The sequence below is a fragment of the Sceloporus occidentalis genome, unplaced genomic scaffold, assembly GCF_023333645.1.
Source record: "Sceloporus occidentalis isolate IW3139 unplaced genomic scaffold, rSceOcc1.0.p SCAF_1, whole genome shotgun sequence".
NCBI lineage: Eukaryota > Metazoa > Chordata > Lepidosauria > Squamata > Phrynosomatidae > Sceloporus > Sceloporus occidentalis.
This window is the reverse complement of record NW_028316981.1, coordinates 55599500-55671588: the sequence shown is the minus strand read 5'-3', so window position 1 is coordinate 55671588 and position 72089 is coordinate 55599500. Positions and strand designations below refer to the sequence as shown.

Here is a 72089-nt window from a genome sequence, read left to right as displayed (position 1 = left end):
CCTTCATCTCACAGAAAGAAAGACGGAAAGAAAGCCTCTCTTGTGATCTCAGAGGAGGAACTTGCCTTGTAAACTGGACTATGGTTTGAAACAGAAACAAGAATGTGCTTGGCTGATACAGGGGCGCCACTGAAAGCTGGGAAGGAGGGCTTAGCCATCCTGAGAGCTTTCACTTTTAGAATAGCAGAGGGTATTACAGCAGACTCCTGTGTACATAATAATAATAATAATAATAATAATAATAATAATAATAATAAACCCTGCTAAGAAAAAGGCTTTGAGGCAGCTGATCTTTATTTTAGCTATAATCACTACAGGTGCCCCTGCCTCCTTAGCAGTACATATTTTGTGTGTTTGTGTGTGTGCATTATTTGATGTGTGTTTTAACTGATGTTTGTTTGTTAATTGTTGTTGTTCCTCACCTTGATCCATGGGAGAGGTGAGTAAGAAATATTTATTTATTTATTTATTTAATATTCCACCTTTTCCCCCATGTGGGACCCAAGGCAGCACACAAGACCTTAAAAATACAATGCAATTAAAAACCTCTAATGTAAAAGTTAACATACAACTAAACTAACTTGTTTAAAAGCACAAGTTAAAACAGCATTAAAAGGCATTTAAAACATGATGAAATAAAAAAAAACACTACAACCTCTTCCCATTAAAAGCTCTATCTGCTGTCACCAAATGACTTCTTAAATAAAAATGTCTTCACCTGCTGGGAGAAAGAGAGCAAGAAGGGGTCCAACCAGATCTCCTGAGGAAGGGAGCTCCACCGCCTGGCAGCAGCCATGGAGAAGGCTCTCTCCTGAGTCCTCACCAACCATGCCTGTGGAGATTAAAAACTGCATGCGGAGAAAGCTGAGTGGTGGAGAAGGATGAAGGTGGCATACTGCATGTGCTGTATACAGTCATCCAACAACTGTCTTCAGTAAACTGGCTTTGTGTAAACCTGTTTGGCCAAGGATGACAGTGGTACAAAAGCATTGTATAAGAGCTGCTGTTGGTGGCTCTGTTGACAGTGGTACCATTTTAGTGCAGGAATCAATAAAATGTAAAAGGACCTCAAAGGCAATAGAGCCAATTTATGACACTTAGAAATAAGTGAATACACATTGCCATCCAGAAAAGGGTGGGGACATTGACCCTCCAGACAAAATGTTTTGGAGAACAGCTTCTATACTCTTTTACCTTGGCTATGCGAGGTAGGACTAGAGTTTTGTAGGCTAGAAGGCCAAAGGTTCCATATCACTGCATGACCTTACATCCAAAGTATAACAGTGCTATTCTTTGCCAAGTCATTTTCAAGTCAACAATTAGCTATTCCCATATTTAATTTTATGGACCATGCCCTCCAGATTCATCAGCAATAGCCAACACAGTCAATGTGGGAGTCATAGAAACTGTGATTCAGCAACATATGGAGGGCTATACATTCCTAGTCCCTGGCTTAAGAGAATTGCCATAACCCAAACATAAGAACTGGCCTACATGTAGCATCTGCCATTTGGAAGTTTCTTCAAATCATTACATGTACCAGCTGTCAGTGTTCACTAAGCTGTGCCTCTGGAGTCATTCACCATAAAGGTGATCTAATGTTTTTCATGACAACCAAGGCACCTGAAATGATATGAGTTGACCATGTGAAAAACAGCCTAACTGCATTTTGAGCAGCTTACCATGGTGATAATGGCCATCATGTTGGAACGATCAGAAGTTATTTCCACAAGGATACTGTAGTATGTACACCTCTCCATGCTGACTGGGGGATTTTGAGAGCTGTAGTTTAAAAAGTAATTTTTTCCAATTTCTACTACTTGGCAACATGTGCAGTGTTCCCCAAATAATGAAGGTGTAAATATGTGTAATGTATGAAACATATTTGGTATTATTTTTTAGTTTCAGTGTGTCCTGTTTTATTTTAGGTATAAAATGTTTTAAGTTTAAATTAATTAAAATGCATGTTCTTAGGGGAAGGTTCAAAATCAGAATGTTAGTGTTTGAAAACATGATGGAATGGATTTATGAATGAACACATGTAAGAGGGATACAGATTGATGGAGTGACAAGCTTAGGAGATCAGGGAAATGCTGCAGATTGTAGGGTATCTTGATGCTTTTGATAAGTTCCTCCACAATATTCTTATAGAAAAGCTGATACATGTGGGTGCTATTAGTAGGTGGATTTGTACCTGGTTGATCGACCAAATCCAAAAAATGCCCACCAAAGATTGCTCTTCATCCTGTAGAGAAGTGACTAGTGGGGGTACTGCAAGATTCTATCCTGGCCCCAATGTTGTTCATAAATGGCTTGGATGATGGAATAGAAGGCACGCTCATCAAATTTGTAGATGACAGCAAATTAGGTGGTGTAGCTAACACCCTGGAAGACAGATGAACCAAATCTAACAAAAGGCATTTCAATAGGAATACAAGAATGTAAGATACTTGAGCCAGCTGTGTAATGTGGTGGTCAAGTCAATGCAACTGTAGGTTGCATCAAAAGAAGGGGAATATTTCTGCAATACTGTGTCCACCTCTGTGCACCACAGTTAACGAAATATATAGAAAGCTGGAACATGTACAGAGAAGGACAATTAAAATCACCAAAGGTCTGTAAACCAAGCCTTACAGGGTACAAATTAGGGAGCTGACTATATTTAGTTTGGGGAAGATAATCTTGAGAGATGATATACCAGCCATCTTTAAATATCTGAAGAAAAAACTTGTGCTTTCTCTGTCAGCCGTACAGTGCCTCCCAGTCTGAGAATCGTACTTAAGTGATTCAGAATTTAAACCCATTTAATTTTTTTTAAATGTTGTACACACACCCTCAGGAGGATATGGGGCCACTATTAGGCATGCAAACAATTTCATGTAGATGTGTTTGTTACGCAAAATCCTAGCAGCACATGAGCCTATTTTTATTATAATTTATTTATTTCTATATCATCTTTCTCTTGACACAGGGTCCAAGGTGTCTTACCCACAAGATCAAAATAAGATAAAGCTAAAAAAAACTGCTAGTAAAAAAGTTAAACCAGAAGTAAATAAGTTATCACATAAAAACACCAGATAAGCCAATCCATTCTAATACCATTACAAATTATCATGACAGACTCATAGAAGAAGCACCATCTCACACAAATAGGTTCTTTTGTGGGGATCAGGCAGGGAGGGCAGTCACCACACATGCACAATGGTCATGTGAAACAAAGACACAAGTGCGATTGACGGGTGCATGCTATTCCTTCTTTTTCACTGACACTGTTGGCTAAAAACAGGCCCTGTAATAAATTTAGTTCCAGCATTGTTACAGATTGGGAATGTGCTAGTTTTTAATTTAAAGGACATCATCCTTTTACATGCAAATCTAGCTGGCAGCAAGGAAAGAAAATGTATACATCTAAGTCTGAAACCTAGAGTGTTCTGTGAGGGAAAAACGAATATGTTTTAGCCTTAAAGGGATCACAGACTGCAATTATATAATTCTTGTCAACTGATGTTAAAGATAGCTTGGAAAGAATGTATGCTGAGGCCCTGTAATAAAATGAGCTCCTTTACTCCTTTCAAATGTTTGTAAGCCTTGGAGGTTATCCAAAGGTCAAATACAGGAAAAGTCTTGGTGAACAGAAAACATAATCAAGAGCTTGCTTCATTTTAAAAAAAATACTGGCCCTTTCTGTAATAAAATAAAAATCATTTGTAAAGGAGGGGGTGGACTGGCTCTGTCTCCTCAGATCTAGGGCCAGAGGGGCTGAGCTTTAATCAAACGCTGCTGTTCTGCCTTCCTCCCTTGCCCCCCAACCAGGCTTGTCACTTAAAATAGACAGAACCCACTAAAACCGCATCAGGGTGTGGTATGGTTTTTTTAAAAGCATCAGGAAAAAGAAAGATTTAGAGCACACTTGGGCACATGTTTTCATAAAGATGAGTGTGGAATCACCCACCTTAAGCACCCTGAAACAACAGAACCTGAATTCACATTCTACAACCAAATCCTTTTTTGCCAAATGAAGACATCTATAGGCTCAAAGCATAGATGGCGTACTCTTGTTAACCAAGAGAGCCATCAGTGAAAATCTGCATATTTATATCTTTATTGGATATAAATACACAGATTTTCACAGATGGCTCTCTTGGCTAACAAGAATAACAAAGCCGTCCATGCTTTGAGCCTATAGACGTCTTCATTTAGCAAAATAGGATTTGGTTGTAGAACCTGAATTCAGTAATGACTGTTGATGGAGACAGAGAATTCCCAGGCAGCACTTTGATTCCACTGTAACTGTAATGGCTATCTCTTATAGAATTATGGGATTTGCAGTTCAGGGAGGCACTAGAGTATTCCAAATACCCCTCTGTAGACTGCAAATCCCAGGATTTCATAGGATGGAGTCATGGTCATTAAAGTGGAATCATAGAGCTGTAACTGTGGCGGGCTACAGACGGGCAGGGGAAGACGTCTTGGAGGTGTATTCTGCTGAATACGGAGCCTCCAGACCGCCCGCCCTGGGGGCGTGCTTCAGGTGTTGGGGCTTCCACATGGGGGGCAGTGAAGACGCCTCACCTGGGTCCGTTTCGGACCCGTAGCTTCTATACCGCCGCCTCGGAGGACGCCGCAAAGAGAGAGGCAGCTTCCGCACGGGCGGCCCAAACTGCGGCTTTTTTTTTCTTTTGCCGCATGAGAAGTGCGCAGCTGCGGCAGTCTAGCACCAGCCGGCAATTTCCCTTTTGCCGGCTGCGGAATGCGCATGTGCACATTTAAAGCGCCCAGGCCCCTTTAAACTTTTTTCCCCACCCTGCCCAAGAACAAAGGTGGCCTCCTGCCAGCTGGTGATCAGCTGGTGTTGGCATCCTTGCCCGCTTGCGCATTGCGAGTGCCACCACTGGCATCATGGATGCCTCCTCTCCTTTGTTCCCTTTGGTCTTCCTGAAGCTGCAATCCACAGCCACAGCTGTCACCGGTGCCACCGCCGTCTTCTCCGCCTCCTCCACCTCCTCCGCCTCCTCTGCCCCCTCTGCCCCCTCCGCCCCCTCCGGCCCCTCTGCCTCCATTGCCGCTGCAATGGAGGTCCCATCATCCACCACCATAACAGCTGTAGACTTGGATGACAGCAGTAGTGATGATGATGATGACATAGAACAGCGCACGGCAGTGGCTGCCATAGCACTTCATCAGGCTACTGTTGGCGGTGCCATGGCCCTGGCCAGAGTGGCACGCCTCCGCCGATACTGGAAGGTCCCTGCATCCCAAGACTTGTGGGACAACTTTGTGTCAACCGTATGGTCTGATGAGCAATGGAGGCATTTCTTCCGAATGCCCCGTGCCCTCTTCCACAGGCTAGTGGGCATCCTGCGCCCAGAACTGGAGAAGGCAGACACAGTGATGAGGAAAGCCATCCCGGTGGAGAAGAGAGTGGCCATTGGTGTCTTTTCACTGGCACACAAGTCCAGCTACATTGTGACGGGGGCGCTGTTTGGGACTGGTGTTGCCACCGTGGGGGAGATCGTGGTGGAGTTTGCCCTGGCCATGGAGAAGCTGCTGCTGTCACGGACCGTGTACCTGGGGAACGCACGTGAGGTAGGGACAGCCAGACCACCTTCCCTTTCATCTTTGGCAGCTCTGTGATATTCTGTGTCAAGTGTCACCCCCTCACTGTACATTTGCTGTTCTTGCTATGGTGCAGTTGCGCACGTGTAAAAGAGTTGTCATCTCAATTCCTCTCTTTCTCTTCCTTCCTTTCTCCCACAGATTATGGATGCCTTTGGTCGGCGCGGCTTCCCACAAGTGGTTGGCCTCATGGACGGGTGCCACTGCCTGATCATACCACCCTTGGGGCTGAGGAATGCCTATGTCAACAGAAGGGGCTCCTATTCTGTCATCCTGCAAGGGACATGTGACCACACAGGAAGGTTCGTGGACGTGGAGCTCGGATGGCATGGGTCAGCCCACGATGCCAGGGTGGCACGGAATTCTCTCATCTACGAGGCCATGGAGGCTGGCATCTATGTGCAAGGGAACCCCAGCATCAACATCAGAGGCCAGCAGATCGGGCCCCTGATACTGGCTGACTGTGCCTACCCCATTCGGAAGTGGCTCATGACACCGTTTAAGACCCCCCACACTCCCAAACAGAAGCTCTTCAACAAGAAGTTGAATCGCGTGAGGGGGGCTGTGGAGAGATCGTTTGGCAGATTGAAGGCGAGATGGCGCTGTCTCACTGCCCCACTCCTGGTGGCAGAGGAGACGTGGTGCCCATCCTGGCATCATGTGTCATTCTGCACAACATCTGTGAGACCAAGGGCAGGGTCCTGGATGAGGGCATGCGATATAGGCACCGTTTTGTGCTGCCCACCTTGGGAGCAATCACGGAGGATGAAGAGAATGCCAAGAAGGCAGCAGGGGAGGATGTGAGGAATGCCCTGGCAGATTTTTTTCTGACAAGGAGAATCTGAAGGATGGCTCCTGTGCCATCATCTGTGATGTCAGAGTGCAATGTTCTGTAATAGCATAAGCACATGAATAAATGTATCCCATTATCCACAGTTTGAGTCTGCCTATCATTCCTGATCTGTGCTGTGGGCATGTTTTGCCACGTGCCTGAGGGGGACACACACAAACACACACACACAAAAGGTCTCCTGGTGCCTGTTTTCCTGGGTCAAAAAGATACATCAGCGCCAACTGCCAATTGCCCCTTTGACAATGTATCAATCCCCCTCTAATTCAAGGTTTCCTAATGGCCCATTTGAATGTATCAATAGGGCACCCAGAGGGCATCTATTGGGGGAGAGATTCAAACTGCTCCTCTGAAAGCTTTCATTGGCCTAGGACCACCTTGGCCTAACGGCCCTGAGCCACAGGTGCCCATATATACCCGTGCGCAACTGTGCAAGACCCCAGGACGGCGATCAAGATGGCAGCGCCACGCAGGAGGGGCCCGGTCTGATTCGCCTACTGGACCGATGAGGAGGTCGGGATCCTCCTGGACTCCCTGATGCCGCAGGCAGCCGCTCGAAGGGTGATGGACAGCACCAACAAGCCGAACCGGGGGTATTTTCTCCAGGCGTCCCGTGCCCTCGAAGAGCGAGGGTTTCGAAGAAAGATGCATCAGTGCAGAGTAAAGTTTAAAACTCTGAAGGCATCTTTCTTCGAAACCCTCGAAGACTTCGGGGAGCACTCCCCGGTTGACAGGCGGCCACCATTCTTTGAGCGGCTGAAGGACCTGTGGATCAGGGGAGATAGGCCCAGACCGGAAGATCGCCGTCCTCCAGGTAAGCCAGAGCTCTTGCCATGCCCTGTCCTCCCCTCCTTGACCCTTCCCTTGCCCTCCTATCCTTCCTGCATGGTGCCAATGCCATCCCTCCTCTTCCCTTCTGCAGGCGTGCGGCCGAGGCGGAGGCGGAGGGAGGGAGGGCACCGTGCCAGGTCGCCCTCTCCACCATCCTCGGGGGACGAGGATGTCCCCGAGGGTGGGCCACAGCCAGGACCAGCTGCTGTGGCCCCTCCGCAGCCAGAGCAGGCTCCTCTGGCGGCAGGTAGGTCCCTAGGGTGAGGGGTGGGGGTTGCCTGACTGCAGCCCCCACAACACTTGTGCCCTCGTCTGCCATGCCAGCATGGTAACTTGGGCCTTTTCTTCCTCTTTTGCAGGGCTTGAAGTCCTTGCTGCTGTCGCCGCCGCTGAGGAGCCTGGCCCGAGCCGCCGCCTGCCAGGGGAGCCAGGGGACTTGGCCCTCGATGCCAGGACCCTGGATCGAGTCCTCCAAGCCCGGCAGCAAGGTAAGTGCAGAGGTGAACCCAGGGAAGGGAGCGGGGGCACCCAGAAACCCTGCCTGTGGGAGTGGGTGATGGGCTCCACAGGCTGACCCTAACCATCCTCTTTCTTTTCCCCCCACAGAGAACCGGACGGAGAGGAGGTTCGCTGCCCTGGAGGAGAAGGTGGACAAGCTGGCGGAGAGAGTCTCCTCCATGGAGCAGACACTCCAAGAGATCCTCCGCCGGCTTCCCACCCCACCGCCGCTTCCCCCTCCCTGAAGCAGCTTCCCTCCCCTGCCCCCTCTGCCATCCCTCCTGCACCACCACCCTTCACCCTCCCCCTTCCCTTTGTACATATTGTATATAGAAAAAATTTTTATTGTTGTTATTAATAAAAAAAATATTTTTAAAAAAACTTGTGTGGTTCATTATGCGCAACTGCGGCAGTGTGGCTGTGAGTGTGAATGTGACAGCTTAGGCGCAACTGTGCAGTCTAAAGCTAGGCAGGAGTGCTGGGAGGTAGCAATGTCCAAACTCTGTCCTTCCAGGCGTTTGGACTTCATCTCCCAGAATCCCAGGCCACAGGGCAAGGTGTCTGGGGATTCTGGGAGATGAAGTCCAAACGCCTGGAAGGACAGAGTTTGGACATTGCTGGTTTGGGGACCAGTGAGCCAGGCATGGTGGGAGGAGAGAACAGGAAGGGTAGACTAGAGTAGATAGGGCTGGGAGGGAACACATGCCCTGGGAGGCAAAATGATGTCTTTATGGGACATCATGGGACCTAGTGCCTTGTCAGTGCTCCCTGCCCCTTGATCCCAGGCCCCCTCTAGTTGCCCTTTGCCTTTGGGGGCGGGGTGTGGGCGGTGGGACTGCCACAGAGTCACTGAAGAGGCTGGAGGATGGCCCAGCAAGAAGCTGCTGAGACAACTCCACCTCCATGGCAACTCCCTGCTCCTCAGCTGGAAGGATTGCTCTTGATGGGGGCTCCTGCTGCCCTACTCCTTCCTCCACGACCCTGGGGACAGCCCTGGCTCTTCCAGCTCTTGCTGGGGGCTCCTGCTGCTCAACCCCTTCGTCCACGACCCTGGGGACAGCCCTGCCTCTTCCACCCTGCTCCCTACGTACCCTTCTGCGTCTCGGGCCACCCTGCCCTCCCCTCATGATCTCCAGCATTTGCCCCATCAGAACAGTCTGGGCTTCCAAGGTGGTGTTGAGTCGCCTCTGCTCCTGGTCTGACCTGTCTATTGATCTCTCCTGGTTCTGAACGGCCCTCTCTTGAACTTCCACTGCCCTCACTTGCACTTCTAGGTTCCTCTCTTGAAATCCCAATGCCCTCACATTAACTTCTAGGTTCCTCTCATGAACTCCCAGTGTCCTCTCTTGAAATCCTAGTGCCGTCTCTTGAAATCCCAGTGCCCTTTCCATGAGTTCCCTGCGGGACTGTCTGCCCCTCTCCCTGTCCTCAAAGGCTCGCTGCCCCTGCTGCATCAGTGCTGCCATGTGCTCTTCTGAGCAAGCCTTGAGCTGATCTACAGCCGCCACAGTTTTAGTAGCTGCTGACGGACGCACCCTTTTCTTCTTGGTGGCAAGTCTCTCCTCTGCTGACATGGCAGCTATGGGATTAGCTGGAGGTGGTTCTCCTTCTCCTTCTCCTTCTTCTTCTGCTTCAGTTCGTCCTCCTACTATGGGACATACAAGCAGAGAGACACAGAAGCCTACAGTTAGCAGAGACCCTGAGGGCCATCTAGTCCAACCCCATTCTGCCATGCAGGAACTCTCACTCGAAGCTGTGGCAAAGTGTAGAGCTACAAACTAAGGGCATGGGGAAAGGAGAGATTTACATGCAAGGGAGGGGTGCCTTAGGAATGTGGGACACATGCAGCACATGACCATGCCAGGGACACTCACAATCCTAATTCCACAGCAACCTTGCAAACATACCAGCACAGTAAGCAGTGAAAGAAACATGCCACAATTGCGCAGTTGAGCCATGCAGTAATAAACATAAATATAGGGTTTACCTTGCATACTCTCTTCGGCCTCACTGTCATCGCTGGCAGGTGCACTGGCCCGAGAGACAGGTGAGCGGTCACGGTAGCTGCTGGTCGTGGAAGAGGACCCAGCACGAGATGGTGGTCTCCTTCTGGAGCTCCCGGCCCCAGCAGACATTTGTCTGAGCAGGGCGCGGGGGTCCAGAGGTCTCTGGCTGCTGGAGGAATCGCCCGAGTCGGGTTGTTCCTCCTCCTCCTGCTCCTCATCTGTATGACAAGGGACAAGGGTCATCTCTGCCCTGTGCCCACCCCGGGGCCACATCTTCCCCTTCCCCCATTTCCCCCTCCCTTCCCCCCAGGGGCCCTGGCGCATCTTACCCTGAGGGGGCATCAAAAGGTCTTGGGCACATTCAAGGTCCGGGGTCTTGTCCTCCTCCTCCTCCACCGCCACAGGCTCGGCTCTGGCTGGCTGGCCCGCCGGGACCCTCACACGCTCCCCACTGGTGGCTAGTCTGTTGGGCCTGATGCTTCCATCACTTTTAATGAAAGCATGCAGCTCCTTGTAAAAGGGCAGGGGGGTGGCCTTCTTAGTACCTCTGGCCTGGGCATCTCTGTATTGTTTGTATTGAGATTTTAGCGACTTGCATTTTCGGCGACACTCCTCCAAAGTTCTGTTGTGGCCCTTGGCTCTCATGGCTTCTTCCACTTCTCGATATGTGTCAGCATTCAGGTAGGACTGCTCCAATTTTTGCAGAATGTTTGGCTGGGACCATATAGCTATAAGGTCAGCTGTCTCCGCATGAGACCAAGACGTCCCCCTTCCTTTTTTCGGGGTGCTTGTGGATGGCTGAGCCATCCTGCCTGGTGGCAAAGGGGAGCCGCCGCACAGCTGTGCCAGGAGCAGCCGAACTGTGCCCGTTCCCAGGTGAAAATGGCGCAGGAATGTGTGTAGGGGGTCACTTTAAATTCCAAACTTTTCCTTATCACTTTCTACAACCAAAACATCCGCCAGCAAAACTTACAACTTCCCGCGATTCCAGCAACGCATGCGCACATGGAGCTCTAGGGTTAGGGTTACGAGACTTAAAATGCGCTGCAGCTGTGCCGCAGCTTCCACAGCTGCATGGCAGCGGACGCTGCAATTAAAGCCTGACTGCAAACCACGCATGTCCCGGACCCCGACCCATTATACGACGCAGCTGACACGGAGCTTTTAAACGGGCAACTTATATTTGCGGCGTGGCAATTCGGGCGTACCGGTGCAGCAGCTTACAGACGGAGATGCGCACGTACGCCGCAAATCAAAAAGAAGCGGAAAAAAGCGGCACCTTTTTAATGCCGCTTCTTCCCGCTTGGGGCGTGCGGGCGGCGCGTTCATGACGGCATTCAGGTAAGGGCCGTCTGAAGGCTCTACCTTCATGACGTCATGAATACACCCCTTTTTGCCCGTCTGTATCCCGCCTGTGTCATGGAAAAGAGCCCCAGGTGTTTGCTATACTTTCTAGCTCACAGTTTAATAGTTTTTAGCTGTTTGTAATTGAATTTTGATGTAAACACTTTGTGCTTTTATTTAGTCTGTAACCCTGCTTCGATCCACTGGGAGAGGTGGGGAAACATAAATAACATTTATTATTATGATTATTATTATTAATAGCAATCACAAGCATCGTGTTCTCCCCATACAAATTATGCTCTATATACTTATTCATACCTCAAACCTTCCCCCAAAGAAACACAAAGGTCAATGTTTTCAACCCATGAGTTGATGCCTCAATCTTGTAAAATAAACAGTAATTATTAAAAATTAAGGGACTACTCATTTTGGTAAGCAAGCCCTGCATTGTACTTTATCCACTGTTTCATGGATTTGTAACTGACTGACTGACCGAACCCAAAGGGTGCTCAAAAATGACTCCTTTTCATCCTGGAGGGAAGTGACCAGTGGGGTCCCACAGGGCTCTGTCCTGGGCCCAGTGCTATTCAACATCTTTATCAATGACTTGCATGACAGAATTGGGGGCATACTTATCAAATTTGCAGATGACACCAAATTAGGAGGAATAGCTAATACTCCAGAGGACAGGATCAAAATTCAAAATGACCTGAATAGACTTGAAAGCTGGGCCAAAGCTAACAAAATGAAATTCAACACGGAGAAATGTAAGGTTCTGCACTTAGAGCAGAAAAATGAAATGCACAGATATGGGATGGGAGACACCTGGCTGAATGAAACTACATGTGAAAGGGATCTAGGAGTCCAAGTAGACCACAAGTTGAACATGAGTCAACAGTGCAATACAGCAGCTAAAAAGGCCAATGCAATTTTAGGCCGCATCAATAGAAGTATAGTATCTAGATCAAGGGAAGTAATAGTGCCATTCTATTCTGCGCTGGTGAGGCCCCACCTGGAATACTGTGTCCAGTTCTGGGCACCACAATTAAAAAAGGACATTGAGAAAGTGGAGTGTGTCCAAAGGAGAGTGACTAAAATGGTGAAGGGTCTGGAAACCATGCCCTATGAGTAGCGACTGAGGGAGCTGGGGATGTTTAGCAAGGAGAAGAGAAGATTAAAAGGTGATATGATAGCCCTGTTTAAATATTTGAAGGGATGTCATATTGAGGAGGGAGCAAGCTTGTTTTCTGCTGCTCCAGAGACTAGGACCTGGAACAATGGATGCAAGCTACAGCAAAAGAGATTCCACTTCAACATTAAGAGGAACTTCCTGACAGTAAGGGCTGTTCGACAGTGGACCACACTCCCTCGGAGTGTAGTGGAATCTCCTTCCTTGGAGGTCTTTAAACAGAGGCTGGATGGCCATCTGTCTAGGGTGCTTTGATTGAGATTTCCTGCATGGCAGGATGGGGTTGGACTGGATGGCCCTTCCGGTCTCTTCCAACTCTATTATTCTATGATTCTATGATTGCATTTTAAACATTTAATACATTAAAAAAATCTTTAAAATTTGAAATCGTTTTACCAAGTGCGTATGTCAGAATTAATATCTGCTGATGAAATATAGGCAGGGAAGAGGGCAGCTGTTTCATATCTCTCCCAAATGAAAATCTTGGGACAGGCCTACATTGCCATTTAACTGTCGCTTGCTTGGCGTTCACACATTAAGGGCTAGCCACTGGATATTTGTACAGTACACCATAACATAATAATATACTCTCAAAGTCATTGAGGAACCATCACCAGGCAAGGGTGTTAATCCAGCATGGAATAAAAGGGAAGTGAAGTACATTATCACCACTTTACTAAAAAACAGGATTTTCTATTGATGTTTCCCATCTGGCTTTCCTTAACAGGAAAAGACTAGCCTGAAGGGCTAAATTTGCTGGGAATCCAATAAAAGAGACATCTACTAGAGGTGCTAGTCACATTGGGGCATTAAGTACTCAGGGAAGGAAAGGAAAGGAAGGGAAAAGGAGGGACATGAGGAGCCTACCTTGCAAGAACTGCAGTAGTTCCTATTCAAGGAAACCTGCAATTATTGCTTATTGACATTTTGCTGTGAGCTGAAAAGTGGAGCCAAAAGGCTGATAGTCATTCTCTTAGCCAAGAAGGAAAGCCTCTCCAATCAATATATGTATCCATTCTTTCCCTCTTAAAAACAACAATTGATTAAAGAATTATGTACATATCATGACTGAACAATTTAATACTTTGATTCTTTCCTCTTCCTGCTGAGTTATCTTTTGAACTACAGTCCTGTGATTGTTTATTTGGTTGTTTGTTTTCCTGCTTTGCTCAGCAGAGCTCAAGATAACATATAAGATTCTTCCTGTACCCATTTCATCCCTGCAACAACCTTGTGAAGTAGGTTAAGTGTGACTGGCCCAAAGTGAGCCAGGGACTGGTTCTCATGGGTATACAATTCATGGACTCTTCCCTCCAGCTATCATTAAGTATCCATTCACAACGTCTGATAAGAATGTCAGCTTGTGGGCTGAATGGTCACAACTTCTGAGTTTCTTTTTAGCTCATGCAGTAATTGTGGATGTATGACACCATGGTACTCTTAAACAACAAGATGACACTAGGGTGTCACTCTTCCAAGTATAGAAATAATGACATGCAACTGAGGATGGAGAGCACCTTTATTGATCAAATGTTTCCAAAGGCTGACACAAGTACCATCATTGGGTGAAGTTTGCAGTTAATTATCAGTCTCACATTATTTGCTGCTAGCATAATATGTGCCTGCTGGTTACTTTCCCCCTTTATTTCTTTTCATTAATTTCATTGTCCTCCAGCTTGTGCAAACAGTGATCCTTTTGCTTCCAGCTTTCACTTCTTCTTTGTTTCAGCTAAAAAGGAGGAATATGTGTATTAGAACTCGCAGTTAAAGGATTATAACTTTCCTTTAGAAAATCAAAGTACTCTAACATTCCACCCTTGATGAAAGTGGAGAATCAATTTTACTTTGAACTAAGTGCTAACATCATACTGACATCATAGCTCAGGGCAGCCATTCAAGAATCCATTGGTTTTTCTTTCTCTTTTTTTTTACTGTTCACTCACAACAATTAAGCCAAACTCTTTGCAAGAACATCTATGAGGTGCCACATCTCCTTTTTCCTTTTAAACACCCAGCCAGCCCTGCAAAAGCCATCTTTTCCATTCTGCCATTCCTTAATTCCATAACTCCTTTATCCTGACTCTCAGCAAAAGCCAAAACTTTTTACATGTATACAAAATTGAAGGGATGTCATATTGAGGAGGGAGCCAGCTTGTTTTCTGCTGCTCCAGAGACTAGGACCCGAAGCAATGGATGCAAGCTGCAGGAAAAGAGATTCCACCTCAACATAAGGAGGAACTTCCTGACAGTAAGGGCTGTTCGACAGTGGACCACTCTTCCTCGGAGTGTAGTGGAGTATCCTTCCTTGGAGGTCTTCAAACAGAGGCTGGATGGCCACCTATTGGGGATGCTTTGATTTGGATTTCCTGCATGGCTGGGGGTTGGACTGGATGGCCCTTGCGGTCTCTTCCAACTCTATGATTCTATGATTCTATGAAAAGCCCAAGTACATTGTAACTGTAGTGGCTCATGCCTCTTGTTACCTATGTTTCTCACTGCTGAAATGTGGATTATATGGGCTGAACCTGTCTGCTGTTAATCTGAAGTCACCACAAACCATCTTCCCTCTTCTATCCTTTTTAGAACATAGGAAGAGCCGTGCTGGATCAGACCAAAGGGTGGTCCAGTGTCTTGTTCCCATAGTGGCCAATGAGAAAGCTCTAACAGGGCACGAATGCAACTGCACCCTCCATCCCATATTCCCTAGCGACTGGTCTTTAGAGTCATGCTGCTTTAACACATAGGAAGCAGTGCATAGGCATGATAGACACTGATAATCCCATACTTGATGAATCTGTCCTGTCTTCTTTTAAAGCCATCAGAGGTGGCAGCCGTTATTGCATCTTGTGATAGTGAGTTCCATAATTTAATAATGTCTGTATGAAGAAGGATTTCCTGTCCTTAATCCCTCACTGTTTTACTTCATTGGATGACCCGACAGTCTAATATTATGAGAGAGGGAGAAAAAATTCTTTCTTACCACATATTACACAATATGTAATTTTGCTGGGGTGGGTGGGAGGAACTATTTAAACTCAACAGAAAAGGGCTTTGTGGTCTTTTCCAGAGTGTCTGCAGAAATCTTAGAAGTGCTCATTATTACATATGTGACTGTCTCTCAGCTTTACATGAATTCAGATGGCTGTGCATTTTTGGCAGAGGTAGGGTAAATAGATGTGAAGAGAATCAAATTTGCACAGTAAAGTGAAGACAATTAATCTTTTATGTGAAAGTGTGAAAATCCACACCAATTCACATTATATATTTATATGTAGATTGGCATCCTGATATTGTATGATAGAACTTTAACCTCCTAAGTTTTGCTGTTCACATTTACAGTTGTGGCATTACAAATGCCCCCTAAAATCCACCTTAAAAGCTAGCAGCCTCACTAACTGAAGGAGTTCTGTGGTACTGGCACATGGGGCACAGATGAATGAAAGATCCAGCCACCGTCCTCCCACTGTTTTTCACACCTCAGTTTGCTGGTAGAAGGGGACTAGGTGCATTATTTTTCAGCACTCCACTCACCAATGCTGCAGAGCTCCTTTGATTGGAGCAGCTACCAGGCTTTTAAGGTGGTTTTTAGGGGGTCACATCAGGAGATGGAGCATAGCTGCAGCATCATGACTATGTCTCCCATTCAAGATATCGGCATGTGTGTTACAGTGATTCTTTTGTATCCACTGGGGTTTGGTTCCAGGATCCTTCATGGATACCAAAATCCATGGAAGCTCAAGTCCCAATGTATATAAAATGGCATAGTAAAATGGTATCCTTTATACAAAATGCAAAATCAATTTTCTTTTCAGAATTTGGAATATTTTGAAATATTTTCAAGCTATGGATGGTTGAATCCATGGATAAAGAATCAGTGGATACAGAGAGATGACTGTATATTAAGGAGAGACCATCAACTCGAGGAATTTGTTTTATTCCAGAACTAGCATGGAGCACTGGATCTAAAGAGACAGACAGACACTTGATTGTGTTCCGCACTGAAGATTGGTAACTGTCATATAGGAAGAGATTAGAGAGCTGGGGCTTTGAAGTGCAAGATTAAACTCTTCCCCCCGGCACTCAAATTGCCTACCTGTGCCTACCCATATTAGAAACAAGCTACATGCTAGTTATTCATCACTTCATGTAGTTTGACTCAGTTTTTTTTCTTTTACTAACCTTTAAAAACACATTTATTATTTCTATTCTAAGGCTGAGTGGTTCTTTTACCTGACATAGATTGCTCCCCTACCCATTCAATCCATCCTAGATTTGAAGGAGAAATAAAAGGGGACAAAAGGATTGAACCTTGGCCTGACAGATCAGATGGCTTGCTAAACTTTTTATATTAATTACTATAACTTTTAAGTATAGGCTGACCATACGTACCATTTTAAATAGGACAGTACTGTTTTTTAAAAAATATTTCCATACTGTCATTTTAATATAAATGTCAGTTTTGCCCCATTTTCAAGAAAACTGCCCTGTTATGTTACAAAAATGGTTTGAGGATCCCTGTTTGAAATTATGGATATAAAAAAATTGTGTCATGGAGTGTGAGAAGTTTTAGGATAAGGTGCTGAAAAACCAAAATCTGCTGTGTAAGATTACTTCATCAGAGAAATATTCATGGTATGATCATGGTAAGATCCAGTCCCCCTCTATGGGCCCACACAGACAGGCCAAAATAAAGCTGCTTCGGGTCACTTTGTAGGTATGCTGTTTAAATGACACAAGCATCTTAAGAGGCCAGAAGCTACACAACAGCTGCGCTCCAGTCCTTAGGACAGAAGCATGGCTTTGGTGTGGCTTCTGGCCTCATAGAACGCATGTATCATTTAAACAGCATACCTCCAAAGTGACCCGAAGCAGCTTTATATTGGGTGGTCTGTATGGGCTCTATGTCTACCTAAATTTTTGTATGAGTTCTGTCACTGAAAAATAATTGTTAGCTCAATATGTTCATGTAATAAAACTTCTGTTATAATCTTACTTTTTCATGGATACGGAGTATTAAATAACACCATCCTGTTTTTGCCATTCCAATGTCCCATTTTTATCTCAAGGAAATTTAGGCCTGGTACATATCTGCGGGAAAGTCTAGGCTGGCAGCAGCCTGTTTTCCCATGGAGGGACACCGCAGCAGCCAAACTGCACGGCATCCCTCTGCTGCAAAAAGAACCTGGAAAAAACGGGTTCTTTTTGGGTCTCCGTGTGCATGTTGGCGCACTCGTGACGTAAGTGACATGCAGTAATGTCTATATGCTGCGTGTTGCTTACGTCAAGATCGTGGCCCCCATGTGGACGGGAGGCTGCCATTAGGCTGCTGCCTGCACATCCTAAGGTTCTGGAGCATGTGGATACTGCATGCTCCGGAACCCTAGGATCGGCAGCAGCACGGCGCTTTTGGCCATCTGTCTCAGGCCATGGTCAGCCTGTTTAGGTACCTTCAGCTAGACCCTAAAAAGTATTTAGAAGTTATGACAGCAAAGTTCATCAGTAAATTACAAGGAACAAGTCTCAACCTGGTCCTACCTTACAGGACAGGTGGGAGATTTCTGTCCCAACCATGGACCCTAGTACCATGATGATGGTGATGATGATGATGATGATGATGATGATGATGATGATGATGATGATGATGCAATAACATACTGTATAAAAGCAAAGGTTTTACCTCTGCTCTTGCTGACTGCAATACTATTGCAATCTGTGAACTTGCCACCTTTTCTGCTGCTCTGGCTATTGCATCAGATGTTGAAGCTTTTGTAGTTTCCATCCTCAGTACTCCACTGGTTCCTGGTGTTTTCATTTTTGTCTCCAGTGTTTGTTCTGGTGCCCTGTCCTTCCCATTTGCCATGTGTTCTGCTACTTTTGGGGGTACTGCTGTTGCTTCATTTCCACTTGACTTGTGGGGGGCTTTCACTTTGGGTGCTGCTATTGTTGCTTCCATCTTGCCTCTTGATTTCTTTTGCCATATAGCTAAACACAAACACATATAGTCAGGCATCTGACACCCTGAACCTGTGGCAAAATAAGCCAACAACCCTAATTTTAAATATTTCTAGGTATTCCTAGGTACAGGTACACAAGCATGTGGCCTAAATACCTTTAAGGCACCTGATCCTGTCTAATCTTGGAAGCTAAGGAGGGTCAGCTCTAGTTAGAACTTGGATGGGAGAACATCAATGAATACCAGGCATTGTAAACTATACTTTAGAGGAAGGGACTGGCAAAAACTACCACTGAATATTCTTTGCCTAAGAAAACTCTATGGAATTCATGGAGTCACCTTAAGTCAACTGGCAGCATGAAGGCACATACACATGTACAGGTACCCAAGAACATTTCTTAAAGTGATATCTACTAGAGATCTGGAAAAATCAAAGATCTCTGAAGGCAAGAAAGTGGTTGTTTAGCAACTAAGCCCCATCCTTTTGCCTCACTGAAAAGGACAACTGTCAGTAATGGCTACCACCTGGTATGTAGAGCAACAGGCTCAAAGAAGAATCAGCATGCTGTGGTTTGTCAGCCATGGGCTTGATGTGCTCTGTGATAATAATAGAATGTTGTGGCATCTCCTCCAGTAGGTCAGGACAGCTGTACCAGGCTATGATACAGTTTAAGTTCCTGGACTGTCATCCTGTCACCCTAAAGAATTTCCAACTCTTACTTTTCAAGCTATTGACCTCTTAATAACTCATCCCACTTCTTAACCCCTAGTCCTCTACATCAAAATGCTTCCATATCTGCTCTCAATAGTTCTTGTTTTTCCCCACTTACATGTTCTTTGAAGACCTTGGAAATACTAGTTTTTTAGTAACATAATGACTGTGGGGTTTTGGCAGCCATAGTCATGATGATGATGATGATGGTGATGATGATGATACTTTCAAGGGCCAGTATCTCATTCTGTGCAGCAAGTCAAGCTGGGGAAATCTGTTAATTTTGGCCTCTTCCAGAGTCAAAATGCAAACTACATTAAATGTATAGTATTGCACTAGAGACTTTCTTTTTTTATTTGCCAGCATGCACACTGGAGCCTGATCTGGATCAGGACGATCATGTTTGTATAGGAAGAGTTTAAATATCACTTCAGCCATTCATATCCTAAATTTACCTGTCCCCTAGATGGTGGCTAAGAAAAAAGAAGGGTGGAGAAAGGAAAGCCCTTTCATGGAGTCAGATGGTTGGGTTGGGTTGGGTTGGGTTGTGTGTATGTGTGTGTGTTTTAAACACAAACAGCTGTGTGATGGTGATATATGTGTGTAAATTTGCAGGAAAATGGCTGGAGAAAAAAGTTTAAATCCAAAACTACCAGCACACAGTGAGTTCATATACTTATTTACAAGTAAAAATAGAAAGCAAGTCTCAGCTGTATGTGCCTTCATATTGCACATTTAACATAAGGTGTATTTAGCCCACCGTTTCTCATTTTTTCCATTGTATGTTGATTCTGAGACCATTCCAACTTATAATTTTTTTTTCAGAATAAAAAACTCTACATGAAAATTCATATGCATTTTATGCACATTTCCCCAATATATATGCATATTTGCTTAACATATATATTTTTGTACACCATTTCCCTTTATATAATGCTGGTTTGTATGTGCTATACACATTTTCAGGAGCACTTTTCTCTAATATATATATATACAGTACCCTTATAGTTTTTCATTGGAGTTTTCACTTGTTGCAAAATTCTGATAAGTGAAAACATGAGCATCAAAGGCTAATTTGGTTGTCATGTTGAGGTCAGATGTATGATTTTTGCTAAGTTCTTATCAAAATGAGGAATGCACAAAATTCTCCCCCATCTCTGGTTGCAAGTTCCCATTTCTAATGCCATTCTGTTCATGTTCCTGGATGTTTAAAAATAGAAACAAAACCTCTGCAACCCCCATGATTCAGTCAGACAGATTCAAAGATGCCACAAGGAGAAACTGTCCACAGATGGTAGAAGATGTTATAAGCTGAGTGCATTCACATCAGCTTCCTTCCCATCTATAATCCAAATTCTGTTTTTCACAGCAAATCCTGCCTGGAATCACATGTTTATGGCTGTATTTTTGTGTCACTTTCAAGAAAAGAAGGATTTTAAAATTATTTTTATTAAAGAAGTAATCTATTTTTCCTTCAGTGTTCATCTGGGTATCTGAGTTGGCCGAGAGAGCAAAAGAGAAGGAATTGTAGCTGCCAAATGAAAATGCACCTGTAGCATCTTTGTTGTCAAGGTTCCAGTGCATGTGCTCTCAAATTAGAGAATTAGATACTACCCTGCAGAAAAGTCCTGTATTCTGCATTATGAAATAGTGTTGACATGATGAGCTTGTTAAGAAGAGCTTTAAAAGAAGGAAGTGGTTTTAAGACAACAGAGGAAAGGCATGAGGAAGAAGGGGTAGGTAAATGCTTGGCATTTGTCACATAAAGGGGAGAACTACAAGAGGGGATGGGGAGAGATGGGCTGAGAGGGTAAAGCATGCCCCCACCTCACAGCCATGGCACCATTCTACATGTCACCTAGTGCGGAGGGTGTGGCTTCCAGGAGCAGGGCACTCCACCCACTTCACTGCCCCACCCCCTGCACTAGGATGCCACTGTATAGCATTTATAAAAAATTATAGAGTGTAAATTACAAATTCCTATTGTTACAAAACTGGCATATATAAATAAAAAGAAGTTTGTTTCCAACAAGTTTCAACTATGCTTCCATGATTGTTGGTAAACGGGAGAAGGAGGGGCCAGTCAACTAGAGTATTTTTATGTTTGCCTAGCATTTCCATTCCATTAACCGTTTGTAAGTCGCTTTATATTTGGCGCTTTTTAAAAAAATGACCAATGAAAGGCGCTTAAGCAATCAAACGTCATAAGCGCCTAAGCCTTTAAATACTCTAGTTTCAGATACTCCAGAACAACGTGATGTCATGCTGGTGTCACCATGATTGACAGCTCCCAAAATGGTAGGAGGGAACAAAATCGATTTATATATACACCGCTTTATTCTAAATAAGAATGCTAGCGGAGATATACATCGGTTTAAAATAGCCAAATAGGAACAAATATAAAAAGTGATTCAGGACGCAGGATAAGATCTGGGTTATTTTGAATCGATTTTAATGAAACCGGCGTATTTTAACTCGTTTTAAATCGCCAGTGAGACCCACCCCTTACAAACAGAGGTGCCTTCTTGACTCCCATTGAAGATCTGTCAATGGGATATTAGCATGTCTGAGGGAAGAACTTCCACAATTTTCCATCACATGCTCAGTCTGGCATCCTTCCCTGAAGTTGCATTCTCCTCTTGGGTGAAATGCCAACTCCCAGCTCCATCCCTGTCTTCTCATCCAAGCCTTGGCTTGCTCATTGCTGGGCATGACCAGGCGCTGTGTATAATCTATGTAAATCTATCTGAGTATACTCCAAGTTCAGAGTTTGATAATAATATTCTGCACTATGGTTCTACCAATTTTCCTGCAATATATGCTGTGCCTACACCCCCCCTTTCCTCACTGTCTCTCTCATCTACCTACTTCAGAGATGTTCAAGGGGTAAAAAAATAATAATTTTATACACATATACATAGATACGCTAAGAGAGAGGGGGGGAGGAGACATAAAGGACAAGTCATTCCCTTGTGATATGTAACTGTTATTTAACATTCTGTTTGCCTCTCTGCTTCATTAACTAGCAACTTTGTCGTTCTGAGAAGAACAGAGTCTCTCCTTCACCTCCTCCCTCCTCCCACCCCCCAGTGAGTTCCCTGAAGGCTGGTCATGCTCAGTGACCAAGGAACAACGAGCTACCTTTTCAGGCTGCAAAACCTCCACCCTTCTTTGCTCACGTGGATGTTGGCAAGTCATGCCTATCTGGAAATAGCCCTGCCAACCCGGTCAGGTTTCTCCCCCAACACACACACATATATCCTCCTCCATGCAAGATGTCTCTCAACAGGGAGAATATGAATGAGTTACATGACACATAATCTCCTGTAATGCTGTGAAAAGCCTAGGAAAAGCCTTGATCCTCTTTCACTGCATACAAGTCAGTTGCACTAGTGGTGACAATTCCAATTGTTGTTGTTAGCTGCCCTTGAGATAACTGTTGTTAGCTGCCCTTGAGTTGGTTCCAACTCATGGTGACCCCGTGGATGAGACATCTCCAAGGATCCCTATGCTCCACTGATCTGCCCAGATCCTTCAAGACCTTGCTTATAACCCTCCTGATTTAGTCTATCCATCTGGTTTGTGGTCTTCTTCTCTTTCTTCTATCCTCTACCTTTCCTAGAATTATTGTTTTGTCTAGTGATCTGTGCCTTCTCATTCTATGGCTAAAGTATGGTAGTCTCAACTTGATCATTTTTGCTTCCAAGGAGAGCCCTGGTCTGATCTGTTCAAGAACCCATTTGTTTGTCTTCTTGGCTGAACTTCGTATCCTAAGTACTCTTCTCCAGCACCACATTTCAAATGAGTTGATTTTCTTTATGTCTGCTTCCTTCACTGTCCAGCTCTCACATCCATACATGGCAATTGGGAATACAATGGCCTGAACGATTCTGACTTTAGTACTCAGTTGTATGTCTTTGCTTTTCAGTATCTTTTCCAGTTCTTTTGTAGCTGCCCTTCCAATTCCTAGTCTTCTTATTTCTTCACTGCAGTCTCCGTTCTGGTCAATGTTTGATACTAGATATGGGAATTCTTTAACTACTTCAATTTCTTTGTTGTCTGAATTGAATTTGTGTATTTCTTCTGTGGTCATTATTTTTGTTTTCTTTATTTTCAGCATCAGACCTGCCTTTGCACTTTCATCTTTGACCTTCCTTACTAACTGTTCCAATTCCTGAATGCCTTCTGCTAATATTATGGTATCATCTGCATATCTTAGGTTGTTAATGTTGCTTCCTCCTATCTTCACTCCTCCTTTTTCTGATTCTAATTCTGTTTTTCTTATGATGTTTTCAGCATATAAGTAAAACAAGTAAGGTGGTAGGATGCAGCCTTGCCTGACCATTTTGCCTATTGGGAACCACTCTGTTTCCCCAAATTCTGTTCTGATGGTGGCCTCCTGTCCTTGGTACTGATTCCTCATCAGGACTATCAGATGTAGTGGCACACCCATGTCTTTGAGTGGATTCCATAGCTTTTCATGATCAAAAGCTTTGCTGTAGTCTATAAAACACATGCTGATTCTTTTCTGGAATTCTTTGGCATGCTCCATTAGCCATGGCATGTTTGCAATGTGGTCCCTAATTCCCCTTGCTTTTCTGAAACTTGCTTACACCTCTGGAATTTCTCCCTCCATGTATGGTTGGAGTCTATGCTTCAGAATTTTGAGCAATATTTTGCTTGCATGTGAGATGAGTGCTATTGTCCTGTAGTTGCTGCAATCTTTTGTATCTCCTTTCTTGTGGATTTGTATGTATTTTGAGCATTTCCAGTCTGTTGGCCACCACTTTGTTTTTCATATTTGTTGGCATATTTCAGTTAGCACTAAAGTTGCATCTATCTGTAGGCATTGTAGCAATTCAATTGGGATATCATCCGGTCCTGGTGATTTATTTTTTCACATTTCCTTTATTGCAGTTTCCACTTCACTTCTTAGCAATCCTTGCAGGTCATGCTAATTCACTTGTGGGTGCAGAGAAAAGAAGAGGACCATACACAGACCTTACACTATACAAGGAAGGTGTGCACCTGCAGCAAATTTGTGGCACCCAAACTTTTCCTATATATCTTTGATTCTCTTTGTCATTGCCTCTGCTTATCTAGGATGTCCAGGAAAGCTATTGTTCATTTCAGCTGTTAAGCCATATCACTGACATGGGAAGAGCAGGGTTAGTTAGTTTTCCTACCCAGACTAAAGGGGTGTGCATTGACCAACCATTTAGTGTAGTATCCCTGTAAATCAGTACCATGTTCCTATTACAAGGGCTATAGTCATTCTGTTGTCCCTAAAACCCTTCCATTCAGTCGGGTTGGATAATTGTTCCATCTCTTAATATGGACCTGACTGCCATGGAGAATTTCCTTCAATTGACTGAAAGAATATTAAAATGTGTGGAAGAAGAACCTCTACAATGCTCCATCATATGTTGCATTCCTCCCTGATGTTGCCCCAGCACCTACTGAAATCCATAGCCAGCAAAAATGTTGACAAGTGGGAGCATATCCAGAGGAGGGTGATCAAAATGGTTTAAAGTCTGGAAACCATTCCCTATAAGGAGCAACGTAGGGAGTTGAGAATGTTTAGCCTGCGGAAGAGAAGGTTAAGAGGTGATATGATAGCCCTGTTTATTTGAAAGGATATCATACTGAAAATAGAGCAAGTTTGTTTTCTGCACCCCCAAAGAATAGGACCCACTGCAATGGATTCAAACCACAGGAAAAGAGATTCCACCTCAACATTAGGAGGAACTTCCTGACAGTAGGAGCTGTTCAACAGTGAAACACACTCCCTTGGTGTTTGGTGGAGTCTTCTTCTTTGGAGGTTTTTAAGCAAAGGCTGGATGGCCATTTGTCAGGGATGCTTTGATAGTATCTTCCTGCATGGCAGGGGGTTGGACTGGAGGGCCCTTGAGGTCTCCTCCAGCTCTATGATTCTAAGAACAATAAAACAAAAATTCATAACAAAGTCACTGGGGATACTCAATGACAGGGCCTAAAGGAAGAGGTGGGGAATGGGTAGCCTTCCAAATGTCATTGACTTGGAGTTCTCATCAGCTCCAGCTCAGCAGAGCCAAAAGCAAAGGATGATAGGAGATGGAATCCAACAATATCTGGAGAACCCTGACACAATCTCCATACCTGCCACAGAAATAGTAAGTTGTATCACTAATTACATCACAAAGGATAAACAAGGGACACCTGTGATATTTACTCAGCCACTTTCTGAAGAGTAATCCAAGTAACAATGTGCTCACTGTCTGGTGGATAATTTGAGATTTCTTTTCATATCTGTACAAAACAGAGCATGTCTGGGGCAAGGGGGGATCATATTTCCCAGACAGAAGGAAATCCTTGAAGAAATATATCAGAACAATAAATAAGAAGTAGAAAATATTAGATTGCCCCAAAGTGTGGGGGTTAACCCTCAGATACATAATGTTGGTGGGCTCATGTAGTTAAACATGAGCTGCAGCCTGTATATATCACAGATCTCATTTCCATTCACTGCAATACTCTAGGAAAATCATGGATGCTGCTGCTGCATTTGAAATTCATAAGCAACAGTCTTCAGTATGGCCCTGCCTATACAAAACATGTGCCTAACCTTCCCACTGAAACCAATGGGACTTAATATTGCTTACTGTTGACTGGATCCAATCCATAGTAATTAAGCTTGGCTCATTAAGCAGCAACTCTAAAGAAAAGTCTAGCCACTTACTGGAATATCACTCAATTGCTTCTCTGGACTTGTGTGTCTGATCATTATCATTTAAGAATAGCCTTAAGAAGTTCTCATGCTTTTCAGAACTCTTGAAAAGCCAAGGTAATAATTGACAAGGAGGAAAATTCACACAGAGAGAAAGAGAGAGAAGGGGGGGGGGGGGAATTCACAAGAGGTTCAATACTCACACATGTGACTTTTTCTATGTTAACATCTCCCAAATGCATAGACAAAGAAATTTGCTCCATTTGTGGTTTGGTGCTAAAGTGCCATTTGAAAACATGGCCAAGCATGGGCAATGAACACAGGAAAACCTTCAAAGGGAAGTGTGACTTCAAATATCTTCTCAGATACAAAGGTTATTTGTGTTGTGATCTTAGGTTATTTTAAAGATAATCTCATGTAAAGAATTCTTCTGCTATTGTAAGGTGCACCACTTGATAGAGTTAGTCTTACCATTAAGGAGACTGAGGCAAGTATGGGATGATAGCTTGCTCTCACCATGAATTTTTCAGCTTCCAAATTTCTAGCATTGCAAGTAACTTCCATTGAGCATTTAGAAATAGAGTTTAAGCATCCAAATAAAGTGGTCAGGCACAGTCACCAAGAGATTATGAACACAGTAAATATGAAGTTTAGGTGTGTCTCACTCTTAGAAGTGCTAGAAATTTGGAATCTGAATGAAATTTTTTATTGGAGGGCAGAATTCTTCTTTGAGGGCAATGTCCTGATTGTCTCTCTCTATAGCTACATCTCTAATTATTTGTTTTTATTGTATTTTTTCTGTCTGGGAAGGACAGAAATCATCTAAGATTTTCTGCTTCCTATGCCAAATAAACTGTTTGACTTTGAATACTATGCAGCTTGAGTTGGGGACAGGCGTTTGTTGCGCTGCCTCAGGTAGCATAATGCCTTGGGCTATTCCTACATTTGAACACTTCCCAGCATTATCTTTGCTTAACATGAAGAATGTCAAAGAAGCTATGCTGGGTGGAGTATGATGGTTTGTGGCATTTATCCTGGGCATAAAATACTGTTTGAAAACACTGAAATTCTGGACCATGCCAACCACTACCATGTCAGGATGCACAGGGAAGCCATTGAAATCCACAAACACCTGGACAATTTCAACCGGAAAGAAGAAACCCTTAAAATGAACAAAATTTGGCTACCAGTCCTGAGGAATAGCAAAATAAGGACTCAGCAAATGCAAATGGGAAACCACTCAGAGTCAGGGGCTTTCCCAGCAGATAATGATCACCAATTAGCAGACATTAATCCTCTTTTGCATTATCCTCCCAGCCTGAGGCCTGCCATCAGCACAGAACAATACACATGCAAATCACTCCTGCATTCCCAGGCTCACACAGTATATATACACCCAACTTTTTCCAGGCAAAGCATTCTCTGAAGATGGCAGCCACAGATGCTGGCGAAACATCAGGAAGAAAATTTTATAGAACATGGCCACATAGCCCAAAAAACCCACAAAAAACCATGGATGCTGGCCATGAAAGCCTTTGACTTCACATTGCTATGCATAAAGTGGGGGGGAGGGGGATAAGGCACTCTTTTACTCCCTTGGATTACTTTTCCAGGGCATAACCATTACATCATCTACCAGGATTAAAATTATATGACGTCTTCTTCTGCTGCTGCTCCCTGCACTGCTGTCTGCCTGTGGTCTTGGTGCCAAATTCAACCAACAGGAAAGATTTAATCCATGAAAATTCATTAGACACAGTGCAGGCAAATGATCAGAGAGGAGCAAATGAAATGCACAAGCAAGTCCAGCAAACAAAAATAGGGAAGCCCTTGGGAGAAAAATGGCCTGTCCAACAGTTTTTTCTCCCTTCTTTTAACAATAAGATATTAAGTCATCCATGGCTTTGTCATGAGCTTTCTTAGAAAAACAAACAAACAAAAACCCTGACATGGTGAAGACAAGCCATAGATAAGCTTCATCAGAATTACATAATGTTCATATTCTGTCTTTAGTTGTAGTTTTCTTTTCTTCTGGTAAACACTATGAAGGGATCTGGTGCTATAGTCTTTCTGTATTACTCCTGCAATTTCACCCATGCACACATTGTGCATGCAAGTGTGTGTAAAACTATCTTTGCTTTTTCAATTTGTTAAATTAGATATATTTCAATAAAATATAGCGAAGGAAGGAAGGAAGGAAGAGAAAAAGAAAGAAAGAAAGAAAGAAAGAAAGAAAGAGTATATGCATGTTGGCCTCAGTGTGACAAATATAAAAACTACTACATTTTGAGCTACGGATAGGAGATAGTGGTCTGGATTTGGAAAATTTGGGTCCTATTCCTGCTCTAGGCTTGGGCCATTTTTTCTGTCTCAGTCCTGGACTATAAAACATGATGAACAATGATCTACCTTACATTATTTTTTTAACTGATAAATAAAATTATGTTTATAAAGCTTATAAAGTGAGACTATGCTATAGAAATGATAATGTTAATAAATCCAGTGGTTCATAACTTCCTACTGTCAAGCTAAAATCCCCCTCCCTTCTTCCTCACACTCCCCTCCTGAAACCAGTGAACAGCAGCACAAAGAATCAAATTGTAGATTATCTTCAGGGTTATTACTGGGCTGTGAGCTTTCTTGTCAGGCTACCAGCAGAGGGAAAAGCTTTCTGAATCAGGCCCTTATCATTTAAACCATATTACAATTCAACATGAAAAATGACTCGCCCCAGATTGCATAGAATAAAGCATCTTGAGATGCAATAGAAGTACCCAATTTTCAATAAAGATATTAAACCTAAGCCTCCAAAAATGGTGGGGGAAGAATAATTACATCATTTTTGCTTTGAGTTTTAATGTTAAAAGTGTCAATTTATAAAACTAGATGAACAGCCACAATTCATAAGCAGACTGCAGCTAATTAGATCCCTTTTGATCCTTTATTTTGCCTGAGAGCTTATTTAACAACTTTTCACAAAACCCAAGGTTTTGACACATAGGCATGGGCTGAGGAAGAGAAGATGAGCTCAGCAGGGAGTAATTTCCCCCCTCTCCCTACAGCTCTCCCCAAGTAGGTGCTCCTCTTTTCCCAAAGCACATAGTACAATTACTGCTGACGCTTTCTAGCTGGGAAATGTTATCTCTTATTTAAGATCCTAGAACAGGTGGTGCTCTATTCATGATATAAATGATCTCTGTTTCCTCCTTTGGAAAGGAAACTTTTGCAAGGAAATCACAAAGGAAGACTAGAAAGAGAAACTCCTAAACTAAATTACATTCACAAATTCCAGTTCATTAGCAGAGGTATGAACAAAAACATTGGCTTCATGGCACATTAGATATACTAACATAAGAGTCTTCTCAGGAATCTTCTCAGAGAGAGTATAAATACATTTTATAACCTAAGTTTTTATTATCACTCTGTACTGCATCTAAAGAAATGAGTGTACATTTCACTATATTGCTTTAACTCTAAAACACTTTTTAAAAGAAAAAAGAAGGCGAAGGGAAAGATACTTTTGTGTTCTGATATATTTCAGAGTTCAAAAGGAACTCACTTGAGTTCCTTAAGGCAAGAGTCCTGAGTGTCAGAATAAAATGCTGCAGCTGATGCTGGGAATTGCCAGAAATTAGTCCAGGAGAACAGAAATATTGTTTGGCTATTCACCACCATCCCCCCATCCTCCACACACACACCCAGAACTACAGCAACAAATACTACAGCCTCCAGCAACCTCCTGACATATTTGACCCAAGTCACACTGGGTCCAGTAGAACTTATTTCCCAGTAAACATGTATTGGGTTGGGTTGTGAAGCTGTAATCTTACACCAGAGTGACCAGATGTCATTACTTCAAAGGAGGACAAGGCTCCACATAATGCAGGATAGTCAAGAAAAATACAAGATATTATAAAATAAAAAATAAAAACCCTGATATAAATATACATTTATTTCATGTGCTTTATTTAATGGGGGGGGGGAAATTCCTAGAAAAGCAGCAGACAAGTCTTGCCTCCAGAGCTTGGGGAGCACTTGTTTCTTTGAGAGGAAAAGGACAGCAAACATGTTAGGCAATGGACTGCTTGATAATCCCTCTAAAGCTAGTTTTTAAGGCTCCTCTCATGTGCAGAAGAGACAGGATACTGAATAGACCTCAAGAGGCTCTGGGGAAAGTCTTGTCTGCTGCTGCTCCCAAGAAAAAAGAACTTTAGAAGGATCCATCCCATCCTGCTATTTGCAGTGAGGACAGTCTGCCAAGTAGACACATTTCTTGAAGGGGAACAGCAAATGTGCTGTTAGTCAATGGGCAATTTTCACACAGGAGGCAAGCATCATTAAAATGTGATTAAATCATGCTAATAGTGTGATTGGGGGGAAGAGTATCACACCCTCGCATGCTTCTCCCATTCATGTCCCATGCATAAACTGTAATGGACATATCACTGGTTAATAATGGAAACTCCTGCTATTATCCCAATGACGCAACCATTACAGTTTACACACAGGACATGAACAGGAGAAGTGTGTGGGGGTTTGCTAATCTTTAACAGTGGTATAAGCATAATTTAATCACATTTTAATGATGCTTGCCTCCTCCATGTGAAAGTGCCCATAGTTGTGATCAAAATAGAGGACATTTTGGAATTCCTCCTGGACCCTTAGACAGAAGGTTGAAATGTAGGACATGTCTAGGCAAAGGATTATTATTATTATTATTATTATTATTATTATTATTATTATTTGTATCCCGCCCCTCCCTGTATTGGGTTGAGGCGGGTAACAACAAACATAAGAACAATAAAAATAGAACACAACAAACCACAAGTAAAAATATAGCAAAGCATATAAAATCCAATTCCTATCTCCCTCCCACCTTAAAATAGCATTAAAAACCATAATTCCCAACTGGAGAGTGAACATTCCGAGGAGGTCAATTTGGGAATGCCTGCCAGAAGAGATCCATTCTTATTGTCTTCTTAAAGGCCTCCAAAGATGTTATAAGACAGATCTCTTCCAGCAGGTCATGCCAGACTTTTGGAGCGGCAACGGAAAACGTCCTCTGGGAAATAGTTACCAGTCTAGTTCTCTCTAACTGCAGTAGGTTCTTCCCAGAGTACCTGAGAGTGTGGGAAGGATTGTATGGGAGGAGGCGTTCCCTCAGGTAAGCTGGACCCAAGCCATGTAGGGCTTTTTAGGTAATGATCAACACTTTATACTGTGCCCGGAAGATGTCTGGTCACCCTGTTCTACACACACATAACTGGGATTATAGTGAAGCAGGGTTGCTACCTTATGAAGTCTTCCACTCAACATTGTATCAGTGCACCTCCAAAAGGCAGTTAGCCAAAAGAGGAGAGTGAATTAGATTGCAACGCAGTGCTGTTGTCTCAGTAAAAATGTAGACACAACTGTTTGTCTCTGAACAAAGGTGCCCATTAGCCTTCACCATAGCTGGCTGATGGAAGTTTGTAATACAACATATCTGAGGGGACAGGCTTGGGATACTAAGTGCCTCCTGCTGCATTTATTTTGCATAGGATCCCTATGAAAATACATCTTGAGTCTTCCTTATCCAGAATTCCAAAATCTGAAATTTTCCAAAATTGTCCATATAGGTGGCTGAGATAGTGACAACTCTACTTTCTGATGGTTCAGAGTACACAAACCTTGTTTCATGCACAAAATTCCTAAAAATATTGTATAAAATTATTTTCAGGCTATGTGTATAAGATGTATATGAAATATAAATGTTGTATTTAGATTTGAACCACAGCTGCAAGATTTTTCATTAAGTATATGCAAATATTCTAAAATCTGAAAACTCTGATATCCAGAAGCCTTATGATCCCAAACGTTTTGGATAAGGGAGACACAACCTGTAATTTAAAACTTTTTTTAATGGGGCAGAAGAATATCCTGGCAGACAGCAGTAAGCATCATTGGGCAACTTTTTGTTTTCCCTGTTACATGTTCTTTAATTTTTGTTTGGGGAGGGCACTGCATGCTACCCCTTTTACTGCATGTATACTAATATGGCATGTATACTCATTTCAAAGAATGCCGTTGGGGTAGGGAGGGGAAGCTGGTGGAATTGACCATTGAGTTGCTGCTTTTAAAGGCACAGAACTCTGAAGCTGAAGCTGAAGCTGAAATGCCTGCTTCCTCAGGATCTCATGACTCACAGCAACTCTAATGACTAACCCTATTCATATGGTGAAAATAATCCAGGATGAATCTGGGATGAACCTCTGTTGTTCACATGCATCCCTAATGCACCCAATTTAGTTGGGGGGGGGGCTGCCAAAAACCCCAATTAATCTGGAATAATCTATACTAAACCCCCCCCCCCATGTTTTTAAAAAAAGATTCGCATAGTCAGCAGTGAGAATAACCAATGTGAATAGACATGGGATAACTCGGGATTTAACTCTTTGTGCCTTGAACATGTTTCAAATACATTTGCATCATTGATGCCATGGAGATTATTGCATGGACAAATAACCCGACTGCTCCCTAACAGGATGCAGCTAGGTTGCAAGATACAGGCGGGTATTATCGCTTGTAATTCACCACCGATTCCACTGGGCAATTGCATCCCAGCTGCATCCAGGGTCCCAGGTGCTCTTTGGAGGCCGCTTTTCAAAGACGGAAAGCTATCGTCCCCTGAAGCAATTCTGGGAACTGGGATGCAGCCGGAATATAATCACCTAGTGGAATCAGCAGCCAAGTATGAGCGATAATACCTGCCTGCATCCCTCAACTCAGCTATTAGGGAGCAGTCAGATTATCTGTCCATGCAATAATTTCCCATGTTTATTCAACTGCTGGCATCCCACAGGCTTCATGTTACCCAAATGTTGCAGTATTTTTCATCAAAAGTTGGTTCCATTGAGGTCAACCAGGAAAGTCATACAGGATTTCAGCACTGCTTAAATCATGGTGAGGGAGAGGACAGATCCTTTTAATCAAAGAGATTAATGAAACCTGCATGCAAATCACTTCTTAACCAATCATGGCCCCTCCCACATTCTTCACGAAATAGTAGCAAAAGGGAGGTGGAACCCTCTCCCCCAATAATGCAAGCCCAGAAATGAAGCTTAAGACAGAAATCCTATGGATACTTTTGAGGAGTAAGTCACACTGAATGGGGGAGCCAGCCTTTGAAATGTTCAGATCTAGAGGGATGCCAATTCTGTCTGTTTTGTTTTTAAAAAGAACTGACCAAAATCCACAAATATTACAGAAATAACGTTTCAATTAACCAATCCAAATGTGGGTCCTTCCTGAATCGTATGCCTGTTCTTGATGTGATCTTTACTCTTCTAGCAAGACAGTAGGGGAGGTCAATATTACTACTGCAAATGGGGACCTGATGCTAAGAGAGAGGATGACTTACCAAACGGAGGCTTGATAGCCATCCATCAAGAGTGCTTTTATTGTGGGTTCCTGCATGACAGGGGCTTGGACTGGATGGCCCTTGTGGTCTCTCCCAACTCTGTGATTATATGATCCTGTAATTTCCCAAACCATCTAAGAGTCAAGGACAGAGGCAGGCTTCAGACCAGGGAACTTTTTTCATTACTGGTTTTCTTAGCTGTTATCCCACATTCATTCTCTAGCATAACAAAATGTATCTGAGACATGCTATTTATAATGACAGATTGCCTTGGGATGTGGAAGGCTCACTTTGCTGAATGCATTTAGGAAGAGGTTGGTCTGTCCAGGCCTGTGTAACTACATCCCGTATTGTGGATCCTACACTGAGCAGGATTGAGGGCTGCATTTTAGGGAGGATTCTTGAGAAATTTGATCTTTGTGAATTCCTGTGTAAATTGAGCTGATTGGCTTCTCCTGGACAGAACAGAATACAACTATCCTTTTCAAAAGTATTTTAGGAAACCAATACATTCAGAAAAGCATACATTTAAACCCTGTAGGTGTTTTAAAAAGCATGTGAAGATTCATAAATGGCAATTTAAATATTTATTTTTGAATATATTTTCTCATAAAGTAGGCATCCACAAATTCATTTTCTCTAATCCCTGTGTTACAATGCTTTCTTAAACACAGAAGCAAGAGAGTACCTAGTCTCAACACCCCTGTCATAGTTTTTGTCATGTAGAAAGCACAGTGTAGAGCAGTGGTTCCCAACCTTCCTAATGCCGTGACACTTTAATACAGTTCCTCATGTTGTGGTGACTCAAACCCATGAAATTATTTTCATTGCTACTTCATAACTGTAATTAAATAGATGTTTTCCAATGGTCTTAGGTGACCCCCATGAAAGGGTCATTTGACCCCCAAAGGGGTCCCGACCCACAGGTTGGGAACCACTGGTGTAGAGAAATTCCTGTTCATATGGAAGCCATCTATGACAAGTTTATGACACAGTGTGATGATAATTCCCAAGCAGAGATTTAGAGACAACCTGTTTGTGGATGTCCACTTGGTGAGAAAATACATTCAAAAATAAATATTTTAATCATGACTCACCTGTGAATCTCCCCCCCCCGACACACACACACACACACACACACACACACACTCACTTTTATGCTCATAGGTTTCTACATCTCTGTCACTCACAGACTTCAGCCTTGTAACATTAAGAAGTGATGGAATTTAAATAATTTCCCAGATCTGAGAATACATCCATCACAGTTCATACTAGGGGAAGAGGACACACAAAAACCCTGTGGCATCCAGGGCCATTAGCCCTAGATGAAGGTAGTAGGAAACCTCCTCTGAATAAATCTTTTCAAGACAACCCTAAAACAGGGTTGGAATCATGAAGGCACATAACAATAATCTTTGTCTTAACATGTGCCTTTCAATTTCATGATGTGCAGGATTTCACAGTGTAAAACAGTCCAATCATCACACATGTATAACATCTCTTATTTCTGAAATAATGGCCTGTTACAGACTGCCAAAATAAAGCTGCTTCGGGTCTCTTTGGAAGTATGCTATTTAAATGATGCATGGGTCCTAAGAGTCCGGAGATCACGCCAAAGCCACACTCCATTCCTAAGCACTGGAGTGCAGCTTTGGTGCAGCTTCCAGATTCTTAGGATGCATGCATCATTTAAACAGCATACCTCCAAAGAGACCCGAAGCAGCTTTATTTTGGCAGTCTGTAACAAGCCAATGGTTCAAGAGTCTTAAGTTGTATCAGCTTCTGTTAATCTTTTGACCAATAGGTCTAAGCTTACCTTTAGTCAGAAGCTTTACTCGACAACTACTTTAATTTTTGCTGCTGTTTCTTCTTGCTCTTCCTTTTGTTGTTGTTGTTGTTGTTTTTGGTCTGTGTTGTTAAATCATTCCTCCCTACAACAGAAGGGAGGGGGAAATGTAAGCAGAAAATGGAAAGGTAACAGTCAGAAGTTCAAAGAGATTTTTTTGCCTCTTTTATCCAGTGCTTTAGATCACAATATTAATTATTTAGAAGAAACCACTTGTCCTTTGCCTGATAACAAATGTAATGTATTAACAAAATCAATACTGTGTGTCTGTGGCGTACTGCTTTGTATTTTATAGTATCACTCAGGTACCCTTGGGACAGCAGGATACAAGTGATATTAACCTTGTATCCTTGTGTTTTATATGGATTCTCCTTCTGGGCACTTTTGGATAAAAGAATCACAGAGCAATTTGTACTTTCTGAATAAAGACAGAAATAAAGGCTCAGCCAGGACTTGATATTATTTTCCTCCCCAAACAAATATATATGAAGAATAGGAGGAATGCAGATTTTGCATTGCAATGCAGCCAAACGCCCATGCCCAAACATTTTTGCAATTTGCTCTCAGCACTCTGAAGAACTTTTGGTTGTTTTTGCCCAAAACTGGCATGCCACCCAGTGACTTAACTTGAAGTTATCTTACAACATTTTACAGCCCTTGTCAAATGCTGCTGCTTGTTTAGGCCAGTCTCCTATGCTAGCTATTGCTTAGGGCCTCGGATTATGAGGGGGCACTAAATACCTCCTCTATTATTATTATTATTATTATTATTATTATTATTATTATTATTATTAGTTTGCTTGATGGTAGTGCTCTGAGGCATCTTAAATTTGACATACATAGATTAGGGCCTCAGCATGTCTTAATCCATCCATTGCCAGGCTGCTGGAGAGACAGAGTGGTAAGGCAGGAGGTTGGACTGGATGGCCCTTGCGGTCTCTTCCAACTCTATGATTCTATGGTATAGTAATTTGATCATTGGACTAGGACTCTGGAGACTAAGGTTTGACCAGTCATGGAAACCCACTGGGTCATCTTGGGCAAGTCACACACAGTTAGCTTCAGAGGAAGGCAAAGGCAAACCCCTTCTGTATAAATTTTGCCAAGAAAACCGTGTGATAGAGTCATCTTAGTTTCAAGTAAGAAATTATTTCAAGGCACACAAAACAACAACAACAACAGCCTGCCTGCCTGCCTGCTGGCCTCAAACTGTCTGGGGTAACAGTAACCAGTCATCCAGACCATATTTAAGGTCCTCTCTGCTCAGCAAATGGTCTCAATATTATTCACCTTTTGCTGCTGTGTACTGCTCCCAGGTGTTCCTCTTAGCACTCCCATATTAGAAAAGTACATCCTGTAGTTGAGCATATACCATACATTTTAGTGGGGAAATGTTAACAGATGGTGACATTTGCATCTCATTCCTCCACAGTTGTATGAATGTGTCTGATAAAGTCAGTTAAAGATCTGATCAAACACACTGACTAAATAGGAACACATCTATGAGAATGAAAAGAAGTAATCATATGGAATTTTTAAAATGCATGCATTTATTATGGCACTGAGTCATTATAAATTTGTTTGTTTCAGGGCTCTTCTTGATGGAGAAATTTATTGGGAGATAGCAATATTTGTTGCTGTAGTTCTCATTAAAAGAACATCCAAATGATGTTGATGTTGCGCTGGAATATCTTCTTGCAACTCCCAGCCTCAGCTGCAACATTTTATTCCCCTCCCATGAATATCTTTTCCATTTTGAGACATATTGAAACAATATGTTTCATTCTTTTCTCCTCTATTTTTTTCAGAATTGTAGTGCTATAGTATGTCAGCAAAATAGCACTTTGCGTACAACTCTGTTTTAATAAATTAAAAACAATTCAGAGAGGAGAAAATTTGCACTTCAGTCTGTAGGACCACCTCAGCAAATGATGTACTGTTGTTGTTTTTCAATAATTTGGAAGATTCCCTAGTGAAGATCAAAGAAATGGCTACAAACAGCCCCCTAAAGTGAAAGAAATAGATGCAGAGGAGACAGCTGGCAAAACCCTGCAAAACTCAAGTAGTTGTATCATGAGAACTCATACTTCTTTAGACCAATCTGCAAGAGCCTTTTAAAGTGCTACAAGACTCTTTCTTAATTTAACTACATTTAACATGGTTCTACCTCTCTCTCTTTCTTTCATGCCTTTACTCTCTCTCTCATTCCCTCCCCTCCTTTGTCAGCAAACTGCCAGGAGAAGGATATACCATCCCTCTAGTTACTAGAAGATGTATTAGGATGAAGGTTGCTTAAAATGAGATTGAGGGCCATAATTTACCCATCCTTCCTATAAATTAAACCATTAGAGTTCATGTCTAATAGCAGTTACTTCCATTTTAGTCATCTAATAGATCTCTCCTAATCCCCTCCTTTTTAAATTGTTTATTTGTGCATTTGCTGTATTGTGATGTCAACAGCTAAAAAACTAGTTTGTTCTCTATCTTGAAAAATAAGGAACAGGGTAAGGGAGATAATATGTTAGTCTTACAAATAAAACTGTAAAATGTGAGAGTAAAAGCATTTGTTGCATCATGTTCTGTTATATCCTGTTCGTTAAAATTTTATCTGCACTAATTATTGAAGCAAGGAAACAAATCCTTGTTTCAAACTGTTACAGGACATGTTGTGGTTACATTGATGAATCTACAGAGCAAGTGTGAAAGGCAGAGGGGTTCTACGCAGGTCAGTGTAAGGGATCCCTAAAGGTTTCTACACATGGTCACTCTGCACTTGGTCCACTCCATCAGCTTCTGATATCTTCAATCAGACACCTAGTTTAGCTCTTTTTTATTACTAATTTAGACAGTATAATAGTAAATTGTTCCCTAACCACCCTCCCACACTAGGGACAACACTCCATGATTCAAAGTGTAATCACACAATTACTATCAAAGACAAATGACAGCAACAGACCATAATCTATATCCAAAGAGTGCTCATCACGATAGCTTCCAAAATCTCATAGGGTTCAACAAGGGTCATGTCTAGAATTTCCATGTGATGTAAATGTTATGAATGGATGTCATGTACTTAAATAACATACTACACTGTTATCATGCTATTATTTCACTTTAACTTCTATGGCCGCCTCTTGTGGAATTCTGGGTTTTGTAGTTTAGTGAGGCCTAAGAGGTCTCTGGCTGAGTGTTCTAAATGTCTCTCCCTAAACTACAAATCCCATGATTGCATAGGAGACAGCATAGCAATTCTAGCTCTATAACAGCGTAGTGTGTTATTGTCCCTGTTGGGGTGTGGAAAGACCCACTGTGTCCACCACAACCACCTGCAGAGTTGAACCACGTCGACAGGACGCCAGGGAGAAGGAATCTGAAGAGATGTCTGCAAAGGTATTCAGGCCAAGAAGGAGAATATTCCTTCACCACTGCAAACGGCCTTGAGCTCCCGGCTTGAGAAATAACGACAAGAGCACTTCAAGCCTTCACTCTACACGACGACTTTAATAAATAAGTTACTATAATAAATAAGTTACTTTGCCAACCAAAAACAACCATAACAATAAAACAGAGAGGCAGTTACTCTAACCCCAACTGTCATAACTAACTCTCTCTCAGAAGGACCAACTGTCTCACTCTCCCTCAGTGACAGTTGCGAACGACAGTTGACACTTGCATCACCATTCCAATGATGCACTGTTTAAATGCTGACACAAATAACTGCCACTAGAGCTGTAAATAACTTCCACAACAGCTCCCCCTAGTGGCCACATCCATGTCATTTTATCAGACCTGTTTACCATGGTCTTGACAGTCCCAATTCTCAAAAAGTTTCTTCAGCTATTTCAATTCTAGCAAGGTGATGCTTGAGTGTAAATTTCTCTAACAATGCAAGAGTCCAAACTTTGTCTAACCAGAAAGAAATGGATAAAGCTTTTGAGATTCTTTCATGCCCTTGCTATCACCATCCTTTCTGCATGCATCAGGAAAGATATAAGATCCTTTATGCAAGGTATTTTTATTTGCTTTAACATAGATAAGTTCAATAAAGTACTTTGAAAGCATATATGTCGACTAGTTATTTTTGTTAATCCAATCAAGAATCTCCAGCCTGTTCAACTCTTGATGTGGACAAAGCTATACTAATAATTTCTATAATTTCTAGTAGTTAAAAAAAAAAAGGGGGGGGGGAGAGCTTTTCTGACTAACACTATTGCATTCTCACAGAACCATTTGGCAGAGCTGTTTTGAGTGGTCAAGGTTCTGTTACAATCTGGCCCCAAGAAGAACGTAAGACAGTCAATAGCCTGCTGTGAAGAACATGGCTACCATTTTTTGCAGATAAAATCAGCTTTAATCTCGTTAAGAAGATTGCTGCATTCCATTTAAAGTGCCTTATCCCCAATGGGATAGAGGTGTGCTTAATTTTAAAAAAGAATTTTATTGCATTCACCGGTGGTTGGGCGAATGCAGCTCATATACAACCCAGATGCCAGCCAGTCATATTTCGTGGCTATTGAAGAACAGGTTAACTTGGGCGTTTTACAGACTGCCCAAAAAGGCGGTCTGCCACCGCCCTTGTTTGCTGTGCAAGGGAGCCACAGCAGACAAACTGCATGGCTCCCCTGCGCAGCAAAAAGAACCCGCAAAAAGTGGGTTCTTCTTGCGGCACAGTTATGACACTGCAAGGAGCCAATGGCGCCCTTGCGGCGTCACAACTATGCCGCAACGTGCGAACACTAAGCGTCTGTCACGTCAAAATGGCAGCACCCATCTGTATAGGCACCACCATTTTGACGCCCTCGTTACATGCGAGGGGCAAGGCGCATCGGGAAGCGCTGCCCCTCGCGTGTAACGACAGCGCCCAATAGGGCCATCTATAAAGTGCCTTGGTTACCTCCCTTTTAGATTAGGGCAATGCACTTTACTTGTGGCTGCCTTTGAAAAGTGCTCAAAAACTTCATTGCCCCAACAGCCCCCTTGTTGCTACAGCTCCACTGGCTGCCTGTCCATTTCTGGGCACAATTCAAAGTGCTGGTTTTGACCTATAAAGCTCTGTACAGTTTGGGTCCAGGTTATTTGAAGGAGCATTAGGTTCTTTTATGAGCCCACGAGAGCACTAAGATCCTCTGGAGAGGCCCTTCTCTCTGTCCTGCCACCTTCTCAGGCTCATTTGGTGGGAACAGGAGATAGGGCTTTCTCAATGGCTAGTCAAAGACTTTGGAACTCAGCCCTCCTTGTCCTGAGAGGCCAGGCTGGGTCTTTTCTTGCTCTCCTTCTGCTGACAACTGAAAACATTCTTGCACCACCAGGCTTTTGGAAACTGAATGGAATGAATAAAAGTGCCCGGCCACAGAATGACTTCCCCCAACATCATATATCAGCCCACCGCTCTGTCCCTGCTGTATTTTTTATTGTGTTTTTAACAGATGTTTTAATTGTAACTTATTTAATCTTGTTTTAAGGGGAGGAATTTGGGATATAAATTTGTAAATGTGGATTTTAACGTGTTGTAAGCCGCTTTGATTGTCCTGTCACAGAAAAGTGGGATATATATAAAAGTTTTATTTTATTTTATTTTATTAAATATGTGCTGTGCTGTTTTGATGGTTTGTATGTCATCTGTTAATGGGCTTTACTATTTCTAATGTTTAATGTTTTAACTTTGTAATTTTTTTTAAAAAAATGTATTTATACTGTTATTATTGCTTTTGTATTGCTTTTAATTTGTATTGTTTTAAATACGTTGTTAGCTGCCTTGAGTCCCATTACTGGGAGAAGGACAGGTCAACGAAATAAATAAATTATTTAAAAAATCAAATCTATTCCTAACAGTTGAGAATGTGTGGTCATATCAGACTTCTGTGTCCGTAGGGAGATGAGTCCACTCCATTTTTTTGTCTTGACTTTAAAGGAGCTTCCCCAGGTGTTCAGCCCTCCCCTCATCAAATAGTTCCAGCACTGTGGCCAGCAGTTTTCACATTTTGGGTTAAAACTAGGACAGATTCAGTTCTCCACTGACACAGGAGTTTTTTGCACAGCTAAAAAAAAATCTGACTTGCTTTGCCCGGTTTGAATCTTCTTCCAATATGTAGCTGGATATTATCACTTGCATTTTGCTGCCTCCAGCCTAAAACTGGCCTAAAACCCGGCTAGAATCCAAGCTCAGCTGGCTGATTTGCAAAGCTGGGAAGCTCCTGACTTTGCAAATTGGTCAGCTGAGCACAGCTTCTAGCTGGGGTTTAGGTGGGTTTTAGGTGGGAGGCAGCATCTGCGGTAAAATGTGAGTGATAATATCCAGCTGCCTCCTGGAAGAAGATTCAAACCGAGCAAAGTAAATCGTATATTTTAGCTGTGTGAAAAACTCCACAGAAGCCACCGCCACCACCACTATTGTTGAGAATATAGATCCTGCTTCTGTTTGAGGGAGCAGCAGCAAATTTGTTGCTGTCTTTTAAATGCAGAGCAGCCACCGCAATGATACCTCACTCCCTTTGTATTGTTCACTCCTATATACAGACAGCCCTCCATATCCACAGATTCTGCATCCACAGATCCAACCATCCACAACTTGAAAATATTCCTCCCCCTCCCCCGAGAAAATCCAAAAAGCAAACCTTGATTTTTCCATTTTATACAAGGGACACCATGTTACTAAGCCATTTTATTTAATGGAACTTGAGCATCCACAGATTTTGATATCCATGGGAGGTTCTGGAACCTAACCCTAGTAGATACCAAGGGCCTACTGTCATTGTTTAAACTCACTTTTACATTTATTTAGTATAATGATTAATCCATCCCATTTTCAAAATTATTCTCAGTGCAACAAGGAGCTTTTGTTGCTTGGTGCAACAACTGGGTGGGTGCTGTGTTGATTTTACTGGTGTGTTTTGAAAACTGTGTTTTGAAAACTGTGTTTTCAATTTTTATGCCTTTATTTCATGTTTTAAGTACGGTAGATGTCTCCTGTTCAATTGTAACACCTCTCTGAATCTCATTTGCAGAAAAAAGAGATGATACTGAACAAACCAATGAACAATATAGGCTAGATTAATATTCAGTGTGCTTAAAAATTAACCCAAATCTGTAAAAATCATCAAACAGTTCCCATTTACAATGTTCGGAGGGCCACTGAGTAAGATCTTGTCAGTGGCAGACTCCTCATCCTCCTCTTCTCAAACATTTTTATCTCTCACTTTGGGCACAATCCACAGCCCTGCCAAGAGGAACAGGAGTTTAGGTTTCATTTCTTGCCGTTCTCATTGCTTGCTCATCTGAAAGTGTCAGAAGAACAGACAACATTCATGTCTACATATTGGTGACATCAGAGAAGGACTCTGGGAAAGGGGTCCAGTTTCTCAATCATTTCAGCTAGCAAGTGGCTGATGAATACAGCAGGGCTGTTTTACCACATTTGAAATAACAGATTAATAACAGATACCATCTAAAGAGGGGGTCTCCTAAGACTTTACTTCCAGGGTATAAAACTACTTAGTACTGTGGGAGTGGCAATGGGGAACGGGCCTTCAGGGATCAGTTTCTCACTCAGCAGGTGTCCAGTTATGGTGACAAGTCATGCTGGCTGTGGTAAAGACAGCAAATTAATGTTACCAAATTAATTATTCCATGCAAACCTTGGATTAAGAACAGGTCCCTTCCAACTCTTGGTCCAGTCTTCATTCAGTTAAAGCAGACAGTTGAAAATAATAATTGCAGTCACAAATACTTTCTTTCTGGCTTTTGAATTTCCTGATGAGAAATGAGAAGATAAAACAAGGGGATCAGTCAAGCAAAATGATAATCTTACCCAAAATACCTAACTGAATCTGCTGTATAGAGATGGGGGCATGGAACTCTGAAGCAATCTGTGTGTCCTCCTAGGCAAATCTCCAAATAAACACTGTGCCATTTGAAGAACTCACAAGGGACAGTCAGGCATGCTGGCATCCTGCCATTCATCAAAATTAGATGGAAAATTAACAGTACTTTCTCAGTTGTATAGCACTTCATACCAAAATATCGGGGGTGGGAGGGAGGAATCAGCATGTGCTTCATAAACTACAGCAAAGCATTAGACCACAAAAAGCTATGGATGTCTCTTAAGGGCATGGAAGTGTCACCACATCTGGTAGTCCTGATGAAAATTCTACTGTTAGATTAGAATGTGGAGAAACAGAATGGTTCCCAGTTGGTAAAGGGGTCAGGCAAGGCTGCATCATATTACTCTATCTTTTCAACTTATATGCACAAAACATAATAATAATAATAATAATAATAATAATAATAATAATAAGTTTTATTTATAGACCGCTATTCCGCAATGATCATCATATGAAGAGCAGGCTTAGACTCAGAACAACAAGGAGTAAGGACAGGAGGAAGAATTATCATCAATCTAAGATATGCGGATCACACCATACTACTAGCAAAAAGCATCATGGACTTGAAACAGTTACTAAGGAAGGTCAAAGAAGAAAGTGCAAAAGCAGGCTTAATGCTGAATATAAAGGGGGGGGGGGAATGACCACAGAGGAACTACACAAATTCAACCTAGATAATGAGGAAATTAAAATAGTTAGAGTTCCTCTATCTTGGATCAAGCATAGAACAGAATGAAGACTGTAGTCAGGAAATTAGAAGAAGACTAGGAATGGGAAGGGCAGCTATGAAAGAATTGGACAAGATCATAAAGAGCAAAGTTATACAACTGAATATTAAAGTAAGAATAGTCCAAGCCATTGTATTCCTCATTACCATGTGCAAGAGCTGGACAATTAAAATGGCAGATAAGAGGAAAATCAACACATTTAAGATGTGCTCCTGGAGAAGAGTGTTGAGGATACCGTGGAAAGTCAAAAAGACAAACAAATGGGTCCTTTAGCAGATAAACCAGAAATATTCCTGGAAACCAAGATGATAAAATTGAGGATGTCATACTTGGGCCACATAATGAGATTTGAAAAGACAATAATGAGTCATTAGAAAAGGCAATAATGCTAGTTAAAGTAGAAGGTAGTAGAAAGAGAGGAAGACCACATGCCAGATGGATAGACTCAACCAGGGAGGTCATCGGTATGAAATTATAGGATCTGAGTAATGCAGTGGAGGGCAGAGAGTGTTGGAAATGTCTAATTCACAGGGTTGCCATGAGTTGGGGATGACTCAAGGACAGTTAATAACAATAACAAGTAACCTGTTAATTATCTGTAATACAAATACACCAGTCAGGAATCATTTTGGGCCTATACAGATAGGCCAAAATAAAGCTGCTTTGTGTCACTTTGGAAGTACGCTGTTTAAATGACACACACATCTTAAGAGGCCAGAAGCTGTCCTTAGGACTGGCGCGTGGCTTTGGTGTAGCTTCTGGCCTCTTAGGACACATGCATCATTTAAACAACATACCTCCAAAGTGACCCGAAGCAGCTTTATATTGGCCGGTCTGTACGGGCTCATTGACTCCCTTGCTTTCCAGACCAAACCAAGAGAAAACCAATGTACATGAAAAGAACAATCAGTTTTAAAATACCTGGCAAGGTGCACAGTGCTTTGGCAAGAACGTCTGCCTAACAGATGTCAAGGAACATAAAAAGGAGGTCAAGGAACTGCCAAGTAGAGATGGATAAGGAAAGGTGTTAAAAATTAAGATTTTTAACAAATGTATTTAATTCATTGTGTACGAGACTCTTAATGGAAGCATGCCCATAGCTTTCACACTATCAGAAGAAAAAAATGATATCAGATCCTTTCTTCATTTCCCCCCTTCCAAATTATATGCATATAAGTATGTCTAGCTAAAAATGCACAAATGTGCACAAACAAGCTCTGGTTAATGAGAGAAATACATAAAAATGCATTCATCAAGAAAAATGTGTAAATATATCAGGAAAAATGCATGCCCAAATACCTATGAATTTTCATGTGGGAAGAGGAAAGAAACCCTTACAATCCAGCACAGAACCAGGACAGGATGAGGACCCTGGTAGGATTCTGAGAAATGCAACAAAAATTAAACTCTCAGATTTTACTGTCCCTCTCATCTTTACATAGTGATTCAAAGCACAGGCTTAGTCTGTAGATGTAATTTGTTTGCCGTGCTACTTTGGTCTGCTAACTGTTGGCATAAATATAAGAATTATACACAAGGCAAAATAGGCAGGCGGATGTTTAATTTTAAATCAAAATTATCAAAGGATTGTTTGGTTCTTCTACCTTTTGGGCACTAGCACAAGTACTTAAGTGAGCATTCACAATAACATTGGTTTGCAACTGCAGAGAGAAACAGAGGCCCTTTCACACTTCGTTACAATTGTTAGGTTATGATTCTACTTTAACTGCCATGGCTGTGTCCTCTGAAATCCTGAGGTTTGTAGTTTGGTGATGCACTAGAGGAAAGCTCTGGCTGAGAAATTCTAACCCCCCCCCAAACCCCGCCTGTAAATCCTAGGATTCTGTACAATGTTAGACGATTTCAGCATTTCCTGATGAAAGTGCACCTAGTCCCTTCACCAGAAAGGACAAAAAGATCACTTAAGGGGTCCTTCTAACTTTCATCCTAAGAAGGAGCACCCACTTACGTCAAGAGAGTTGCTGCAAACAACCCCTCCCCCTTCATAATTTTTTTGCTTTTCCAGGGAAAGAATAAAAAAGGAGGAGGAAAGCAAACAAGTCATGGAGGGATTTTCTGTTGCTCTAGTCAAATATGGTAAGAGCGGTTCAAAAGAGGCTAATTAAATTCCAAAATCCCTAAGCAAATTCATTAATAATGATTTTGAAATAAGCAGTTAACCAAGAAAGCTTTCAAGGTGGGAAATGATTGATATGGAGGAAAGAGAGTGTGGCAAGATAGAGAAGTGGGGAGGGAGGGAACTCCGTAAGATGTGAGACAAGACATATAGAAACTGACTTTTACTTTGCCTATGCACCATGCATATGCAAGAGTATATACTGATGGGGACACAACAGAGACACTCAATGGTTAGCGTTCTTTTGGTTCATGCCAACTAGAGTAAACCCATTCAATTGCTTGTTGACAGGTAAGTCAACACGTAGGTAAATCACACTGATTCATTTCATCTCCTCTAATCAGGACTAACAACAGGATTTAAGCTAATGTTCTCCAGAATAAAAAGCAGCCTAGAATAGTTGGGATCTACCCTTAGGACAGAAATAGAATCCACCTTCAAGACAGAAAATTTACAGAAATTTTGGTTTTATTAAAATATGAATGACCATTCTAACAGCATGCAGAGGTGTAATAATCAAGGTCTGCTAGTTTTAACAAGTGTTAAACATTACATCCAAATATCTAGGGCGGGATAGAGACCACCCAAAAAGGGCAGTCTGCCACCGCCTCCATTTCCACCAGCGGGAAGCCTCAGCTGCCAAACAGCGAGGCTTCCTGGTGGCAGAAAAAGAACCCGCAAAAAGCAGGTTCTTTTTGCGTCGCACTTGCGATGCCCGAATGCAGAAATGGTGCACTCGTAATGTCGCAAGCGCGACAGGACGTGCGGACACTACGCATCCATCGCATCAAAATGGCGGTGCCCGTGTGTACAGGGCGCCACCATTTTGACAACCCCATCATGTGCTAGGGGTGAGGCTAGTATGGATGGTGCATCCTCGGCCAACCCCTAGCACGTGACAAGGGCGGCGCAAAGGCCCATCTAAATCGGGCCCAATACTGCCTTCATCAAACCTCCAGATGTGTGTGGTATATAAATATATATTATGCTATTTATATTAAAAAATAAAATAAATTCAAAGTGGTATATGTATGTACATGTGTGTACCTTCAAGTCGCCTGTACAAAACCTAGGCTCCTTCTTTTCCCTTCTCTGTGAAGCAACAAGAAAATCAGAGGCATTTGCTTCCATGTTCGGCAAACACTGGTTTAGTATTATGTCTGAACTTCAACAAACTGAACCTGAACAAACTGAGCAAACCTGAACAAGCATTAACTAAGACTCATCAACAAACTTCACATCATGGCTAAATGGAAGAAGATGCTTCCTGACTCCACTGCAGGCTCTTGCTTGAGGAGGTGTGGGGGCTAGAATTACTTATACACCAGGCTGTAGCATCTTAACCAGGGATAAGGCAACAAACCACTAGTTGCCACTAACAATGGCTAACAATTATGTCTGAGCAGCATCTAATGCTGAGAAGTTTCAGAAACGAGTCTTAAAAGTGATCTTTGCTTCAGTCAGTTGAGAGTATGAGTGCAAAAATTAGCAATGAACATACAGTACCTACATATGATATTTCTTGTCCATTCTGGTAAGAGAGGCTCCAGTATGCCTTTCGAAACTATCAGAGACTGGAGATTACCGCATATCGTTCTCAGAACGTTCTGCACGTAACGTGATGAGAACGTTCCTGGAACGGATATTACCTCATTGAGTAAACTGGAACGTGATCAGAACGTGATTGGAACGCATTTTACTGCACAGCGCTTCCTTTTTCTTGAAACCGTTCTCAGAACGGTTTGCTGTATTACGTTTTGTGGGCTGTGTACTGATGACGTTGCCACTCAGTGGTTGGACGGCTCGGGAGAGGCTTGGGGCATGGAGCTCGCCTCTCCTGAGTCCCTCGGCTTACTGAAATCCCTCACCTCCCTTCCCCATAGGAATCAATCCAAAAACGGAGTTTAAAAGGAGCAGAGAGCCCTATGGGTCTTCATCTGGGGAGGCAGAGGTTGCTTGGCTATGGGGATGTCCTGCCATCTCTCTCTCTCCCCTCTTTCCCCATAGGAATCAATCCAAAAACGGAGTTTAAAATCTCTCCCAGATGCAGACCCAAAGGGCTCGCCTCTGCTCCTTTTAAACTCAGTTTTTGGATTGATTTCTATGGGGAAGGGAGGTGGGGGATTTCAGTAAGCCTAGGGACTCTGGCCGGGAGAGTGCTTCTCAGCCTCACTGAGAAGTCTTCCCTCCGAAGATTCCCTTGGGAGGGAAGGAAGGCAAGCGCCCCCCCCCCAGCTTGTCTTCCCCTCCGAAGGGAGTCCGAGGATTCTCTTGGGAGGGAAGGAAGGCAAGCGCCCCCCCCCCCCCAGCTTGTCTTCCCTCCAAAGGGAGTCCGAGGATTCTCTTGGGAGGGAAGGAAGGCAAGTGCCCCCCCCCCCCAGCTTGTCTTCCCTCCGAAGGGAGTCCGAGGAATCTCTTGGAAGGGAAGGAAGGCAAGCGCCCCCCCCCAGCTTGTCTTCCCTCCGAAGGGAGTCCGAGGATTCTCTTGGGAGGGAAGGAAGGCAAGCCCCTATAAAACGTTGGGGCTTCATATGCTGGCATATGTTTGAAGAAAATAGGATAAAACCTATGTAACTTGATGGGCCAAGGGCAGAGTCCCCTCCTTGGCAGCCTGGGCTTTAAGGGAGCTCCACGGAGGTCCCTTCAAGCGGAGGGAAAGGGAGGGGACTGGACCAAGGGCAGAGCCCCGGCAGCCATTGCAGCTCTTTAAACCAGTTAGAAAAGAAGAGTCCTCTGCTGTCATCCCATTTCCCCTTTTTGGCACCTTGACACCCTTTTGCTCCTGTGTGTGTGCATGTAATGTGTGCCTTCAGGTTGTGAGCTTCCCTCCCCGCTTTAACTCTTGTCTGGCTCTTTGCTATGGAATTCTGGGAGTTGTTTGCTTGCTTTTGTGTGGTGCTCCAAACAGAGGAGCTTTTGTGGGTTCCCTCCTGGAGGGAAAGAGGAGAAGGTCCTGGGCATCCCTGCCTCCTGCATTGTGACAGCACAGGAGCCCCACTGGACATGACACTAGAGGCCCCCGCAGAAGCAGCTAGACCCTCTCCCTCTTGCTCTCTGCTCTGGTCTCCTCTTTCCCTCTCTCTTTCTCTCTCTTTCCTTGCTTTCCTCTTCTCTTCCTTGTCCCACCTTTCCTCCCTTTCTCCTTCCTTCCCTTCCTCCTTCTTCCCCCCCCTCTCTCTCGCTCTCTCTCTCTCTCACACACACACCTTCCCTCACTGCAGTTGCTGGCCTCCCTGCCTCCCTGCCTGTCATTCTTTCAGCCAATCAGGAGACGGAGGAATGAGAGAACGGATTTGAGAACAGATAAGAATACCGCACAGACCTCTGTTGGAACGTTCTCATCACGTTTCAGCTCACTGGGAATACATTCAATCTGTACCCTCCTAGAACACATGTAGGACACATTTAGAACGTTCTGAGAACCCAATTGGAACACATACGTGCGGTATACTCAAATGTGTTCCGTTCTCATCACGTTCTGAGAACGTTCTCAGAACGCAGTGCGGTAATCTCCACTGTGTCATGTTGTGCTTCTGTCCTATGTAAGGGTAAAGTTGGAGCAAACATATCAAAAGTGATGAAGGTGCTTGGTTTGTTCTATCCCCACATTTCAAACAAAGGTACATATCCTACTCCTCTGTACTCAGCAAGCCTGAAAAGCCTGTTCTCCAGGTTTTCTGGCTGCTTTTGTTTAAACAATAGCTTCAGAACTTTCCTTTTGGGGGCCACAAAAAAACAAACTATTCCAAGCTCTAGAGATGGGCATGTGACTGATCACAAGTAGAACTTGGAAGATGCATTATACTATGTCAGAATGTTTGTCTATGTTATCCAATATTATCTACTAGGCTGGCAACAGCTTTCCAGAGTCTCAGATGGAGAATTCTTACCTGTTAACTACTTACACGAGCCTTTTCTCCAAAAATGTGAATATGTATATTGAGGCCTTTAAAGTAGGTATTCCACAACCGAGCTATGGCCCCTTCTTTGGCATGTGCAGCATAACACTACACCAGACATAGAGCAGGTCTACACTGGCCAGAATACTCTGGGCTGCTCTAGTATTACTCTGGTATGCTCTGGATTTTCTTGGACAATTTGGAGCAAATGGTGAGTTTTTAATAATCACTTTAATACAGGGATGGCCCAAATTTAATGTGAAACTACCCTTCCCATGTGAAGACAGTCTGCAATTGAATTGAGTCTTTGCCCCTGCATTGTGCAATGCAAGGCTGGGAGAGGAAAGTTTCATTTGGCCATTGTAGACCTGCCATAGTCCTAAGGGTTTCTGCTAAGAGAAGAAAGTGAACAGATTCCTACAATCCAGCCTTAACACAATGCTCTCACAGAGCTCTTTAAAAAGACAGTTGTGTGCCATGTCACAGCTTCTTCTCACATAATATTATGACATGAGATCCTGTTTGCCTCATTCTGGCACGCACACACAAAGATCTGTATTGAAATCAGGGGTCACCGGGGGCAAAGTACCAATATAAAGAGCCATGGGTGCCCTATTCTCTAAGACTGGCCTTTCAGTCCTTGATTCCCTTTGCCCCCCCCCCCTCTCCCTCCACCCAACAGTACATGAACTTTTTAAGATGGAGAATTTAAATCTAGAAACTAGAAGACAGCAAGCGGGTGGGGGGAGAGTTCCCAGTTTGATTGGCCGTGACTAGCTGCAATTAAAAACTATAATTTATTACCCTGAACTATGAGTATAATTTCAGTGCAGAGAATTAAGGTTTTCTTTTGAGATGGAAATAAAGATTAATTTTTAATTTCCTTTCTCACTGCACATTTAAGAGCAATAGACTCCACAGAAAACTACAGGTCAAAATAGTTTTATGGGAGGATGACAATGTTCCATTGGTGTATAATTTAATGCCCTTGCTGCCTTTTTAATATTTGACTGCAGCTCCCTCATGCGAGACAGAGGTGGTGGATGCTGTGCGTGTGAGTGGGTGTGCCACAGCAGTGAGGGCAACCTGACTTTGACATAAGAGAGGAAAAAAGTGTGTGAGAGAAGGAAATTTCACCCTTCGACACTTAGACCAAAAGCTAAGCCTTCTTCCCATGATGAAACAACCTCAAGGGAGAGGCCTAGATGCAGGTGCTACCACTGGAGTGGGTGGAGGGTGCCCCTTAAGCCCCCCCTTCAAATCAGTCATAATTGCTCCTCAGCAACACCACCTCCACTTCTGGTCAGATCACTGGTAGTATTCCCCAAGGGTTAAACAATGCATTATGTGACATAACAGATAGTATGCATTTGATCAGGGAAGAAAAAGGTATATTCCCAGTAAAGCTGCACAATTGCACTGAAGATTTTCAGACGAAGTTGTGCTTATCCAGAACTTAACCCATGAAGAACCAGCAATGCTCCAGCAACGAACAATTCACAGGGGAAGTCTCATGAATGGTTTGTTGCTGGAGCATTCCTGGATCTTCATGGGTTAAGTCCTGGATAAGCATGATGTGTCTGAAGATCTTCAGCATGATCATGCAACTTTGCTGGAAGTATGCCCTTTACTCCTGGCTCCACCCCCCCCCCCCCCCGCCGCCGGTCTGATAATCTCCACTGAAAATTGCATGCATCCAGAACTCTTATATTTGCAGCATTCTCATTCCCTTGGTACTTTTGCTTGCTCCTATTCTTTGGATCCATAAACTGTATTTCTAAATATTCATCTGAATTTTTAAGTGACTTCAGTGCTAGGCATTTGGGAACTGAAATAAAATTTCATGGGTGGGGGGCAGAATTGTTATTGGCAAAGGGTAATGCCCTCACGAATCAGTGTTGTTATGACTCTGGAGACAAGGGTTTGATTCCCCACTTGGCCATGGAAACTCACTGGGTGACCTTGGGCAAGTCACACACTCTCAGTCCCAGAAAAACCTCTGGGTAGGTTTGCCTTAGGGGTGCCATATGTCAGAAACGACTTGAAGGCACAGAATAACAAAGTGCCTTCATTCTTTCCCCTCTTGCTGTAGCTACACTCCTGCACACAGGGAGTTTTAACTATTCCCACTGACCAGTTTTCCCCTTCAATTCCCTCCTCCAAGGTTAAAGAAGGAGGAGAACCCTAACCTTCATAATTCCACCAATGGGGAGGGATTTGGGGTTTTGTTTATATGTTTTCAGCACTTTGACAGGGAGAATTCTATTTATGAGGGGAATGGAAAGGTTGCCCAGCTATCTAAGCTTCCTCTATCCATGCACAGTGGCCCTGATCCAGATTAGGCCTATGCACACTCCCTCTAGCATGGAAAAGAAAAATGAGGCTCAGCTACATACTCCATAGTTAATGTCACATGCCATGTAGCTATGAGAGGCGCACGTGAGGGTGGAGCACCTGAACCTTAGGCGCAGAGGGCTCAATAACACATTGCTTCTCCTTTCCCCCTTACTCAATGCATATTGAAAGCTGGTGCATGTCAAAACTTTCTTATATCGTGCCCCCTTTTGATACGATGCGGTAGGCAACCCAGTATGAATGGAAGTGATGTTTCTTTTCCAGCTCATTTTTTCACATTCCACATTCCTACACCCATTTTAAGGTATGTGCTGAAAAGGTAGCATTGTTGTTGGTGGTGGTGGGGAGACACACCCTGTCATTGCAACAGCACAACAGCCATAAATGTGAATTTCAAAAACTACACTGTCATAAATCTAGTTTATGACATTGTCAATACAGAATAGGCTGCTAGCTGATATTTCTGTTGTTCCAGACTATTTTCTGGCAATTCCAAGCACCAGCTGCAACATTTTATTCCCATCCTTGAGTGGAATTCATTTTAATTCTGTCCAATAGTATCCTTTGCTTCTTCCAAAATCTGGAAGTAGACCTTTGATTTTAAAAAAGTGAGTGGTTGTGGATTTTGATATTAAATGCTTCAATGGGTTCCTGCAGTGGATGTAAAGGTTGAACTACTGCTCCTGAAGTCTTCTGGGATAGACAAGTCTCTCCATTTGTCTTTGACAGACACATATACATACACATACAGTACATTTTTGGCCAGAAAAAAATGGTGATCTGAGGAATTGGGGGGGGGGGGTGGTGTTCAAAAGCAGCAGGGAGACTTTGCCCAGCCCTTCTCTAGAAAGAAAGGATTATACAAAATCAGAAAAGGTAGCCGTGAAGGCTTTTTAGACAGTTTTCGAGACCAGTGACTTCAGTCTCTGTTAATCAACCACAAGAGTCAAGGCTTGCCTGACTGAAAAGGCATGGAGTGGCTCTCCGGAAATAATGTTTAGATGTTTGTCTTATCTAAATGAGCTCAGGGCTGAGTAAACTTCTCCAAAGAGAGTGAGTAACCCTGACAAAACAACCACCTTCTTATCGCAGCCTCGAAGATGACTGAAAAGCATCAGGCAACAGAGACTTATCTTCCAAAAGATGTTCAAAAACCCCAACTGGGTCTGTCGTACTGATTAGATTCCAACGAGTAATTGTTTTTGAGGTCTCCTCTATGTCTTGCTTCTGAACAACACGACACACGCCGGCCTGGACTGTTTTGGGTTCTGTGACATTTGCCAATGATACCCTTCTTTTATCTCTGGGAAAATCAGCCTCCTGGAATTATTTAGTAACAACTAGAACTAATCAGTGATTCAGAAATATTTGCTGAACTTCTGTATCACTCTGACCTGGTTTCAGAGTAATGAAGAAATCGGCTAGCCCTCTCTCCCTGATCCCTTTTCTGCATCTCTTCTGTTCTTTTCTAATAGACTCTTTTGAATTGTATGCGCTTCAAACACTTCTTTTCAACATGTATGGCTTTCACTGCTTTTGAGATATTCTCCTCCTATTTTTGTTAATGTCATCTAACTGTGGAGAAGAAAAAGCAGGGGAGGCAGGGGCTTGAAGTCAACTATTAATGTAAGTGAGTGTTCTGAGAAGCAAAGGTTTTATAGTCTTAATGCCAAGCTAACTGAACCAAGATTCCCTCTTTAAGCCACACATGTATGAAAAGGCTCCTTTAGCACTGAGAGAGCAGCAGTTTTTACAAGAATATCAGTGTGTTTACATTGTACAGTTGTAACAGTTGGATACAAATTTATCCACCACAGCTCCACCCTGTGAAATCTTGGGATTTATAGTTTGGGGAAAGACTTAGACATCTCTGCAAGAAAGCTCTCCCCCTTAAATTAGAACTATGGTGTACACTCCAACTGCCCCTATTTGGCAGACACGGTCCTATCATCCCACTTTTCATATGCTTTTATAACATCCCAGCTTCACATTACTCCTCCTATTTTGCCCCTTCATCTTCAGCTTACTTCAATGAAGTGCAAAAGTAGTTTCTACACAATTAACTCAGCAGGAGGGGGAGGACAGGAATGGGGAGAATCGTACTCTTCCTAATAGACTCAGCAGAAGCAAATTAATGCAGCCTTTTCTGGATTGTCTGTTTTTTTCTCATCTACAATTTCTGCCACATTGGCCCACACTCTAGAGTTGCTTGGACACATGTGCCCAAGTTTTCATCTATGAAATGTTGATGGGTATGCAACAGCAACAGTGATCTCAACAAATTACAAACATCAGGATCCCATAAGTTGATGCTATGTTGTGTAGAACTATTATTATAGTCATCCTCCTACATTTGCTGAGGTTAGGCGTATAGAACCCCCATGGAGGAGGAAAAACTGCAAACAACTCTAGGACTCCCAAATCATATTTAACACACACAAAAAAAATATGATCCATGGATTCAATCCAACATGGATGCCTTTGAAACCGGGGGGAGGGGGGTGGTGGTGGTGGTGGTTCCTTTGCAAGGCAGAAGTGGCTGTCTGGCACAGCTTGCTGCCATCTTCATTGCTGCCCTAAGACATTTTTAATAGGGACCTACAAGCCTTGTTCATGGTCTCTCTGGAGATTATTGCACACCTTTTTCTCCTGAGCTGGGCACAGGGTGGGCATGGGCATAAACAGGTTTATTGTACACCTCTGTGCCCAGCTCTGAGGCATTCCATACCCAATCTGGACTTCTCCCAGACTTTGCAAAGAACAGAAAAGTCCCATTCTTTGCAAAGTCTGGATCAGGTATTTGATGCCTCCAAACTGGGCATGGAGGTGTGTGATCACATCTGTTTATAAGCCGTTTACACCTGTGCCCAGCTCGGGAGAAAAAAGTGTGAAATAATCTTCTCAGTCTCATGAGGCTTCTAGTCCCTATTAAAAATGGCAGAGAGCAGCAGCAAAGGCAGCAACAAATAATCTGTGAATAATCAACTCTGCAAAAGTGAAATCTGCAGACATGGAGGGCTGACTGTAGTTTATAGGATAGCTGCGCCCTAGGATACAATGCTGTTCAAGAAAAGGTTGGGTAAGAGAGATTGCGAGTCAATGTCTTGAAAAATATCAGCACCATGTCTCCTAAGGGAGACCGGAGTTTACAGCTGGATTATATGCTTTCTATAAAACAAAACAAAAAAATTAATAATAAAAGAACAAAAACAAAAAAATCACCAAGCCCAAACTTTTTCTGCCTTTCTTGCTCCCAGCATTCCTAAGGGTTGGTTATATCAGGAGCCACAGAAAAACCATCACAATACACATTACAAGAAGGGTGGATGGCTTGAAAGGTGTAGGGGCTAATCCCTGGTGTGGGGATAGGTGTGGGGGCTAATAAATGGACCACACTTTGACCTGGAATCCTATCCATCCATCCCTATTTTTTTCCCCTGTCAAACAAATCAGATAGGGGTGCAGGCATCTTGTTTTAAGGGATAACCATACTTCTGGCAGGCTCCCTGAGTGATTTGCTTTACAAGAAAAAATGTTTGCATGTGGCAGGGGAAGGGTTATTAATTATAGTTGCCAGATTTTAGGCCCAGACCCAAGTGTCTAGTTTTCATGGGTCATCTCCAGGCGGAAGACATGCATATAGATTCTCCAGTTTTGGGGGGCTCCACTCCAGGTAAAAGGAAAAAAGCTCCAGCTTGCTACAGTTGCAAGGCTTCATCGATTGGTTCCTCCAGTTTACAAAAACCGGGAAGGGGGAGAGATTAAGGATTTACTAGTTAACTTCCATTTTCTCTCCCATTCTTCTCTGCATCCATGTTCTGTCTAGAAGCAAGTAGGCTAGATTAAAAGCTCCTGATTCTGTTTACCTAAGTGGGTGAGAAGGAATAATCCTCTCATTTCACCTTGGTCTGGGAACAGCCTCTTTAGTTAAGATTTCTGTATTTATTTCCAAACAGGAAAATATGCCCCCACCTGGTGTGTTTGAATTAAAATCTGTGATCAACTATAGTTGTTACTTAATGCGTAATGCTTAATGATATCACCAGACGCCATATCTAGGTCTCAGTTTTTGACCCAGAAATCTGATGGCTTGGGACAATCCTGAACTGTTAATCGTTACCGTACTTTCCAACTTGGGCAGTGAGGGCAGTATCAAGGCCTAGGGGACACTGCAAAGGTGGGTTGGGGGCTGAATGCAACAGTGTGTTGCCCACTCCTGGGCTATGGATTAATTTCAGTGTCTGCATAGCCCTCGTCCCTTATGGCATCTCATAATTTCATGGGAACATCATTAAACATCAGAGATATCTTTACCCAATGTTCATCTTAACATCTAGCTTGATCATGAAGTTTGGAGATCTCAAAGTGTTACAAAGAGTTGTGCTTTTTCTGATTGGCCTAGTAAAAGGCCTAGTTAAACCCTAACATAGACATTTAAAAAAAAAACCCAAACCCCTAAAGTACATATCCTAGCTTTTTGCAGTCTCCCAATGCTTCTGTTATATTAGATTATATTATGTATATTAACAGCATGAGAACAACTCTGCTACAACAGACCAGAAGTCCATCTAGTTCTCTGTGAACCTTTCTGTCTAGATCTTTAAAAACCATCTCAACTACTCTATGAATTAATTTTGGATGATATGAATGTTGTTATTCAGTGCCTCCAACCTCAACTTATAGTGACCCTATTCTGACATTTTCTTGGCAAGAGTTATTCAGAGAAGTTTTGCCATTGCCTTCCTCTGAAGCTAAGAGACTGTGACATGCCCAAAGTCACCCAGTAGGTTTCCATGGCTGAGCAGGGATTCTGACCTGGGATCCTAGTCCAGCATTCAAAAAGACTACTCCACACTGGTTCTTCAGTATGAATAGGTACATTCATCTGTCCTGAATCCATTGGGGGATGTTTGACATGGCTCACCCACCCCCAAAAGGCATAGCCAGTTCTGTATTTGGAGGATGAGATTAAAAATCCTGCTGAAAATTCAAGCACAAACTGAACAAAGAGAACTTCTCTTTACTGCAGTAGGTCACTCTGGCCCAGTTCACACACACCTAACAAAAATCAGCAGTGGTAAAACCCCAGTAGAGCTGGTGCTTGCTGTATTTCATTTGGCTTAAGGAGATAAGTGCTTTACTAATTATAGGGTACCATAGCTGTGCACAGTGGACTGATTAGAAATATAAGTTCTCTCCTACCCTGGAGAACTTGCAGACCACATTCTGACATATCTTGATAAGCAATGTGAAAACCACTGCAGAAGAGCAGATGGACTCAGCAATGTCATATCACGGTCATTCTGTCTTATTGCCTAAATCTCAAAGGGTGCTTTGTTTTTCATTTTTATTATTAAGAGCCCCACTTCTAGGGACCTAGCATCCAAGTAATTATAGTACTCATCTAGCAGTCTCCAGAACTACATGGTACAGCTCTTTCTAGAGCATATCACTTCAGACTGTAAGTGTGTGTGACAACCATTTCTCATTGCTCTGATTTAGCACATAGAAAGCAAGCACACCTTGAAGAACAGGTTTAAACTGAGTATGTAGAGAGATCTTGTAGACTAACTGAAATAAAGAAGTTGGCAGCATGAGCTTTCTTAGACTTCAGCCAACTTCCTCAGATGCTGAGCTCAGGCTCCACACCAGTTGTAACCTTCCACCACCATTCAAATTGTGTGCTAGCCCTATTGTTTGGCCTTTCAGATGCTTCACAAAAATATCCTCCAAGTTTTTGTGGTCCTAAAATGCAGTTGGAAGTAAGCATGTGGCATGTTTGGCCAGTGTTCCTACCTGCCTAGTGATCCACTTGGTGGGACACAGTTGTACAGGCCTAGCATACATCTTACAGAGACATTGTAGGTTTTTGTGTGCCAGGAAGTGTTGTTATTTTAAACAAAAACAGAACAAGAGGACACTCCAATGTATATTTTCCTAAAAGTGGTGTGAAGTGCTACAGATTAGCAGGAGCTGTACCATATCAATCTGCTGATCATGCAGCTGAGCTCTGGGTTTCTACAAATGTTTCATTTCACTTTACTCACCCACAAATGGAGATCCTATTTCTTCTGGTAGGCTTCTGGTATGACCACATCTTAAGTCAGAGATGAGGAACAGGTAGCCATCCAGATGTTGTGGGACCACAACTCCTATCATCAGCATAAACTAGTATTGATAAGGGTCTATTTGATAAAGTTGGATGATGTGATGGTATATCTGATAAGAGTCGTGATCACAGAATTTATATAAAAATTAAAAAGAGTAGGTGCCAACACACACCTTCCCTTGCACTGTTGTATGAAGGAATAGAACTCGTTAGAACTCCCATCATCCTTCACCATTGGTCATGGAAGTCGCAGTCAGCAATATTTGCAAGGCCGTGTACACAGTTTCCCTCCCACAGTGGTGTAGGGCTTCTTTTTTTTGCGGAGGTGGGGGGGGGGGGAACAAGAGTATTGTCTCCCCAAATAAGAATTCTGCCCTGCCCATACAAAACTTTTGTCCATTTCTCTAATTTCTAGGATTGTAGTAACTTAAAACTTCAAGCTGAGCATTTAGAAATACTGTTTAAGCATCCAAAGCAAAGGAACAGGAAAAGTTATCAAGGGAATGCAAACATAGCAAATAGCAGAATTCTATGGACTTTATCACACAGGAGGCAAATGTTCTCATCCGTCATTAAATCGTCATTAAATTGTGTTAATTGCACAATAGGGGGGAAGATTATCACCCACCCACACACTTATCCCATTCTTGTCCCATCTGTAAACAGTAATGGACCCGTCATTTGGTATTAACTATTTACAGATGGAACAAGAATGGCATAAGCGCATGGGGGTATGATAATCTTCCCCCCGATCATGCGATTAACACAATTTAATGACGATTTAATGAGGGGAGGAGGATGCTTGCCTCCTCCATCTGATAATCTCCTGTGTGTGTGAATTCTATGATTTTCTGTGTCTCACTCTATGCAATGCTAGATATGTGGGGACTGAAGGAAAAATTCATTGTAGAGGTAGAATTCTTGGGGGGAGGCAATGCCCTCATTCCCCTCTCCCATCCACACCCCTGAGCATTCCTCTCTTAAATGATGGTTACAGGGGTGCAAGCATGTCTTAGTGATTAGAGGACTGGAACAGGGAACACAGTTAGATATTGCTGAATTAAAAATTGGTCTCTGCAATATGCACTGACATATTTTCTTTGCATTCTCAGTTCATTTCTCTCTCAACTTGTTTAGGGCTTGGTTTTGATAATGCAACGTTAGCATGAGGTCCTTATCTTTATCTGTTTATTTGTATGTCACTTTTCCACTGGATGGGTGCCAAGCTAGTTCACAATATACCAAATGGACAACAAAATGTAGAACGTAAACAAAATATATTAAGAACAACTAAAAATAACTGTAGTGTTAATACGTAAAAATCAAGTATCATTCCATGCAACATTGCATAAAACAATGCAGATAATATGAACCCAGTCCAACAATTTAAAAATAAAATGGGAGCAAGAATAAAGCCTGACAAAATAATTTTTCATTGAAGAATTTGGAAAAGTTACTTTTTTTGTTCCATAGGCGGGATACAGACGGGCAAAAAGGGGTGTATTCATGACGTCATGAAGGTAGAGCCTTCAGACGGCCCTTACCTGAATGCCGTCATGAACGCGCCGCCCGCACGCCCCAAGCGGGAAGAAGCGGCATTAAAAAGGTGCTGCTTTTTTCCGCTTCTTTTTGATTTGCGGCGTACATGCGCAGCTCCGTATGTAAGCTGCTGCACCGATACGTCAGAATTGCTACGCCGCAAATATAAGTTGCCCGTTTAAAAGCTCCGTGTCAGCTGCGTCGCATAATGGGTCGGGGTCCGGGACATGCGTGGTTTGCAGTCAAGCTTTAATTGCAACGTCCGCTGCCATGCAGCTGTGGAAGCTGCGGCACAGCTGCGGCGCATTTTAAGACTCGTAACCCTAACCCTAGAGCCACTTGTGCGCATGCGTTGCTAGAATCGCGGGAAGTTGTAAGTTTTGCCGGCGGATGTTTTGGTTGTAGAAAGTGATAAGGGAACGTTTGGAATTTAAAGTGTCCCCCTACACACATTCCTGTGCCATTTTCATCTAACAATAAAAAACGCTAAAACTATAAATATTTACATATATACAAGGGAGGTGATGGGGGATGGCAGGGGGACAGCGGTGGCAGCGGAGACAGCTGTAGCTGTGCATTGCAGATTCAGCAAGAGCGCGGGGACCAAAGGAGAGGAGGCATCTATGATGCTGCTGACACTGGCAAAGTGCAAGCGGACAAGGATGCCAACACCAGCTGATCACCAGCTGGCAGGAGACCACCACTGTTCTTGGGCAGAGCGGGGGGAAAAGTTTTAAAGGGGCTTGGGCACTTTAAATGTGCCCATAGGCTTTCTGCCGCCGCTGCTTAGCGCTGCAGCTGCGCAGCTGCGCATCCGCCAGCCGGCAAAGGGGAAAAAAAAAGCCGCGGTTTGGGCCGCCCGTGCGGAAGCTGCCCCTTTCTTTGCGGCGTCCTCCGAGGCGGCGGTATAGAAGCTACGGGTCCGAAACGGACCCAGGTGAGGCGTCTTCACTGCCCCCCATGTGGAAGCCCCAACACCTGAAGCACGTCCCCGGGGCGGGCGGTCTGGAGGCTCCATATTCAGCTGAATACACCTCCAAGATGTCTTCCCCTGCCCGTCTACAGTGCTGCAGCTCTGCCTATGGCCACTGGTCTTCCTGGGTGGGGGATTCTGGGTGGTACAGTCTGAAAAAGTAAACTTTTCAGGCTCTGCTCTACAAAGGCAACATAGCACAGTTCCCTACAACTAAACTGTAGAGGGTTTTAGCAATCACGAGCAGACAATGAGCACTATCAAGCAGACATTAATCCTCTTTTGCAGACCCTCCCACCCTGAGGCCTGCCATTAGCAACATAACAATACACATGCAAATCACTCCTGCCTTTCCAGGTCACACAATATATATACCCAACTCCTTTCCAGGCAAGCATTCTCTGAAGATGCCAGCCACAGATGCTGGCGAAACGTCAGGAAGAAACTCTTCTAGAACATGGCCACATAGCCCGAAAAAAACACAAAAAACTATATAATCACGAGCCTCTCTCCTTTGTTTCTTTCCTTTCTTTGTGTCATCTTTCCTCCCATTTCTTACCTGCATCTCCTCTCTTCATTCCTCCCCCATCTCTCACCTGAGAAAGTAAAGACTGTCCCTCCTCCTTCAAGCCCCACTTTACAACACACTTTTTTTTACAGCATCTCTAAATGATAGACCAGCACATCCTTCTTCAGCTACCTATTGGGAAGCCTTCAAGCAAGTGTTAACTCTTTTTTTTTCTTTCACCAGGCAACTGCATCCATTAACAGTGACATAACTCTGTGTGTGTGTGTGTGTGTGTGTGTGTGTGTGTGTGTGTGTTTAAAAAGCAGCCATGATTTGATTCTCCCAGCAAACCCACTTCCAATATTTTGTTAGCAGATGTTTCTCAACCACCTCAAGGCCAGTCAGCATCTCTTCATGTTTTTGTTTAGCAACTTGTGTTGAGAAGCCCCACCAGTGTATGCTGCTGTTCTAGACAATAAAGGAAATCTTTGCACCTTGTTCAAATAGCTTGATTCATTTGCATATTAAATTCTTTCCTCTAAGAATGTAAATAATAATTGAAAAGAGGGAGGTGGAGGAGGAGGAGGAAGTGGTAGTTAAGGAGAGTAAAGAAATGAAAATTCTGTTTGCAAGAATCCTGGACTGAATTAACAACAGATGAGCCAAAGGAGTTGTGCACAGCTCAGCACCTTTAGCACACAGACTTCTCAATGATCAAGCAGTTTCTCTTCATTGCCATAAGTGCCTTTAGGACAGGAATCAGAGAGGGGGCTCAAGCTAGCAAAGGAGCTTCTTAATACTGAAACCCATTTTCCACATGGACAGTTTGGCCCTCTGAACTGGGTCACAGGATGGAACTCAGGTCCTTATGGCTGTTGCTTCTGACCAGATGAGATTACTAGAACAGAAAGGGCAAGTCTGGGCTTCACAGGTCATACAGCTATATTCCCCATGAAGAAAATGCTCATTAGATGTATCCAAGTGGGTCTTTTATGGCTTAGTAGCCACCTCCTGTGGTAAGACTCAGAAAAGAGCTACGATTAATGGCTAGCATACTCTGTGGGTTCACCTGCCAAGAAAATGTTTTCTTGTTCTGATTTGCAGTATTCATAACGATGACAGCCCTCCAAAATGAGCTCAGAGCTATGCAGATGAAATCTAGACTAAAAAATGTTTTGGATAAGAAATCCTAAATGTTTATGTGAGATGTAAGGTCCATTGAAGTGTAATTTTGGACTGTGGAGAGTTATGTAGTAGACAAACTTTCTGTCATTCTACTTAAAAGAATAGTGAGCAAACATAGCTTTCCTAAGGGGTACTTGGCTTTGAAAAACTTTTCATATATAAAAGATGGGAAAGCCTAGTTCAGATGTAAAAGATAAATTCTCAGAAGCAGGAAAAAAAGAGAAAAGAAAAACAGCAACAGACACTCTGGGTAGATACTAGTGAGGAAACAAAACTGAGATCTGATTAAAGCTAATGAATCAGCTCTGAAGACACTATCTCTAAACCAAATATCCTTTACTTTCCCCTACAACACCTTCTCCACATTTCTGCAACTCCTCTTTCCCTCCATCGCTATCAGTTCATGACCATGTCCAGATTTAGGCTGATAACAGAGAACACTTACACTTGGGTTTGTAGGATGTAGTCCTCAGTTCATTTGATTAGAAAACCGTTGCTTCATCGTTTTCTCCAACGGCTTCTGTTGTGGCCTTTAGGCTCAAGCTCCTCCTGTCAAGCTTTGGTTTTCTTCAGTTATGTGTTTCTGGGGGTTTCTGAATTCTTGTAGTTTCTGGCACCACTAAAAGGGAGATTAAAGGCTTTATGTTTTTGACATAATGTTAGGAGGTCCAGCCCTTCAACTTGCCAAGCTGTCAACTGACACATTTCTAGAACATTCTATCAATTGGCATTATGACATCAATGGCTGGCTCTACCCAACCGAATTTGAAACGTGTCCTTGTAAAGGTCATCTGATCATTAACCTTTGAGGGGAGATATGAGTCTCTCTGCCCTTAGGTCTATTTCAACAAGGTTTGGGAACTTCCAAAAGAGAGAGAGAGAGAGAGTAGCAGTTAAGTTAGTTGTTGTTATTTGCTCTCAAGTTAGTTTTGATTTGCTGCAATGGGAGACCACTATGAACCCTGGTTAGCAACAGCCCTGCTCAGGTCTTGCAAACTCGGGGCCTATGGCTTGAGTCAATCCATCTGTAATGTGGTCTTCCTCTTTTTTCTACCACCAAGTATTTTACCTGGCTTTATTTTCTTTACTAGTGAGCCATGTTGTCTCATGATGCGTCAAAAGTACAACAGCTTTGTTTAGTCATTTTGGTTTCTAGTGAGAGTTGAGGCTTCATTCACTCTCAAACCCATTGATTTGTCTATTTGTCAGTCATGGTATCCGTGGAACTCTGCTCCAACACCACATTTCAGATAAGCTGATCTCCCTCTCACCTTTCTGTCTTGTCAAGTTTTGGTTCAGTAAGGCAAGTACTAAATTATCTACTCCCAACAAATTTCAGTATAACCCAAAGACACCCCCCCCCAGTTGCTTAGAATAATATAACTGAATATGTGCAACCAATCAATATTAATAACTTTTAAAAAAAACCTTTCCTCTGCAGGTACTAGGCATAGCAGAAGATCTCCTCAAACCCATTAATCAAGCAATTATTTTGAACTGTGTCAACTGCCTTCAACAGGAATGGGCAAAAATGTGATTCCCCAAGCCTGTTTTTGAAGCCTTCAGCCCCTCCAGACTCCCCCAGGTTCACCTTTTGTCTAACCAACAATGGATGAATCACCTCTCCTAGGGAAGTTCCTAGAAGTGGCAATTCATCTTTTAAAGACTTTGCAGGGCAACCGTGCACTATTTAACATAAAAATATATTCATTTTTTTCAAAATGAGAAGTGTATTCCTCATCCGGGGCTTTTCCTCCAAATTCTGTCATTTTTGCAGTTTGCCCAACCCCCTCCCCCCAGATCTCAAGGGTAAAAAATCGCCCAGATACCCACAAGAGTTGCCCATTCCTGGGCCATAACAATGCCCTCCTATAATGCCCTCCTAGTGTAGGGGATATGTCTCACCACTCTCCAGCCAGCAGCTGGGGAAAGCTGACCTATAGAAGTGTTGGTCTTTTCAGGGAGAATCAAGAGACTAATGGCTTTATTTTAGTTGTAACAACCCCCTTTTAAGGACTTTAAGCTAAATCCTCTTCTTGAGTCCTGACTAGAGTAGAGCCATTGAATCAGTTGGATTTATCTACATGTTGACTTGGCATTTCAGGTGATTCAGTACATCTACTCTAGCTGTGACCAACTGGCAGTATTCCATCCTTAAAATAAAGCATGCCATCATGCCTTTTCCTACAGAACTGGGTTGGTCAGTATTTTTCTCTCTGTATAATCTTAACAACTGCTGTGTTCTGCTGGGTTACTTTGTTAACACCAGGACAATGTGGCTAGCATCCTGTTAGGCAGCTGCAATGTTGGAAGCTAGACTTATGACCTTCTGAATGTTACTATTCACATTTATGATCATGACACAATTGCAAATGCCCCCTTAAAAAAACCTTCTGAAAAGCCAGGCTGATGTACCGAGTGAAGGAGTTTTCTGGTGCTGGCAAGCAGGAATGCTGAAGGAATGCACATCTGGTGCCCTCCCACCAACAAAATGTGGTGCAATGAGGAGTTGTGACAGGTATCCTTGGGGTCCCTGCTTCTGCTCATTGCATTGCAGCTTACTGGCAGGAGGGGGCTGGACGTGTCATCTTTCAGCATTTCAGTCACCAGCACTGCAGAACTCTGCCATTTAGTATAACTGCCTGGCTTTTAAAATGGGTTATAGGAGGTCATATCAGAAGATGGCACATAGGTACAACATCATAGCTATGTGTCTCATGTATAGTATTTTCACATAGTTTCACTTTCAATTTTCTCTGGTTTATATTTGAAGGATCATACCAATGTACTCTGCTTTTCCAAATGGAGCATAGGTTGACAACTTCTGGCCTTCAAGCCATTGCTAGGCAGTAGCTTCCACATCCTTTACCAGAGGCTATGGTGGTGAAGCCAAAAGGTGGTGTAGTCCAAACAAATCTGGAAGGCCAGGAATGCCTCACTCCTGATGTAGAACCTTTTGTTTATGTTTGATATTGATGACTTTGTTTCATACATGGCTTTGCCTTTTGCTTGTCTCACAGTTTCACTCTTGTGGGTTTTATATTGCTCTTGAATTAACTTATTTTCTTCTTTGTATTTTTCTCCTAATTGTCTTCTGCAGTTTGTTGGCTGTGTCTCCTTCATCACCTATGTCTCCTATACTTCATACATACTTTATTGCTTTTGGCCAATGGCCATTGCAAAATGAAGGTAATAAAACAATACACATAAAAATTCCTATGTCTCCTATATCAAAATGCACAGATATAGGATGGGGGACATCTGGCTGGATGAAACTACATGTGAAAGGGATCTAGGAGTCCAAGTAGACCACAGGTTTAACATGCGTCACAAATGCGATGCGGCAGCTATAAAGGCCAATGCAATTTTAGGTTGCATTAATAAAAAATATAGTGTCCAAATCAAGGGAAGTAATAGTGTCACTCTATTCTGCTCTGGTCAGGCCCCACCTGGAATATTGCATCCAGTTCTGGGCACCACAATTTAAAAAGGACATTGAGATACTAGAGCGTGTCCAAAGAAGGGCGACTAAAATGGTGATGGATCTGGAAAGCATGCCCTATGAGGAAAGACTTAGGGAGCTGGGAATGTTTAGCTTGGAGAAGAGAAGGTTAAGAGGTGATATGATAGCCTTGTTTAAATATTTGAAGGGATGTCATATTGAGGAGGGAGCCAGCTTGTTTTCTGCTGCTCCAGAGACTAGGACCTGGAACAATGGATGCAAGCTGCAGGAAAAGAGATTCCACCTCAAGATTAGGAGGAACTTCCTGACAATAAGGGCTGTTCGACAGTGGAACACACTCCCTCGGAGAATGGTGGAATCTCCCTCCTTGAAGGTCTTTAAACAGAGGCTGGATGTCCATCTGTCAGGGACGCTTTGATTGAGATTTCCTGCATGGCAGAATGGGGTTGGACTGGATGGCCCTTGTGGTCTCTTCCAACTCTACAATTCTATGATTCTATGATCACAAAGATTATTCTCAATGAAATTTCATTCCCTCTGTTTCCCTTCCTTGTAGCTGGATTACTTTCACTTTTTATTTTGATAGTAATACTCAGTTATTTAGGAGTATCATATTTATTGGTCATATCTTTTTCAAATAGTGTCAGAATTGTCTTTATCACATTATGTTCCTGTTTTCTTTTCAAAATATAGTCCTCTTCATCTTCAAGCCTTTTCCTAGCACCTCTCAAGCTTGCAGTAGTAATCAGTGAGAGTGATTCCAGTGTCTCAAGTATGTTAGAAAACATATTAGAGCAAACGGACAATCTTGATGAGCATTTTTACAAAAGTCAAAATATTAGCAAATATTGAAAGGGGAAATGAACACTCTGGTTACATGCAGCAGATTTTACTGTTGCTTATACTCAAGAGAATTAGAAGTACCTTCCAGGTTTCATTTTTCTTGGCAGTAATGTAAAAAATATAATGTGCAAATGCTTGGGTTGGGCGCTCAACAAATAAGCTGTTCAAAAGAGGATACATACAAGCCTTATGAAAATAACTTGGAGGATCTCATGTAATCTTGCCAAGTCCAACTTCAGCTTCACATCTGATAGCTTCAGGCCTTCTTTCCATTGGCTGAAGTCCATCTCAGAGTAACTTTATAATCTTCACATTATCTAGCACAGCTGATGGTGTTTGTCTACACTTGGGCAGGCATTATTTATGAGCCAAGACTGAAGTGCATCAGCACAACTGTGGACATCCCAGTTTAAGATTCCCTTGAAGATTTGGGTACTTTGACAGAATTTGGGAAGAAAATCTTGGTTTCAATTCCTACTACTCAGACCGAGAGTGTAAACTGCAAGGACAAAAAAGGAAAGCAGGACAAACCTGGCTATCCACACCTTGCTATGAGATGTGTTGACAGAACAGCAGATAAAGACATTGGTACAGTTGAGGAAATGAAAAATAGAGTGTTTATGGCCCTCAAAACATTTCTTGAAGTCTTATTGAATTGGATCCAAACAGTGTTAGCTTGACTTAGATAGTTTTTCCCGATGGGAAAAAACAGTTTCTGGAAGTCCCAAGCTTTGTTTCTGTACAAACCAATTGTACATTGGAGCTGCATATGACATTTTCCTCTTTCTGAAGCATTTCCTAGGAGCTCTAGCATTATCAAAGACTTTTTATCCTCATTCATCAGGTCAGTTTTAATTAACCCAGTAGTTTCCTATATGAAATGTATCTGTTCTTGCTATATTTTTCAGTTTTCTTGGAAGCAGTAACAGTGGCCACTGCCAAGTAAGGATAGCTATTGTTTCCAGGACACACGTTCAACAGAGATCAAGTGAGGAAAACAGAAATGTGATCAGCAAAACAAAATGGGTCTCATGCTTAACTAGTGTAATATTGATAATGCACTTAAGTATTTTGACTGTAGTTCCTGGATGATGATGATGATGATGATGATGATGATGATGATGATGATGATGATGATCATAGGTTCAGTGGAAATGGGTGATAATCAATTTCTGAATTGTTGCATGAGACTGGATGGGACATATGATCAGTGGTAGGGGAAGAGGAGGGAGAGAAGGGAAAAAGAGAAAGGAACTCTTGCTATTTCAAGAAACAAACTGGATGCAAACCCATGAATATGCAGGTACAAAAAGAACAGGAAAGTTTCAATACTTTCTGAAGTTTTTAAAATCTTTCTAGAGGACCCTTATGTTTCCATAATTTAGGGATAAGTTAGCCATGATTTCTCTGGCATACCATTTATTTCAATAGAAAGGGACTCAACTAATTTAGGGGTTATTCAGACTTTTTTTTAACAGCAATTATCTGAATAATCTCATTCATGCATTCTGTTGTTAGGCTTCTGGTCACACCAGTGAAGTTGCAGTCTCTTCAGGAATCACTGTGCAGAGCAAAGGCTTCACATGGAGACAATGATCTAATCTACATTGCAGAAATAATGCAGTTTGACACCACTTTAACAACCATGGCTCCAGTCTATGGAATTCTGGGATTTGTAGTTTGTTGTGGCACCAGAGCTCTTTGACAGAAAAGGTTAAATCTCTCACAAAACTACAAATCCCAAAATTCCATAGCACTGAGTCATAGCAGTTAAAGCTGTGTCAAACTACATTATTTCTGCAGTGCAGATTAGACCAATTGTACAGAAGAGGAGAAATCTAACAATAAATGATAACAGCATATTATACATGATGTCAGAATCATTCTTGTTCAATGCCAGTGTTTTGTGCAATATGCTTTTGTTTGTTGCTTTGTTTGCTGCTCTTACACAGTCTAAAATTAATCCCTCTCTGTCCTGATGAAGAAGGATTGAGAGTCCTTCCTCACTAGGGAGAAGCTTCTCCCTTTGGCCTTAGTCACCTTGGGAGCAGTGATCAAGCAGCTGGCTGAGCAGTGACCAAGAAGCTTCTTACTCCCACTGGCTTTGGCAACAAAGCCAGAATGGGTGAGATGTTTCTCTGTTGCCACTCAGCCAGCCACATGGTTGCTGCTATGATAGTAACCAGGTGCAAAGTCGAACAGCAACTGAGAAGCCTCTTGCCTGCGCTAGCCTTTACTGCACAGATAAGAGGCTTCTTGGTCACTACTCAGCCAGCTGCTTGGTTGCTGATCCCAGGGTGAATGGGTGGAAAGGGAGCAGTGACCAAGATTGGCTGTTTTAAATTTGCAGTTGGACGGTAGAGTTAATATCTGGAAATAGGCGGGGGGGGGGGGGGCACTAGGGTTGTCTCCCAAGAGGAAAAGGGGTGGCAGCCTGAAAAAAAATGGGGACAACTGATCTAGAGGAACTCAGGTCCCTCATCACTGCTGTAAGCTATGTCCATAATGCAGGGACAGGCAACTTGTGATCATTTACTAGCCTTGAACTGGATTTCCAGTCTAACTGACCCATCTCTCCTGCTCTTCTGTTTTTTCCTTAACTCTTGCATTGTGCTATGAGCTGAAGTGAACTTTAAGACAACTCCATACTTTCCAGTTTGTTCTGAAATCTACTAGGGCCCTCTTTAGAAAGAATTGAAATTGCATTGTATTTAAAAAAGGAAAAAGAAAAGATTTTGTATCAGAAGTGCCTCCAGCAAACTGACACAAAGAGTCTATTAAAAGATAATATGAAAGTTACTCTTCAGTTGTAAGCACTTCAGTGCTTCTCGGACTAGGAGAATGTGGCAGGGGCACATGTACACACACATATGTCAGATTTGTGCACCTGCTTAGGAGCGGATACTTTGCCCCACATTTTCTGCAATGGGAAAAGTAACCTGAGGTTTTACCTGACAGTTTCATACAATTCAGCCAGTGTAAGGTATAATGCAGCTCCCCCCTGCCACCCCCTGCTTCTCAGATCTCAGGAATATGTGCCAAAAGCCTGTCAACTTGTTAAAAGTACATTAATGCAAATACCAGAGCTTTCAGTTATGTTTATGCTAATAGAAAAGCCTCCTGCTCTGTGACAGGCCCAAGCAAAGACTCAAGAACAGCAAAATTAATTCCAGCTGTTGAAATTGATTTTTTAAATAGCTTAATAAATAAATAAATAAATAAATAAATAAATAATAAACAGCACACAGAGAGACATAACACACACTCATGTAAATATAAAATAAAAAAATGGAAATGCATGGAGGGGAGTGAGGGATCAAGGAAAACCACGAAAGCAGAACAGGTTCTCCTTTTGCGAAAGAATCTTCCAAATTTAATCAAGCCTGGTAGAAGAAAGCTCAGGCTTGTTATCAGGTTGTAAAGCATAGATTAACCTGAAAAAAGAATTAGCTTGGTGGCTTGCCCTGTATTCGGAAAAGAAAAGGCTAGCTTTTCATTTTTCGTTGTAGGGACATTTTTGTTTCAGATTCTCTGCATCTAATCCATCACCAGGGACACCAAATCCCAGTTACTGTGAAACAGGCCAATAGTGTAGAGATAGGTAATGTTGCCATATCAAAAGCTTCTGAATGAAATCCCCTTCACTCCCCCCGCACATATAATGGCCTCGGCAGTATGAGGCCTCCTTGTTTTAGCTATAGCCTCTGATCAGTGACTGTGTGTGAAGCAGAATCTTATAAGTGCAATGCTCCACCATCATTCTACTGTTGTCCTACCCCTTCCATCCCAGCACAACCAACCTTTTCAGGGCTGGAACCCATGCCTCATTAGCAGATAGGGGATATTGTGGTCAACCAGATAGTGTCCAGATATGGTTTCACAGTCAGAAGATGAAAGACATAATCTTCCCTGATATTCTGTCTGCTACTGGAAATCCAGAAAACGGCACCTTTCTTTTCCCACCAAGAGTGATAGTCGTGCAAGGAGGTCCTTAATACCTCCTTGTACAACACACATACACAGGTGCAACTGGTGGTTACACCTGCATATGTCACCAACAGGATTCCAGTCTTAGTATCCCAGAAAAGTAGAGAATTGTAAGAAATTCTGGAAGTTGTAGATGAAAATACTGGATGGCACAAAATTGAGGTAATCTGTTTGAGGGATATCATAATGGAAGTATCACAAAATATTTTAAATAATGTGCCAAGGTTGTTGGAATTGACACTTACTTCTAGCCCCAAATTTCTATCACTGAAGTAATTTAAAACTTCAGTGGAGCAGTTAGAAATACAGTTGAGGCATTCAAAGAAAAGGGACAGGCAAATAAAGCCACTCAGTGAATCCAGCAAATGTGAACACAACAGATATAAGAGTTCTTCTAGATGTGAACAATGTTCAGTGTCACACTGTGTAATGCTAGACATTTCACAATTTTATTTGGGATGGGCAGAATTCTTATTGGGAGTACAGTACAATGCCCTCATCCCCACCCCCTGCTATATCTCTGGTGTAGTGTTGTTGTTAACCGCCTTTGAGTTAATCGCAACCCATGGTGACCCTGTGGATGAGACATCTGTCAGGGATTTGAAGGGTTAAAACACAGCACACAGGGAAATGCTTGATGTGTGTGTGTTTGGCCATGAGCATTCAGCAGAGTGGCAAGGCTGATCAGCACAGCTGAAGCTCATTGGCTCAAGGACACTTCAGTGTCCAAGTGCACGTAGCCATGGATGATGAAACCATGTGTCTGGATTGCACAGGAGACACATGACATGGTTACACACCTGAACTCACTGGGTTTGGGAGACCACATGGTCTGGAGACTATATAAACCCAGGGGTTGCAAGGGATAGCTTGTGGGTTTGAAGTAGGAGTTGGATTGGTATGGTTTGGAGTTTTAGAGATCTGGTTTTGTATTATAGAACTGTTAATAAAGAGCACTTTGGGGACTTTGTTTCTCTGGTGGTTTATCAGAAGAAGCTATAGCATCGGTTTGCTGTGTGTGTCCCCGGAGGTTCCTGCATTGCTGCAGTTCCTGGAAGACATCCAGTTGCTGTCATCCCAACTTGGACTTTGGAGCCACGCTTCGGCTTCTGGAAATTTGCCAGCTCTGCTCCAAGGGTCTGATTTAACCCCAGGACTCATTTGAGTTGCTGACAGTGGTTGTTGGACCCCAGCAGTTGTGCTGACAAGATCTCCAAGGCTCCCTTGTCCTGTACTCATCTGCTTAGTTCCTATGAATTCATACCCATCGCCACCTTAATAGAGGCCATGCATTTAGCATGCAGTCTTCCTCTCTTTCTACTTCCCACCATCTTTCTTAGCATTATTGTCTTTTCTAATGACCCGTGCCTTCCCTTGATGTGGCCAAAGTACAACAGCCTGAGTTTTGTCATCTTGGCTTCCAGAGAGAATTCAGGCCTGATCTGTTCAGGGACCCATTCGTTTGTCTTTTTGGCTATCCATGGTATCGTCAGCATTCTTCTCCAGTACCACATCTTGAATGAACTGATTCTC

At 42.8% G+C, this 72089-nt stretch overlaps 1 long non-coding RNA gene across 1 annotated transcript; it reads right to left on the bottom strand.

Moving 5' to 3' along the window:
• Positions 1–13846: 13846 nt before the first annotated feature.
• LOC149321426 (uncharacterized) lies at positions 13847–62941 on the bottom strand. Its single transcript, XR_016277923.1, has 5 exons — positions 62709–62941; positions 42585–42699; positions 34921–35035; positions 18012–18316; positions 13847–14063 (listed from the first exon to the last, which is right to left on the bottom strand). It is a non-coding gene; the product is annotated as an uncharacterized LOC149321426 (long non-coding RNA).
• Positions 62942–72089: the final 9148 nt, after the last annotated feature.